General features: G+C 45.9%; 2 protein-coding genes across 4 annotated transcripts; both read right to left on the bottom strand.

The window, feature by feature from the left end:
* Positions 1-31,654: 31,654 nt before the first annotated feature.
* On the bottom strand, positions 31,655-32,005 carry LOC129553661 (transmembrane protein 203-like). Its single transcript, XM_055422430.1, has one exon. It carries the CDS (start codon positions 32,003-32,005, stop codon positions 31,655-31,657), a length of 351 nt encoding a protein of 116 aa, XP_055278405.1.
* Positions 32,006-35,147: 3,142 nt separating this feature from the next.
* Positions 35,148-53,936, bottom strand: LOC129554687 (2-acylglycerol O-acyltransferase 2-like). 3 transcript variants are annotated; one of them, XM_055423708.2, is made up of 6 exons: positions 53,734-53,936; positions 49,419-49,597; positions 44,495-44,699; positions 44,007-44,181; positions 42,751-42,950; positions 35,148-37,209 (listed from the first exon to the last, which is right to left on the bottom strand). In XM_055423708.2, exons 1-6 carry the CDS (start codon positions 53,822-53,824, stop codon positions 37,055-37,057), a joined length of 1,005 nt encoding a protein of 334 aa, XP_055279683.2. In that variant the 5' UTR covers positions 53,825-53,936; the 3' UTR covers positions 35,148-37,054. The 3 variants fall into 3 exon arrangements, with proteins under 3 accessions (XP_055279683.2, XP_055279685.2, XP_055279684.2); XM_055423710.2 differs by having other exon boundaries at positions 49,545-49,597; XM_055423709.2 differs by lacking the exons at positions 49,419-49,597; positions 53,734-53,936 and adding an exon at positions 44,786-45,534.
* Between the last annotated feature and the right edge of the window lie 13,609 nt (positions 53,937-67,545).

Raw genomic sequence — 67,545 nt, 5'->3', positions numbered from 1 at the left:
CATTTTGTCTCTTTTGAGATTGCATCTAAATCCTGCATTTCAGACTCTTCTGTTGACTATGATGGCTACTTCATTTCTTCTAAGAGATTCTTGCCCACAATAGTAGATACAATGGTCATCTGAGTTAAATTCATCCATTCCAGTCTATTTTAGTTTGTTGATTTCTAAAATGTTAATATTCACTCTTGCCATCACTGTTTGACCACTTCCATTTCATGCACATAACATTCCAAGTTCCTATGCAATATTGCTTTTACAGCATTAGACCTTACTTCCATTACCAGTCACATCCACAACTATGTGTTGTTTTTGCTTTGGCTCTGTCTCTTTATGTCAGGGTTTGGCATAAGCTCTCTTGGAGGAGGTCACCATTAACCCCACCACAGAGCCAGCAGAACTTACACAGGACTGGGAAACAGACTCTTGCAGGGCACAAACAAAACCTTGTGTGCACCAGGACCCAGGAAAAAGGAGAAATATGCAGTACAAGCTCCCATATAAATATCTCTTGGCCCCACCACCTCGTCCATCTCCTGCTCTGTTCCTTAGTTTGCCTGGACAGCACAACTCACGGAAGAGCCATCTGATTTCCATATCCGCCCCTCCCATTCTGTCCTCCCTCTTCCAGACTTCAGATGCCACTGTTCCATGGAACTGCCCTTGACAAGTTGATCAGTGACCTCCATGCTGCTGAATCCATGGTCAATTCTCAGCTCTCATCTTGACCTCTCAGCAGCCTCAAACACAATTGCCCCATCCTCATCATTGAAACCACTTCACCTGTGAACACCACTCTCTCCTGGTTTCCCTCCTGCCCTTCTGGCTGCCCCTGGGTCTCCACGGTGGCTCTTATCTTTCACCAGGCTAAGTGTTGGGGGCCTTCCTGTCTCCTCAGTCCCTGGACCCTCCCTCTTCTCACCACCCTCTCTCCAGCAGAGACCTCATCCAGGCTCATGGCCTTCGAGTCTGTCTACAGAATGAACACTTCCAAACTGCATCTCCAACCTGACCTTCCCTTGGGCTCCAGACTTGACTATGTAGGTGGGTACTTGACAACCTCCACGAATTCTTCTCAGTACCTCCATCACAGCCTAAGACTGAACTTGACTTCCCCTCACCTTCCCATGCTACAGTCTGCACATAGCCACAGAGCTTTCCAAAGTGGTCACACAGGAAATATCTGGGTCATCCAGTGCTTAGGACTCTGTCTTTCATGGCTGATCGCCTAGGTGCCTTGGAAACTTCATTGTGGTACACTGCTTTCCTAATGGAGTTTGAATATATCTGAAAATGTTTGTAAGTTATTTGAATATCATATCATCTAAGTTCATACTCTACTCTTTGTATGATTTAAATATCTCTTACATTGGAAATCTGATTTCCACCCCCACAGCCAGTCACTTTGATGGATTCTGATGACAGTATTCTCACTGGTCCCTGTCCCTGTGCCCTTATTCATCCCACAGACTCAAAAACCCAAGGGATTGTAGGTGCTTGCACAAGCTAGAGAAGAGTAGTACCAGGCTTTGTCACAAAACTATAGCACCAATTTATACTTTTCCCAGAATATTGGCAATATCCTCTCTGGCCCTTGGTATGGTCAGACATCTTATTGATAGCAAGTAAAGTGATATTAGGTTCTGGTCTTGATTTCCATTTCCTCAACATGAATGGTGAACATGGCTTCATTCATTGCATTTCCTCTCTGTGAAAAGCTTTAAGAAGAGGGAAGAGAATGGAATTGGGCAGAGGAAGAAGTTGAACCAAAATGGCCCATCAGAGTAGTCCTGAATTGGGCTAAAGTAGCTGAGGCTGACACCCAGCCTGGATCTGTCTTAGGATCAGTTGCCCCTGTGCAGGCAGCTCTGCAGCTCGGACCAACCCTCCTTCCTTGAAGGTGCATCTGGGAGTCATTTTCCAAGGTCCTCCTCAAGGTAGGTTGGAAGAACCCTGATGAGAGCTGAGGCCAGTCCTGCATTGGCCACTTTTCAGCTGTGTGACTTCAGAACTCCTTCCCTTCCCAGAGCCCCGCATCCTACCAGGTATCAGGGGCTAAGATAACAGCACCTAGTGACCCCTGTACAGCACTCAGCAGTCCACTGGGGGTTCTGTGCCCCTCACCTCACAACCCTCTTACAGGCCGACAACAAGGCAGCAGCCTACACCCTGAGGCAGTGTGGCTCCTGTGTGGTCCGAGGACCTGCCTGTGTCCACGAGCTGCCTGTTACTGGTTCCTGACAGGGAAAGTACAGAGTTGGAGAGTAAGTGCTCAGAAACCTTAGAGCAACATGGCAGAGTCTTTCTAGGTGTAATTAAACTAATAATTTAAAATTGGATTGAACTCGTTGTCTTTGTTTTCTTCATTTCTGGGTAATTTATATTGTATTTTACAAATAGGTGGGCTTCCTGATGGCTCAGTGGTAAAGATTCCACTTGCCAATGCAGAAGACATGAGATTGATCCCTTGGTCAGGAATATTCCCTGGAGAAGGAAATGGCAACCGAGTTCAGTATTTTGGCCTGGGGAATCCCATGGACAGAGGAGTCTGGTGGGCTACACTTCATGGGATTGCAAAGAGTTGGACATGACTTAGTGACTAAATAACAGCAAAGAAAAGTCCATGGTTGGTTAGAAAAAAGAAATAATACAAAAATCTGGACCTGTACCACAACATATGGAGGTGATATGCCCACTAATCTAGGGCAACTCCAACAAGATCATCAGACATTTAACACTATTTCAGGGAGGTGGCCTTTTTGATCTTTCATGACTGATATTTACTGATAAGACCAGGGTTTGATGTTTTGTTCTGTTCAGGGCCCCTTTTAAAATAACTGAGAGAAGGAATTTTCCGGCCCATCTATTTCTATTCATTCTCTCACTGGGGATATAACATGACTTTTCTGGCACGTGTTCAACTTGTTGAAGAAGGAAACTCAGGTTAGCTCTCTGGCAGAGAGTGAGGGGAAGACATCAATCTAAGAAAAGTGCAAACTAAGCTGGTGATTGACGCAAGCCTTCTCAGGTCTTTTAAATCCATTTCCAGGCATTTACAAACAGAAGGGATAAGGAAGAGCTGGCATTGGCTGTACCCTCATTTAGGGATGAAGCTGTTATAGGTGAAGATGGGAGGGAAAGAGAGTTGTGCGGGCACACAGTGCAGGTGCTGTTGGGAGTCGGTGGCTACAGCTGGTGCCATTGCTGTTTGCAATGTACAGTTCTCCCGAGTTTGAGGCCAAAGTAGGGAAGGTGAGAGCAGGACGCCTGAGCAGGCAGCTTTCACACTGGGACCAGGATTCTAGATACGAACCTCATCTGCATGAATTGGTCACTGTCAGTTACATTGAGATACTCTGTGTGTAGCATGCACCCAGAGCCCAGCATGTTCTTGGATAGTGGCTCAGGGAGCTGACTCTGCCTTGCTGTGAGGTCACTAAGATAGATGCTCAGTCCAACCTTAGGCATCCACTGCCCCTCCATCTGGTCCATGACCCGCTCCAGCTCAAGCACCTCCAATGCCTCCTCCCTACCTGGGGAATAAATTCATGACCCCTGGACTGGAGAGTAGCCCCCCAGAAAGCAGACCAGGCATCCTCAGAGACCCCGTCTGCCCTGCTCCCCCTCTATCTCAATAGAATTTTGCTGCACAAAGGCCTAAACCTCAGCCTCCTGTTCCCTAAACCTCACCTTGACCCTGACCCTCACCAGGAAGTCTCACCTACATGTGCTCTGCCCTCTCCCTCCTCTCTGCCTTTGTTCCCTCAGCAGCTCCCATGTTCCCACCTCTACCTCCTCCTGATGCCTAGCAAAGCCCAGTCCTCCTGAGATGCTGAGGCTGTGTTGGGCCACATGGCTGCTGGAGACCTGTGCTGCCTGTCTTCTGTCCTACTTGTCACCTTCCAACAATGTCACCAGGTTGGGCACCAGTGTGTCCTTTGTCCCTTGTGGGTAATGATGGCTGAGAACTTGTTTCAGGTCAAAGGGCAGCCTGATTTCAGGAGGAGACTCCAGCTCTTCCCACCCTGAGAGCCTCTGTGCCGCTCTACAACAGCTGACAACTCCAGTGTTCCTCAGGCTATCTGAGTCACCCTGTGTGTTGGTGGGAGATCTTCCAACAAGACAAGCCCCCTCAGGTAGGCAGAGGTAACTGAGAGGGTGTCAGGTAGCAGGTGCTGTGTAGTATTGGACCCTTGAAGCTTCTGCCTCTTTGTATCCTTGGGGAGGCTGACTCTTTTAACAAACTTCCAGGTATCCATGCCTAAAACAAAAGAACATTTTTGTTCACACAAAGTGCAGTGCAGATATAACTATTTGAGTACCTCTGTAGGCACAACACCCTGAGATCAGGCTCTCTGCTCCATCCTTGTATAGCTCCAAGTTTGCAGTGATATGGGAGATCTGTTTCCCTCTGGCCCGGTTAGTCTTTCTCCATCCCCATCCCCATCCAGGTGTCCTCAGTCTGATGGTCACCTTCTACTGCATCCCAGCCAGTCCTGGGCTCACAGCCATGATTTCCACCTCTAATCTGGGCTCACACCTTGTCCTACCTGGGACCCTGATGTGCGGGCATCTCAGCCTGTGTCCTCCAGGCACACTGCCTCCTGCAGCCTCCTCAGCGCTGAAGTTGCCTAGTTTAATTTCTGAGGGCTAGTGGGCTGTTGCTGTGGTAATGCCGACAAAATGTCTCCAGTGAAATCACCTCCCGGTGTCACATCCTTCTATTGAGTGTGGCTTGGACTTAGGGACTTGAATGCAAGTGAGAGAATAAGACAGAATTGATGCCAAGTGACTCAGGGTTTAGGGAGTAGAAGGTGTGTGCTGCTCTCTCATTCTCTCACCCTCTGTCTCTCCTTCGTGACTGGCTTGCTCTGGAGAAGTCTGGTCAGTGGCAACTACCAGGTAATTGACAAGCCCACTAGCAGGGCTCTGAAGCCTTCTGCCAGAAGCTTTGTGAGTGAGCTTGAGAGTGGGTCCCCCAGCCCAAATCAAGGCTGTTGTTCCCCCACACGAGAACAGGTTGGCTGCCTCATCATGAATGAACTGAGTGGGAAGCCTCAGTTGCTCTCAGCCCCCAAGGCATGTAGTTGATTACCCATCCATTAATGCTCACGGTCTTTCTATCCCAAGTTAGCCCACAACAGGAGTAACTGACTGTGATCAGGACAGTTAGTTGGAGAGCTGGGGATTGGGATCATGGGGTAGTGCGGAGCTCACTTGACAAATGAGGCGAAAATGACTTACCAAATTCCTTATCTCATGGAGATAAGGCATCCAAGGATGGAAATCTGCAAGTCCCAAGACATGGTATGTGAGAGAGCAGAAACTCATAGAAGAACCACCGAGCCACCCATAAAAGTGAGGACATGATACCTTCTTGCTCCCTTCAGACACTAAGATCTCAGTGCTTCATTACCAAACACTGGAAAATTGCAATGGGTGGGAATTAATTTCCTTGACAAATCTTGCCTTGCCTTCATGGCCCCACCCACCTCCTACCTCTTCCTTCTTCCCTAGTGGAAACCATCACTCTCCTTCTCAAGCCTCCTGCTCTTGATTTTCACCTCCCGTGGGAAAGAATAGCACCCACCTGGTCAGGTCAGAACAGACCTTCATGAGATGTTGGGCACATATATGGCCTGACTTCTAATTACACCTGCCCCCAACATTCCCTGTTGGCTCAGATGGTAAAGAATCCATCTGCAATGCAGGAGACCTCAGTTCAACCCCTGGGTTGGTAAGATCCCCTGGAGAAGGGAACAGCTTACCCACTCCAGTATTCTGGCCTGGAGAAGTCCATGGACAGAGGAGCCTGGCAGGCTTGAATCATGGGGTCCCAAAGAGTTGGACACAACTGAGTGACTTCACTTTCCCACCATTCCTCACAGGATGTTAATTATGTTAATGAGATAATGGTTAATTATCTCATTAACTCTATTCCACTCCTAAGATTCGAGGTGCACAGGTGATGCTTGTTTCTCTGATAACAAAACTGAGGTTTGGAGGGGATGTGACTTGCACATGGTCACTGACAAGGTTTAGGCCAGGCTTGGATGTGTATTTACATTCTTGAGATGGCCCTAATTCATAGTTATTGGAGTTGTTAATTTCTATTGTAAGGAAAATTATTTTCCTACACCAGGTGTTAGGGTTCAATAGTACTGGCCCTATACTCCCATCTTGTCCCCTCACTTATGTGTGTTGCTACCAGTGGCCCAGAATATCTCTCATCAGGGACATGTCCCCATCTGCCCTGCTTGCAGACACGTAGGCCCATTCACTCCTCATGCTCCATCTCTGGATGGTCTGTCCTGTGTCTCTACATAGGCTTCCCATTGTCTCCCACAGAATAGGGCAGAGGTGGTAAGTTAGAGCTGACAGGTCAGGGAGGAAGAGGTAACTTACCATTCTCTGGCCCATCTGATCCACCATCTGGGAAGGGGAAACATGTCAGCAGGGCCAGGTTGGGATTAAATGGGAGGCTTGACTAGTGCTCCTAGTGGGGGTGTAGGGTAGAAGAAGAGAAGGCTGAAACAGAATCCTTTCACTCATAAACTGACATTATGGAGCTTCCTTTTGTGTCAAGCTCAGGGCTGAAGTTACAAAGGATGAGTAAGGTCTATCTCATGGAGCTCTCCACTCATGTGACATCAGAGCTGAGGTCAGAGTTCACCTTACTCACTCAGGAAAACAGAGACTCAGAAGAAGGATGAAGAGGTCTGTGCATTGTCATTTAGCCAGTGACAGAGCTGAATTCTCCTTCCCCACCTCGTGGGCCCCTCTGGATGCCAACCTGGGGCTCAGATGATTCAGAAACTCAAAGGTGCCTGGATGAATCAGGAGGTTGTGGCCTGGCCTTCCTCTCCAGCTCTGGGAGGGAGGAGTTGGGACAGGAAGGATCCAGGATGCAGGAGCTTCTAGGAGAAGCCCTGCACTTGCTGTCTGTCTGTGCTGTCACTCAAGGCAGAGGAAGAGAAACCTGCTCACTGGAGCTGCTCTTTGTCCTGCTTATTGAGTGACAGGATCACAAAGGACAGAGACACAGACATCATTCTCTCCCAGCATCTCTCCCATTTCTCAGGTGGGCAGACAATGAAGAGGACCCATTACACAGGATTCATAGCAGGAGAGCAAATCACTGATGCCAGAGTTGGTCTCCTCTTCCAGGAGCCAGCTGTGACCCAAGGCCTGGTATGGGGTGGAGCTTCAGAGGTCAGTGAAGTTTCTGGAGATGTGTTCAACAGACACCTCCAGGAAGCCTTCTGGGATCACAGCACCTCCCTCCATCCTTCCTAATGCCAGCCCTGCCTTTTGGAGGAGCCCTACTTCTGGGGAGCGACTCAACAGATTTTCAACTGTTGGTCTCTGGGGGCACTGTGCTTGAGGTTGTGGGCTTCAAGGACATTTTCCAGCTCCTTCATGCAGCTCTGGTACAGCCTGTCCACCTCCTCCTGGGGGGGATGTGGGGTCTTCTGCACCTCGATGGGCATCCCCACTGCAAGACACAGAGGTGAGTGTTGACCCAGAGCAGGAACGACTGAAGGCGCAGGCGCTCTTGGTTTTCCTACTACAATGGTCATCTGAGCAGGTAAGCACTCTTTCTCCCTCCCTTTCAATTCTATTAGGTCAACCTCAAGATTCTGATATATCAACAATACAGCCAGCAGGGATTTGCATGCATTCAGTTTCAGTTCAGTCGCTTAGTTCTATCAGATTCTTTGCGACCCATGGACTGCAGCATGCCCTGCTTCCCTGTCCATCACCACCTCCCAGAGCCTACTCAAACTCATGTCCATTGCGGCAGTGATGCCACCCCACCATCTCATCCTTTGTCATCCCCTTCTCTTCCCACTTTCAATCTTTCCCAGCAACAAGGTCTTTTCCAATGAGTTGGTTCTTCACATCAGGTGGCCACAGTATTGGAGTTTCACCTTCAGCATCAGTCCTTCCAATGAATATTCAGGACTGATTTCCTTTAGGATGGACTGGTTGGATCTCTTTGCTGACCAAGGGGCTCTCAAGAGTCTTCTCTAACACCACAGTTCAAAAGCATAACTTCTTTGGTGCTCAGCTTCCTTTATGGTCCAATTCTCACATCCATACATGACTACTGTAAAAACCATAGCTTGACTAGATGGACCTTGGTTGGCAAAGAAGTGTCTTTGCCTTTTAATACGCAAAGGTTGGTCTAGGTTGGTCATAACTTTTCTTCCAAGGAGTAGGCGTCTTTTGATTTTGTTAGGTAGTTAGAATATGAAACAGGAGTCCAGAGTGGTGGTGGCTAAAAGATAAGGAAGCGAAAAGCCTGCGAAAATAGAATAAACAAATGTCTGAGGAGTGGAGTGAGGACCTCAGGTAGAACAAACAACACTACTGGCTAACCCATTTTACATAGGGCAGGTCCAGGGGGAGAAAAAACATATAAAAAGAGGAGCCAAAGGGTTAGGGGTCTCTCTCTCTCTCCCGCACGCTGGGGTGCTCTTCTCTTAGAGTCTTTGGGTCGACATGACCTCACTGATGCATTTTCCTGCTATTATCTAAATAAAATAGTAACACGGAGCTGTAACACTAATGTCTCTAAGAGTTATTACATGGTCTGTTTGAGAACTGAGAGCTATAACATGGTCTGTCCAAGACCTGAGAACTGTGACACGCTGAGGACTTTAATGTTCATCACTCCAAATCTTTGTTGTGGCGAGACAGAACAGGGGAAAATACACTCACCTGACAATTTCAAGGCTGCAGTCACCATATGCAGTGATTTTGGAGCCCCCCAAAATGAAGTCTGTCACTGTTTCCACTGTTTCCCCATCTATTTGCCATGAAGTGATGGGACCAGATGCCATGATCTTAGTTTTCTGAATGTTGAGTTTTCAGCCAATTTTTTCACTCTCCTCTTTCACTTTCATCAAGAGGCTTTTTAGTTTTTCTTTGCTTTCTGCCATAAGTGTGGTGTCATCTGCATATGTGAGGTTATTGATATTTCTCCAGGCAATCTTGATGCCAGCTTGTGCTTAACTCAATTCAGCATTTCTCATGATGTACTATGCATATAAGTTAAATAATATACAGCCTTGACGTAATCCTTACTCGATTTGGAAGCAGTCTGTTGTTCCACGTCCAGTTCTAATTGCTGCTTCTTGACCGGCATACAGATTTCTCAGAAGGCATGTCATGTGGTCTTGATTTCCCATCTTTTGAAGAATTTTCCACAGTTTGTTGTGATCCACACAGTCAAAGACTTTGGCATAGTCAATAAGGCAAGTAGATGTTTTTCTGGAACTCTTGCTTTTTTCAAGATCCAACAGATGTCAGCAATTTGGTCTCTGGTTCCTCTGCATTTTCTAAATCCAGCTAGAATATTTGGAAGTTCATGGTTCACATACTGTTGAAGCCTGGCTTGGAGAATTTTCAGCATTTCTTTGCTAGTGTGTGAGATGAGCATGTACATGCATTATCTCTTCTGTCATCCTAACAATCCTACTTGGAGAAAACCTACTATTATTCCTGTTTGACTGCTGAGGAAATGAGGTTTAGGAAGGCTAAGTAACTTGTTTAAGGTCACATTCAATTCAGTTCAGTCACTCAGTCGTGTCCAACTCTTTGCGACCCCATGAATCACAGCACGCCATGCCTCCCTGTCCATCACCAACTCCCACAGTTTACTCAAACTTATGTCCACTGAGTTGGTGATGCCATCCAGCCATCTCATCCTCTGTCATCCCCTTCTCCTCCTGCCCTCAATCCCTCCCAGCATCAGGGTATTTTCCATTGAGTCAACTCTTCACAAGAGGTGGCCAAATTATTGGAGTTTCAGCTTTAGCATCAGTCCTTTCAATGAACACCCAGGATTGATCTCCTTTAGAATGGACTGGTTGGATCTCCTTGCCATACAAGGGACTCTCAAGAGTCTTCTCCAGCACCACAGTTCAAAAGCATCAATTCTTCGGCGATCAGCTTTCTTCACACTCCAACACTCACATCCATACATGACCATTGGAAAAACCATAGCCTTGACTAGATGGACTTTCGTTGACAAAGTAATGTCTCTGCTTTTTAATATGCTATCTTGGTTGGTCATAACTTTCCCTCCAAGGAGTAAGTGTCTTTTACTTTCATGGCTGCAATCAGCATCCACAGTGATTTTGGAGCCCAAAAATATAAAGTCTGACACTGTTTCCACTGTTTCTCCATCTATTTGCCATGATAGGATGGGACCAGATGCCGTGATTTTAGTTTTCTGAATGTTGAGCTTCAACTTTTTCACTCTCCTCTTTCACTTTCATCAAGAGGCTTTTTAGTTCCTCTTCATTTTCTGCCATAAGAGTGGTGTCATCTGCATATCTGAGGAAATTGATATTTCTTGCAGCAATGTTGATTCCAGCTTGTGCTTCCTACAGCCCAACGTTCCTCATGATGTACTCTGTATATAAATTAAATAAGCAGGGTGACAATATACAGCCTTGACGTACTCCTTTTCCTATTTGGAACCAGTCTGTTGTTCCATGTCCAGTTCTGACTGTTGCTTCCTGACCTGCATACAGGTTTCTCAAGAGGCAGGTCAGGTGGTCTGGGATTCCCATCTCTTTCAGAATGTTCCACAGTTTATTGTGATCCACACAGTCAAAGGCTTTGGCATAGCCAATAAAGCAGAAATAGATGTTTTTCTGGAACTCTCTTGCTTTGTCTGTGATCCACCGGATGTTGGCAACTTGATCTCTGGTTCCTCTGCATTTTGTAAAACCAGCTTGAACATCTGAAAGTTCACGGTTTACGTATTGCTGAAGCCTGGCTTGGAGAATTTTGACTTGACTAGCGTGTGAGATGAGTGCAATTGTGCGGTAGTTTGAGCATTCTTTGGCATTGTCTTTCTTTGGGATTGGAATGAAAACTGACCTTTTCCAGTCCTGTGGTCACTGCTGAGTTTTCCAAATTTGCTGACATATTTAGTGCAGCACTCTCACAGCATCATCTTTCAGGATTTGAAATAGCTCAACTGGAATTCCATCACCTCCACTAGCTTTGTTAGTAGTGATGCTTTCTAAGGACCACTTGACTTTACATTCCAGGATGTCTGGCTCTAGGTCCGTGATCACACCATCATGATTATCTGGGTCGTGAAGATCTTTTTTGTACTGTTCTTCTGTGTATTCTTGCCACCTCTTCTTAATATCTTCTGCTTCTGTTAGGTCCATACCATTTCTGTCCTTTATCGAGCCCATCTTTGCATGAAATGTTCCCTTGTTATCTCTAATTTTCTTGAAGAGATCTCTAGTCTTTCCCATTCTGTTGTTTTCCTCTATTTCTTTGCATTGATTGCTGAGGAAGGCTTTCTTATCTCTCCTTGCTATTCTTTGGAACTCTGCATTCAGATGCTTATATCTTTCCTTTTCTCCTTTGCTTTTTGCTTCTCTTCTTTTCACAGCTATTTGTAAGGCCTCCTCAGACAGCCATTTTGCTTGTTTGCATTTCTTTTTCTTGGGGATGGTATTGATCCCTGTCTCCTGTACAACGTCACGAACCTCCACCCATAGTTCATCAGGCACTCTGTCTAACAGATCTAGTCCCTTAAATCTATTTCTCACTTCCACTGTATAATCAAAGGGATTTGTTTTAGGTCATACCTGAATGGTCTAGTGGTTTTCCCTACTTTCTTCAATTTAAGTCTGAATTTGGCAATAAGGAGTTCATGATCTGAGCCACAGTCAGCTCCTGGTCTTGTTTTTGCTGACTGTATAGAGTTTTTCCATCTTTGGCTGCAAAGAATATAACCAATCTGATTTTGATATTGACCATCTGGTGATGTCCACGTATAGAGTCTTTCTTGTGTTGTTGGAAGAGGGTGTTTGCTATGATCAGTGTGTTTTCTTGGTAAAACTCTACTAGCCTTTGCCCTGCTTCGTTCCCTATTCCAAGGCCAAATTTGCCTGTTACTCCAGGTGTTTCTTGACTTCCTACTTTTGCATTCCAGTCCCCTATAGTGAAAAGGACTTCTTCTTTGGGTGTTAGTTCTAAAAGGTCTTGAAGGGCTTCATAGAACCGTTCAACTTCAGGTTCTTCAGCATTACTGGTTGGGGCATAGGCTTGGATTACTGTAATACTGAATGGTTTGCCTTGGAAACGAACAGAGATCACACCATCATTTTTGAAATTGCATCCAAGTACTGCATTTCGGATTCTTTTGTTGACCATGATGGCTACTCCATTTCTCCTAAGGGATTCCTGTCCACAGTAGTAGATATAACAGTCATCTGAGTTAAATTCACCCATTCCAGTCCATTTTAGTTCGCTAATTCCTAGAATTTCTACGTTCACTCTTTCATCTCCTGTTTGACCACTTCCAATTTGCCTTGATTCATGGACCTAACATTCCAGGTTCCTGTGAAATTTTACTCTTTACAGCATCAGACCTTGCTTCTATCACCAGTCACATCCACAACTGGGTATTGCTTTTGCTTTGGCTCCATCCCTTCATTATTTTTGGAGTTATTTCTCCACTGATCTCCAGTAGCATATTGGGCACTTACTGGCCCGGGGAGTTCCTCTTTGAGTGTCCTATCATTTTGCCTTTTCATACTGTTCATGGGACGGGTCTCAAGGCAATTATACTGAAGTGGTTTGCCATTCCCTTCTCCAGTGGACCACATTCTGTCAGTGTCATGGTGTAAACCTTGGGAATGTGCTCTTAGCCTCAGGGGAAAGGTGGATCTGGGAGTCTCAGATGCCATGATTGGAAGAGACTGTGTCTGTGGGAGGAGGTGGATCAGAAAGCAGCTGCCATGTCTTCTTCTCTTGGGAATGGTCCTGAGGCAGCAGCACTATAAACATTCATGAGACTATCACTACATAATGCAAAGAAAGTTTGGTAGCTGATTTGCCTGTACTCAACTAAGAAATGACTGTGTGAGCAGGGATGAACAGCTCTATTAGTTCTGCCATTGGAACCTAGTTGGAATTCAAGAAGAAAGCGAATAGCTGAAAGATGGTGCTAAGTGTATGGATTAAAACCCATGCCCATTGTTTACAGGGAAATCTCTCTGGCTCTCCTTCAGAGCCTGCTGATTACTACTTTACACACAATTCTAGCAGACCTGGATTGGTCTTCCATTGTATCAACTTTCTTCAATTACTGTCATTAGACCCTGTGGTCAGAATTAAACCCTCCTTGTCTTGCATAATAAAAAGTCAAATACCCTTATCAAACCTCAACTTTGTTACCAAGGGCAGGGTAATCTCTTGGAAGTGATTTACTTTCTGTGGGCTTGGGTTTGCAATCAACAAAATGGGGATGAGAGTCCTACCTCATAAGTTGTTGGGAAAACTAAGCTGCCACATGTAAAGGAGTCAGTGCAGTGCCTAACACACTGGAGGGGCTCAGTAATCAGTAGTGGCTACTGGCTGTTGTGCCCTTGTTACTTTTCTCATTCTAGACTGTCTTTCAAAGCATTACTTGCTTGTGTGTCTGTTTCACACTCTAGAATGTGTGCTCCACAAATTCAAGGGTGTACTGGTCTATGTCCATATCCCCTTACAGCAAATGCCCAGGCCTCTTGCCCTGTAACCCTTCCACCTCCCTGCCTGGGTCTAGGCTCACCCACAGTGGTGATGGTTCGGTGGTTGGGCATAAGACCAAAGCTGTACTGAAAGACTACATGGCCGGGGAGCACGGGAAGATGGTGGAGGAATAGGACGGGGCGGTCACTTTCCCCCCAACAAAATCAACAAAAGAACATTTGAACGCTGAATAAATCCCACAAAAAAACTTCTGAATACCGGCAGAGGACATCAGGCACTCAGAAAAGCAGCCCATAGTCGTCGAAAGGAGGTAGGAAATAGATAAAAAGATAAAAAGAGAGACAAAAGAGGGAGGGACGGAGCTCCCTCCCGGGAAGGGAGGCTTAAAAAAAAAAGAGAGAAGTTTCCAAACACCTGGAAACACTAGCGAGGGGAACCTCAGAGGGCCGCATAACTGGGAGACAAAAGACATAAATAATTAAAACTCACAGACCAAGTGCCCAGAGGAAACTCTCAGCGGAGAAGCGGCGCAGACGCCTGCACCCCTCACTAGCAGGCGGGGGCTGGGCAGGGAGGCGCCGGCAGCAGCGCTTAGAGGGAGAACCGGCTGCGGCGCTTAGAGGGAGAGCCGGCGCCTGCGCATAGAGGGAGAACGGCTGTGCGCTTAGAGGGAGAACCGGCGCCCGCGCTTAGAGGGAGAACGGCTGTGCGCTTAGAGGGAGAGCCGGCGCCCGCGCTTAGAGGAAGAACCGGCGCCCACGCTTAGAGGGAGAACTGGCGGCTGCGCTTAGAGGGAGAACCGGTGGCTGCGCTTAGAGGGAGAACCGGGCTTGAACGCCCCAGGGCAAACTGAGGGCTCGAACTTAAGATACCAGAGCAGAGGTTGCAGCTGAATGGCAAGAGGGCTGGAAAAAGCCTGTGAAAAAGCCCCAAGCCAGCCCCGCCCACAGAACCAGGCGCAGAGCGGAGCGAGCCGGCAGCAGGTGGCCCTTCCCCCAGCCCCCACCAACGCAGGGGGGAGGGCGGCCAGCGCTGGGGTGGGGGCAGCCGCGGCCCCAGAGAGGCTTCCCGTGCCAAGCTGCAGGCAGGCTTCCTTTCTGGCCAGGACTTCTTGGGTTCAGGCCGGTTGATATCCGCCTGAGAAGCTGCGCTGGTTGTACCCCCAGAAAACCGAGCGGCAGGGACCAGGAAGGTGATAAGTCGCAGCGACCGCGCTCGCCAAACGCCTGGTCACCTGAGCTGCTAGGACCGGGGAAGGCACAAAACACAGGCCGAGCCAAGTCTACGCCTTTGTCGAGTACCCGAGGACCTGAACCTGAGCCGCGCAGACCTGAGAAGTGGATGCAACCCAGCGCCACCCACGGACAGCTTGCAGCAGAGCAAACTAAAGCCTAAGCAGCATAAACAGGGAAAGCACACACGCCTCGAGTGGGAGCATTCCCAGTGTAGCCGAGACACTGCGAGCACTCCCCACAGACGCCAGGGATAGTTGTTAGCTGTTCCTCCCTCCCTATAGCAGGACTGAATAGGAGAGCTGGGGGGGGGTGGAAAAAAAGTGTCCACCACAGCATCCTGGTATCAGGACGGGAATTAGACACTGAGGAGACCAGAAAACAGAAGAGGGAGAAGCCTTGAGCCTCCTGCAAGAATAAGACTGAAAACCAGAGGCAGAGGCTTAAGGCCAAATCCTGAGAACAACAGAGATCTCCGGTTCCAGAGAACATTAATTGATAGGTACTCATCAAAGGCCTCCATACATACACTGAAACCAGGCACCACCCAAGGGTCAATAAGTTTCAGTGAAAGACACTACGCAAGCTATCCAGCAACACAGGAGAATAGCACTGAGCTTCAATATACAGGCTGCCCAAAGCCACCCCAAACCCACTGACATCTCAAACTCATTACTGGACACTTCATTGCACTCCAGAGAGAAGAAATCCAGCTCCACCCACCAGAACATCTACTCAAGCTTCTCTAACCAGGGAACCTTGACAAGTCACCCAACCAACCCCACACACAACGAGGTAACTACATAATAAAGAGAACTCCACAGACTGTCAGAAGACGGAAAGGCCACCCCGAACACAGCAATTTAAGCAAGATGAAGAGGCAGAGAAATACCCAACAAGCAAAGGAACAGGATAAATGCCCACCAACACAAGCAAAAGAGGAAGATATAGGGAACCTACCCAATAAAGAATTTCAAATTTTAATTGTGAAAATGATTCAAAATCTGGAAAGCAAAATGGAGTTACAGATAAATAATCTGGAGAAAAGGATTGAGAAGATGGAAGAAATGTTCAATAAGGAATTAGAGGAAATAAAAAAGAGTCAATATACAATGAATAATACAATAGATGAGATCAGAAACACTCTCAAGGGCACAAACAGTAGAATAATGGAGGCAGAAGACAGGATAAGCGAGCTAGAAGATAGAATTGTAGAAATAAATGAAACAGAGTCGGAAAAAGAATTTAAAAAAATGAGGACAATATTAGAGACATATGGGACAATATTAAACGCCCCAACATTCGAATCATAGGAGTCCCAGAAGAAGAAGACAAAAAGAAAGACCATGAGAGAATACTTGAGGAGATAATAGCTGAAAACTTCCCTAAAATGGGGAAGGAAATAATCACCCAAGTCCAAGAAACACAGAGAGTCCCTAAGGATAAACCCAAGGCGAAATACTCCAAGGCACATATTAATCAAATTAACAAAGATCAAACACAAAGAACAAATATTAAAAGCAGCAAGGGAAAAACAACAAATAACACACAAGGGGATCCCCATAAGGATAACAGCTGATCTTTCAGCAGAAACTCTACAGGCCAGGAGGGAATGACAAGACATACTTAAAGTGATGAAAGAAAATAACCTACAGCCCAGATTACTGTACCCAGCAAGGATCTCATTCAAATATGAAGGAGAAATCAAAAGCTTTACAGACAAGCAAAAGCTGAGAGAATTCAGCATCACCAAACCAGCTCTCCAACAAATACTAAAGGATCTTCTCTAGACTGGAAACACAGAAAGGGTATATAAACTCGAACCCAAAACAATAAAGAAAATGGCAACGGGATCATACTTATCAATAATCACCTTAAACGTAAATGGGTTGAATGCCCCAACCAAAAGACAAAGGTTGGCTGAATGGATACAAAAACAAGACCCCCATATATGTTGTCTACAAGAGACCCACCTCAAATCGAGGGACACATACAGACTGAAAGTGAAGGGTTGGAAAAAGATATTCCACGCAAATAGAGACCAAAAGAAAGCAGGAGTAGCAATACTCATATCAGATAAAATAGATTTTAAAACAAAGGCTGTGAAAAGAGACAAAGAAGGAAACTACATAATGATCAAAGGATCACTCCAAGAAGAATATATAACAATTATAAATATTTATGCACCCAAAATAGGAGCACCGCAATATGGAAGACAATTACTAACAAGTATGAAAGGGGAAATTAACAATAACACAATAATAGTGGGAGACTTTAATACCCCACTTACATCTATGGATAGATCAACTAAACAGAAAATTAACAAGGAAACACAAACTTTAAATGATAAAAATAGACCAGTTAGACCTAATAGATATCTATAGGACATTTCACCCCAAAACAATGAATTTCACCTTTTTCTCAAGCGCACATGGAACCTTTTCCAGGATAGATCACATCCTGGGCCATAAATCTAGCCTTGGTAAATTCAAAAAAATTGAAATCATTCCAAGCACCTTTTCTGACCACAATGCAGTAAGATTAGATCTCAATTATGGGAGAAAAACTATTAAAAATGCCAACATATGGAGGCTGAACAACACACTGCTGAATAATGAACAAATCATAGAAGAAATCAAAAGAGAAATTAAAATATGCATAGAAATGAATGAAAATGAAAACACAATAACCCAAAACCTCTGGGACACTGTAAAAGCAGTGCTAAGGGGGAAGTTCATAGCAATACAGGCACACCTCAAGAAACAAGAAAAAAGTCAACTAAATAACCTAACTCTACATCTAAAGAAACTAGAAAAGGAAGAAATGGAGAACCTCAGGGTTAGCAGAAGGAAAGAAATCATAAAAATTAGGGTAGAGCTAAATGCAAAAGAAACAAAAGAGACCATAGCAAAAATCAACAAAACCAAAAGCTGGTTCTTTGAGAAGGTAAATAAAATTGACAAACCACTATCCAGACTCATCAAGAAAGAAAGGGAGAAGAACCAAATCAATAAAATTAGAAATGAAAATGGAGAAATCACAACTGACAATACAGAAATACAAAGGATTATTAGAGAATACTATCAGCAATTATATGGCAATAAAATGAATAACTTGGAAGAAATGAACAAATTCCTAGAAAAGTACACCTTACCAAAACTGAACCATGAAGAAATAGAAAATCTGAACAGACCCATCACATTCACGGAAATAGAGGAAGAAATCGGAAATCTTCCAGCAAACAAAAGCCCAGGTCCAGACGGCTTCACAGCTGAATTCTACCAAAAATTTAGTGAAGAGCTAACACCTATTCTACTCAAGCTCTTTCAGAAAATTGCTGAGGAAGGAAAACTTCCAAACTCATTCTATGAGGCCACTATCACCCTAATCCCAGAACCTGGTAAAGATCCCACAAAAAAAGAAAACTACAGTCCAATATCACTGATGAACATAGATGCAAAAATCCTTAACAAAATTCTAGCAATCAGAATCCAACAACACATTAAGAAGGTCATCCATCATGACCAAGTGGGCTTTATCCCAGGAATGCAAGGATTCTTCAATATCCGCAAATCAATCAATGTAATACACCACATTAACAAACTGAAAAATAAAAATCATATGATTATCTCAATAGATGCAGAGAAAGCCTTTGACAAAATACAACATCCATTTATGATAAAAACTCTCCAGAAAGTGGGAATAGAAGGGACATATCTCAACATAATAAAAGCTATATACGACAAACCCATAGCAAACATTATCCTTAATGGTGAAAAACTGAAAGCATTTCCCCTAAAGTCAGGAACAAGACAAGGGTGCCCACTCTCACCACTACTATTCAACATAGTTTTGGAAGTTTTGGCTACAGCAATCAGAGCAGAAAAAGACATAAAAGGAATATAAATTGGAAAAGAAGAAGTAAAACCCTCACTGTTCGCTGATGACATGATCCTCTACACAGAAAACCCTAAAGACTCTACCAGAAAACTACTAGATCTAATCAATAAATACAGTAAAGTTGCAGGATATAAAATCAACACACAGAAATCCCTTGCATTCCTATACACTAATAATGAGAAAATAGAAAGAGAAATTAAGGAAACTATTCCATTCACTGTTGCAACGAAAAGAATTAAATACTTAGGAATATATCTACCTAAGGAAACAAAAAACTTGTACATAGAAAACTATAAAACACTAGTGAAAGTAATCAAAGAGGACACTAATAGATGGAGAAATATACCGTGTTCATGGATTGGAAGAATAAATATTGTGAAAATGAGTATACTACCCAAAGTAATTTATGCATTCAATGCAATCCCTATCAAGCTACCAACGATATTTTTCACAAAACTAGAACAAATAATCTCACAATTTGTATGGAAATACAAAAAACCTCGAATAGCCAAAGCAATCTTGAAGAAGAAGAATGGAACTGGAGGAATTAACCTGCCAGACTTCAGGCTCTACTACAAAGCCACAGTCATCAAGACAGTATGGCAATGGCATAAAGACAGAAATATAGATCAATGGAACAAAATAGAAAGCCCAGAGATAAATCCACGCACCTATGGACACCTTATCTTTGACAAAGGAGGCAAGAATATAAAATGGACAAAAGACAGTCTCTTTAACAAGTGGTGCTGGGAAAACTGGTCAGCCACTTGTAAAAGAATGAAACTAGAACACTTCCTAACACCATACACCAAAATAAACTCAAAATGGATTAGAGAGCTAAATGTAAGACCAGATACTATAAAACTCCTAGAGGAGAACGTAGGCAAAACACTCTCTGACATAAATCACAGCAGGATCCTCCAAGACCCACCTCCCAGAATATTGGAAATAAAAGCAAAAATAAACAAATGGGACCTAATTAAAATCAAAAGCTTCTGCACAGCAAAAGAAACTCTAAGCAAGGTGAAAAGACAGCCTGCAGAATGGAAGAAAATAATAGCAAATGAAGCAACTGATAAAGGATTAATCTCCAAAATATACAAGCAGCTCCTGCAGCTCAATTCCAGAAAAAGAAGTGACCCAATCAAAAAATGGGCCAAAGAACTAAACAGACATTTCTCCAAAGAAGACATAAAGATGGCTAACAAACACATGAAAAAATGCTCAACATCCCTCATAATCAGAGAAATGCAAATCAAAACCACAATGAGGTACCATTTCACACCAGTCAGAATGGCTGCTATCCAAAAGTCTACAAGCAATAAATGCTGGAGAGGGTGTGGAGAAAAGGGAACCCTCTTACACTGTTGGTGGGAATGCAAACTAGTACAGCCACTATGGAGAACAGTGTGGAGATTCCTCAAAAAACTGGAAATAGAACTGCCATATGATCCAGCAATAGCACTCCTGGGCATACACACCGAGGAAACCAGAATTGAAAGAGACACATGTACTCCAGTGTTCATTGCTGCTGCTGCTGCTGCTGCTGCTGTTGCTGCTAAGTCACTTCAGTCGTGTCTGACTCTGTGTGACCCCATAGACGGAAGCCCACCAGGCTCCCCGGTCCCTGGGATTCTCCAGGCAAGAACACTGGAGTGGGTTGCCATTTCCTTCTCCAATGTGTAAAAGTGAAAAGTGAAAGCGAAGTCGCTCAGTCGTGTTCGACCCCCAGCGACCCCACGGACTGCAGCCTACCAGGCTCCTCCATCCATGGGATTTTCTAGGCAATAGTACTGGAGTGGCTTGCCATTGCCTTCTCTGTCAATACAGTATACTAACGCATATATATGGAATTTAGAAAGATGGTAACCTGAACCCTGTATACGAGACTGCAAAAGAGACATAGACATATAGAACAGTCTTTGGGACTCTGTGGGAGAGGGTGAAGGTGGGATGATTGGGGAGAACGGCATTGTAGCATGTATATTATCATAAGTGACCAGTCCAGGATCGACGCGTGATACAGGATGCTTGGGGCTGGTGCATGGGGATGACATGGAGGGAGGATATGGGGAAGAGGGAGGTGGGAGGTGGGTTCAAGAAAGAGAACACATGTATACCCGGGGCGGATTCATGTCAATGTATGGCAAAACCAACCAATATATTAATGTAAGGTAATTTGCCTCCAATAAAATAAATTAAAAAAAAAAAGACTAAATGGCCATAGAAGAGTGGAATAGAGCCTCTAGTGCTCTTGTGATACTGAAGTGGACTGCCATTCCCTTCTCCAGTGGACCACATTCTGTCAGACCGCTACACCATGACCCGTCCCTCTTGGGTGGCACCACACGGCATGGCTTAGTTTCATTGAATAAATCTTTTCAAGAAAATTAGAGATTCCAAGGGAACATTTCATGCAAAGATGGGCTCAATAAAAGACAGAAGTGGTATGGACCTACAAGAGGCAGAATATATTAAGAAGAGGTGGCAAGAATTCACAGAAGAACTGTACAAAAAAGATCTTCACAATGAAGATAATCACGATGGCATGATCACTCACCTGGAACCAGACATCTTGGAATGTGTAGTCAAGTGGGCCTTAGTTCGCATCACTACGAACAAAGCTAGTGGAGGTGATGGAATTCCAGCCGAGCTATTTCAAATCCTGAAAGATGATGCTGTGAAAGTGCTGCACTCAATATGCCAGCAAATATGGAAAACAGCAATGGCCACAGGACTGGAAAAGGTCAATCTTCATTCCAATGCCAAAGAAAGGCAATGCCAAAGAATGCTCAAACTACCACACAATTGCACTCATCTCACACTCTAGTAAAGTCATGCTCAAAATTCTCCAAGCCAGGCTTCAGCAATATGTGAACCGTGAACTTCCAAATGTTCAAGCAGGTTTTAGAAAAGGCAGAGGCACCAGAGATCAAATTGCCAACATCCGCTGGATCATGGAGAAAGCGAGAGAGTTCCAGAAAAACATCTATTTCTGCTTCATTGACTATGCCAAAGCCTTTGACTGTGTGGATCACAATAAACTGTGGAACATTCTGAAAGAGATGGGAATCCCAGACCACCTGACCTGCCTCTTGAGAAACCTGTATGCAGGTCAGGAAGCAACAGTTATAACTGGCATGGAACAACAGACTGGTTCCAAATAGGAAAAGGAGTACGTCAAGGTTGTATATTGTCACCCTGCTTATTTAACTTACATGCAGAGTACATCATCAGGAACGCTGGGCTGGAAGAAGCACAAGCTGGAATCAAGATTGCCGGGAGAAATATCAATAACCTCAGATATGCAGATGACACCACCCTTATGGCAGAAAGTGAAGGAAACTCAAAGGCCTCTTGATGAAAGTGAAAGAGGAGAGTGAAAAGGTTGGCTTGAAGCTCAATATTCAGAAAACTAAGATCATGGCATCTGGTCCCATCACTTCATGGGAAATAGATGGGGAAACAGTGGAAACAGTGTCAGACTTTATTTTTTTGGGCTCCAAAATCACTGCAGATGCTGACTGCAGCTATGAAATTAAAAGACGCTTACTCCTTGGAAGGAAAGTTATGACCAACCTAGATAGCATATTAAAAAGCAGAGACATTACTTTGCCAACAAAGGTCTGTCTAGTCAAGGCTATGGTTTTTCCAGTGGTCATGTATGGATGTGAGAGTTGGACTGTGAAGAAAGCTGATCGCCGAAGAATTGATGCTTTTGAACTTTGGTGCTGGAGAAGACTCTTAAGAGTCCCTTGGACTGCAAGGAGATCCAACCAGTCCTTTCTAAAGGAGATCAATCCTGGGTGTTCAATGGAAGGACTGATGCTAAAGCTGAAACTGCAATACTTTGGCCATCTCATGCGACGAGTTGACTCACTGGAAAAGGAGTCTGATGCTGGGAGGGATTGGGGGTGGGAGGAGATGGGGACGACAGGGAATGAGATGGCTGGATGGCATCACCGACTCCATGGACATGAGTTTGAGTGAATTCCGGGAGTAGGTGATGGACAGGGAGGCCTGGTGTGCTGTGATTCACGGGGTCGCAAAGAGTCGGACACGACTGAGCAACTGAACTGAACTGCTCTTGTGAAGTTGGGCCTGGAACCACCGCAACCAGGAACCAGGAGAGCTCTCAACCTGGTCATAGAAGAAGATCAGCACCAGAGCTGCCCTAGAGGGAGACAGGAGAGAGGGCATGTGGAGAGGCAAGAAGACACAAGCTGGTCCAATAGCCTCCTGTAGGGACCTAGTGAATAGTAACTGGAGCAGAAGACAGAGCCCTGGACCAAAAGAAGGAGGCCTTGGGTGTCTCCCAGAACTGCCATGGTGTTTTCTTATGACCTCAAGCAGGTCATGGCTCTTCTCTGGGCCAACGACAGGCACTGGGATTATTACCGACTCCAGGCTCACTCTGCTTGTCACAAGACAGGCCAGTGAATCTGAGACTAAGTGTTGCAGTGAGGAAGGGACTTTATTCTGAATGACTGACCAAGAAAATAGCAGACTCATGCCTCAAAATGACCATCTTGTCATGGCCTGGTTGCCAAGTTCTTTTATGGATCAGAGATTGGGGGATAGGTGAGGAAACAAAGTAAAAATACCCTTTGATCCTTGCAAATGTCCACTAGAATAGCGAGACTCACGCAAGGGAATGTGTTAGTTTTACTTTCTTACAGTCCTTTAATAGTAGATGGCTCTTATAAGATATAGTTTCGGCTGAGGCAGAAAAGGAGAGACAACTTCAATGGAAGTAGGTTACCTTTTTTCAGGCAAGGAGGGGCGACAGTCTGCCTAACGACCAGGCTGAGCACAAGAGGGATCAGGGAGGCTTCATATTTAAAGGGAGATTTGTGGAAGCCATAAGGGAAACATTAGTCAAGGGGGATGTTTTGGGTATTCTTTAGTTGAGATGGCATTTGTAGTTGGGCAGAGGGTGATAAGTCTTCTGGGCAGGGGATGATAAGTCTCTGATGTACGGGGTGTAAGGTTTCTGGACATGGGGTGGTAAGTCCCAGATAGATACAACCAGCCTTGAGCATCAGGGTGGGACCTAAAGTTCGGTTTTGTTTTCTCTGAAGTTAGATGATTCAGCAAGGGCTTTTGAGACTGTTGTTTTCTTTTCTAGGCCCAAAGACTCCTTCAACTCTGGTTATCTCGCTTTGGCAGATCATTATGTATATTACTACAGTAACAAGAAGCAGCAAGTTAAAGAAGTAGATTCAGCATAAATTCAAAATTAACACTTTCAGTTTACAGGATCATGAGAGGGAGACCGCAATACTGCTGGAAGTCTTCCCAGGTATGAAACATCTGTAGAGTTTCTAGGAAAATCTCTTCTGCCCTGGCTTGCTTGTATTTTTCACAGATATTTAAAGATAGGAGAATAGCTCTTTACTATGACCCAAACTCCATTCACCCAGATTCTCTGGGTCTCAGATGTAATGCAAGCTTTCAGCAATGACCTTTGAGACTTAATCCCTTTTGTCACAAAATCTTCCTTGTAGAATTTTCTCTGGGTATTTGGGCCTGAGACAGTAAATCTATCACCAGCATACAATCTTCACTGTCAATGGATTGAGATTCTCCCTGAAAAAATAGGATCTGCATTAGTCTCTGCAGTCTTCCCTCCAAACTACAATCCTTGCCTATCTCCAGTTGAACCCAGAATCCTCTCCCCAATACCCGAGCATCAGGGCAAGCCTGATGAAGCCCTTGCAGTTCTACAGCATCAGCTTGTAGGCTCCAGGCCTGGCATTCAGTGACTCCTGGGCGCCCCCAACATCAATGGACAGCAGGTTGCTTCCTCCTTTCCTGCTCAGGATGTGAGCAGCACTCTCCTTGTCTGATGAGATCAGCCCCGGGGAGAGAGGAAGGTGGTCATGTGCAGTGTGAAGTGGGCAAGCATGGTTCAGGAATATGTTGCCTGGGCTCCACCCCACTCTCCAGCTGGGAGTTCCCTGCCAACAGGGAATTTTCCCGATTCTCCCACCAAGCTCATCACTGAGCACAGGGCTATGGGAAATGCTTCTTTGGATCTCATCTCCTTGTCTACTACACATTCACTTGGAAGAAGTACAGAACAATTGGCCGCCTTCCTTAAAACCCTTTCTCATGCTTTCAGGCCTCATCATCCTGGGATAGAAAGAGTGGCAGGACTCACCCCCTGATATGATGCAATCCTTGTAGACAGGGGCCCAGAAACACCAGTGAAGCATCATCAGATGCGAGCGGATGCCTGGGAAAGCTGAGGAGAAGCCCGTGCCCTCCGGGCACATGTTGTAAAAGTTCCAGTGGCGAGGACCCCATGAGGGTGGAAGCCAATGAGGATGCTCCACGAGGGGTCCCAGTCGGCCATCTAGACCAGCAGAAGGAACAGCAACCTGGTGAATCAGGGTTGCACCTTGTTTCCCTGCTGGTCTACCTGCTGATTTTCTGTGTGGACCTCTTCTGTGTCTCCTCAGCCCAAGTGCTATAAACCCCCATGTGAGTGTCCTGAGATTAGATACAGCCTATCTGAGGATCTTATTTTTTTTGGGGGGGTGTTAGTCTAAAAGGTCTTGTAGGTCTTCACAGAAACGTTCAACTTCAGCTTCTTCAGCATTACTGGTTGGGGCATAGGCCTGGATTACTGTAATATTGAATGGTTTTCCTTGGAAACGAACAGAAATCATTCTGTCGTTTTTAAGATTGCATCCAAGTACTGCATTTTGGACTCTCTTGTTGACCATGATGGCTACTCCATTTCTTCTAAGGGATTCCTGCCCACAGTAGTAGATCTAATGGTCATCCGAGTTAAATTCACCCATTCCAGTCCATTTTAATTCACTGATTCCTAGAATGTCGACGTTCACTCTTGCCATCTCCTGTTTGACCACTTCCAATTTGCCTTGATTCATGGACCTAACATTCCAGGTTCCTATGCAATATTGCTCTTTACAGCACCAGACCTTGCTTCTGTCATCGGTCACATCCACAACTGGGTATTGGTTTTGCTTTTGCTCCATCCCTTTATTCCTTCTAGAGTTACTTCTCCACTGATCTCCAGTAGCATACTGGGCACCTACCGACCTGGGGAATTCCTCATTCAGTATCCTATCATTTTGCCCTTTGATATTGTTCATGGGGTTCTCAAGGCAAGTATACTGAAGTGGTTTGCCATTCCCTTCTCCAGTGGACCACATTCGGCTGTGGTCCATGTGATCAGATCAACTAGTTTCCTGTGATTATGATTTCAGTGTGTCTGCCCTCTGATGCCCCCTCGCAATACCTACCGTCTTATTTGGATTTCTCTTACCTTGGTGGTGGAAAATCTCTTCACAGCCGCTCCAGCAAAGTGCAGCCGCTGTACCTTACCTTGGATGAGGGGTATCTCCTCAAGGCCGCCCCTCCTGACCTTGAGGTGGAGTAGATCCTCTCAGCCCTCCTGCGCCCACGCAGCCACCCCCTGTTGGACGTGGGGAAGCTCCTCTCGGCTGCTGGGCCTGGCCTCAGGCGTGGGGTAGCTCCTCTCGGCTGCGCCTCTTTGCCTGGTCGATTGCGCCGGGGCTGGCATCTCTCGCGTCTGCGCCGCCGGGGCCGGCGTCTCTTGCGTCTGCAAAAGTAGGAAGTCAAGAAACACCTGGAGTAACAGGCAAATTTGGCCTTGGAATAGGGAACGAAGCAGGGCAAAGGCTAATAGAGTTTTGTCAAGAGAACGCACTGGTTGGAGCAAACACCCTCTTCCAACAACACAAGAGAAGACTCTACATGTGGACATCACCAGATGGTCAACACCGAAATCAGATTGATTATATTCTTTGCACCCAAAGATGGAGAAGCTGTATACAGTTAGAAAAAACAAGACCAGGAGCTGACTGTGGCTCAGATCATGAACTCCTTATTGCCAAATTCAGACTTAAATTGAAGAAAGTAGGGAAAACCACTAGACCATTCAGGTATGACCTCAATCAAATCCCTTATGATTGTACAGTGGAAGTGAGGAATAGATTTAAGGGACTAGATCTGATAGATAGAGTGCCTGATGAACTCTGGACGGAGGTTCGTGACATTGTACAGGAGACAGGGACCAAGATCATCCCCATGGAAAAGAAATGCAAAAAAGCAAAATGGCTGTCTGAGGAGGCCTTACAAATAGCTGTGAAAAGAAGAGAAGCAAAAAGCAAAGGAGAAAAGGAAAGATACAAGCATCTGAATGCAGAGTTCCAAAGAATAGCAAGGAGAGATAAGAAAGCCTTCCTCAGTGATCAGTGCAAAGAAATAGAGGAAAACAACAGAATAGGAAAAACAAGAGAGCTCTTCAAGAAAATTAGAGATTCCAAGGGAACATTTCATGCAAAGATGGGCTCGATAAAGGACAGATGTGGTAGGGACCTAACAGAAGCAGAAGATATTAAGAAGAGGTGGCAAGAATACACAGAAGAACTGTACAAAAAAGATCTTCACAAGCAAGATAGTCACAATTACGTGATCACTGACCTACAGCCAGACATCTTGGAATGTGAAGTCAAGTGGTCCTTAGAAAGCATCACTACGAACAAAGCTAGTGGAGGTGATGGAATTCCAGCCGAGCTATTTCAAATCTTGAAAGATGATGCTTTGAAAGTGTTGCACTCAATATGTCAGCAAATTTGGAAAACTCAGCAGTGACCACAGGACTGGAAAAGGTCAGTCTTCATTCCAATCCCAAAGAAAGGCAATGCCAAAGAATGCTCAAACTACCGCACAGTTGCACTCATCTCTCACGCTAGTAAAGTCATGCTCAAAATTCTCTAAGCCAGGCTTCAGCAATATGTGAACCGTGAACTCCCAGATGTTTAAGCTGGTTTTAGAAAAGGCAGAGGCACCAGAGATGAAATTGCCAACATCCGCTGGATCATGGAGAAAGCGAGAGAGTTCCAGAAAAACATCTATTTCTGCTTCATTGACTATGCCAAAGCCTTTGACTGTGTGGATCACAATAAACTGTGGAACATTCTGAAAGTGATGGGAATCCCAGACCACCTGACCTGCCTCTTGAGAAACCTGTATGCAGGTCAGGAAGCAACAGTCAGAACTGTACATGGGACAACCGACTGGTTCCAAATAGGAAAAGGAGTACGTCAAGGCTGTATATTGTCACCTAGCTTATTTAACTTATATGCAGAGTACATCATGAGGAACGCTGGGCTGGAAGAAGCACAAGCCGGAATCAAGATTGCTGGGAGAAATATCAATAATCTCAGATATGCAGATGACACTACCCTTATGGCAGAAAGTGAAGAGGAACTCAAAGGCCTCTTGATGAAAGTGAAAGAGGAGAGTGAAAAGGTTGGCCTGAAGCTCGACATTCAGAAAACAAACATCATGGCATCTGGTCCCATAACTTCATGGCAAATAGATGGAAAAACAGTGGAAACAGTGTCAGACTTTTATTTTGGGGGGCTTCAAAATCACTGCAGATGCTGATTGCAGCCATGAAATTAAAAGACGCTTGCTCCTTGGAAGGAAAGTTATGACCAACCTTGATAGTATATGAAAAAGCAGAGACATTACTTTGCCAACCAAGGTCCGTCTAGTCAAGGCTATGGTTTTTCCCGTGGTCATGTATGGATGTGAGAGTTGGACTGTGAAGAAAGCTGATCGCCGAAGAATTGATGCTTTTGAACTGTGGTGTTGGAGAAGACTCTTGAGAGTCCCTTATACCGCAAGGAGATCCAAACAGTCCATTCTAAGGGAGATCGATCCTGGGTGTTCACTGGAAGGACTGATGCTAAAGCTGAAACTGCAATACTTTGGCCACCTCATGCGACGAGTTGACTCACTGGAAAAGACCCTGATGCTGGGAAAGGTTGGGGGCTGGAGGAGAAGGGGACGACCGAGAATGAGATGGCTGGATGGCATCACCGACTTTGTGGACATGAGTTTGGGTGAACTCCGGGAGTTGGTGATGGACAGGGAGGCCTGGCGTGCTGTGATTCATGGGGTTGCGGAGAGTCGGACACGACTGAGCGGCTGAACTGAACTGAACTGAACTGATCTGAGGATCCTTGTCCCTGGGGCAGGCCTGGGGCAGGCCTGTAGCAGAGGAGATGCACTGGGAGACCGTGGGATGAAGAGGGAGAGAACAGACATGCTAATGGTTGAAGCTGATACAGCCCACAGGGGAGGAAGGCCCCTGCCCAAGGCAGAGTTGGGACTCCTGGGAAGGTGACAGGGACCCAAGCCCCTGTCCTACATGAAGGGAGACCCTGTCCCAGGCAGAGCCCATCCAGAATGAAGGAGCCATTGCAGGAGGGAGTGAGCATCTCTCCAAGGACTGTGGCAGCTGGAGCTCTGTCCCGGGTGGAGGGCTGGACCCCTGCGTCGCTGTGATTCAGTGTAAGAGACCCCAGGGTGCTGAAGGTAGGGGCTGGGAGGAGGGGCATGAAGTCTCTAGTGATGCCCGCAGGTGTGGGTGGAGAGGGGCCAGGGAGCTGTCCTGCCAAGTCTGTAGGACTTCCTGATACGAGGTCACAACCTGCCCATAGCACTTCATCCCTGCTGTATTGGTCTGTGTAGACACTGCTGTTCCTGGATAATGATATCTTACACAGAAACCCAGCTCCTGGACTGATCTTCAGCATGAGGGGGAAGCAGTTGTTCTTGGGATATCCTGATTTTCTACCATTAGCTCGTAGGAAGCCCATACGGTGCATTTAGAAAACTCCAGTGCTCAGAAGTAGTCTCCTATTTTGCTAGAAACTCTACCACTAGGTAGTAGCTCATAGACTCACAGCGCAAATGCTTGTGATGTGGAATAGGCCCAGCAGAGTTGTTAGGACAAGGAATGTTGCTTGCCTGCCTTCAAGCCAGCAGTCACTGTAGCTGCTGCTGACAATGGGCCTTGAAAGGAACTCAAGATGGAGGAAAATAGGTTACCGGACACAGAGAATGAGGATGCACATCAAAGGAATAATTGCTATGAGCCCAGCTTTTTATCTCCCCATATGTAGAAAAACATGAAAATCATTAATTGGAGACATCTGCTTATTCACTGGCAATAATCTTTTGATGTTTAACTACATGTTTTTGTTTTTTTCCCCTCAAAAACCCGTAAGTCCTGACTCCTCCCTTTTTACCTTCTAGAACACCTCCTCAGAGATTCCTGAGAGGCTATCTCCCGCCTACAGTACTCAGCAATGTATCAGAACAAAACCACTGACAGCTTTTAGGTTGTGCACTTGTTTTCAGTAGACAGTAGAGACTTCCTGGCCCCCTATCCACAGCCATCCTAAGCTCCCTGCAGGGCCTTCTCTGGAAAGGTTTGTGGATGTCTTGGAAGTTCTCCTGGGAGGTGACAACAGTTCAGAATCTGCGTGCCACAGTGCCCCTTGCAGGCCTCAATCTGGGACAGGGGAGTCAAAGTGCATATCGTCATTCCCTCTGCTGGCTACACAGGGGTACTGCCCACCCTCTGCAGGTATTGATGTCACAAGACTGCAGTGAAAGTGAAAAGGAAAGTCGCTCAGTCGTGTTGACACTTTGCAACCCCATGGACCATACAGAGCATGGAATCGTTCAGGCCAAAACACCGTAGCAGGTAGCGGTTCCCTTCTCCAGGGGATATTCCCAACCCGTCATCAAACCCAGGTCTACTGTATCACAGACAGATTCTTTACCAGTAGAGCTCCCAAGAAAGCCCACAATTCTGAACTCTGTGCAGGTGAAATTTCTGCAAATCAGATTCAGGTCCGTTCAGTCAGTTCAGTCGCACAGTCGTGTCCGACTCTCCGCAACCCCATGAATCACAGCACGCCAGGCCTCCCTGTCCATCACCAACTCCCGGAGTACACTCAAACTCATGTCCACAGAGTCGGTGATGCCATCCAGCCATCTCATTCTCTGTCGTCCCCGTCTCCTCCCACCCCCAATCCCTCCCAGCATCAGACTCTTTTCCAGTGAGTCAACTTGTCACATGAGGTGGCCAAAGTATTGGAGTTTCAGCTTTAGCATCAGTCCTTTCAATGAACACCCAGGATTGATCTCCTTTAGAATGGACTGGTTGGATCTCCTTGCCGTACAAGGGACTCTCAAGAGTCTTCTCCAGCACCACAGTTCAAAAGCATCAATTGTTTGGCCATCAGCTTTCTTCACAGTCCAACTCTCACATCCATACATGACCACTGGAAAAACCATAGCCTGGATTAGACGGACCTTTGTTGGCAAAATAATGTCTCTGCTTTTAAATATGCTATCTAGGTTGGTCATAACTTTCCTTCCAAGGAGTAAGCGTCTTTTAATTTCATGGCTGCAATCAGCATCTGCAGTGATTTTGGAGCCCAAAAAAATAAAGTCTGACAGAGTGGCCTAAATGTCTCAGGTGCGCTAACACTGCCGGCCACAAGGTAGTGGAAAAGCTGGGATAGGAAGCCACGCAGTGCCTTGAAAGCAAGTTCTTTTCTCAAGTGACAGATCTCCGGATAGGGTCCGGGTCACGCTTATTCAACATCCTCCTGTCTGCCTGGGCTGGAATGAAGAAAAAGCCATCCTCCGCAGTGCCACTGGGGAGAAGACACAAGCTGGTTTACACTTTTTAGAACTCAAGCATCTAAGAAAGTCTTGTCTAGGGAGATGGGGACAGCAAGCGCTCAGGTCAGCACTGCTGGCCAGGGCAAATCCCGAGTCCAGCTTTGCAGCCTTAGAACACGGCATACTTTGCCAGGATCCATGAAAATACTTAAGAGCCCATGAGGACATTTTACTTATATGCAGTTTCTGTCAGGAGTTCAGGATTGTCTGGCCTTCTCAGGATCCTTCTTGGGATCTCAGTTCAAGATTAGCTATTCAAAGCATTAAACAAGAGAGACTACACTTTAAGAATCAAGGCTGCTCTTTTTAGCCCAGCTGAGGGAACAATTTCAGACATGACTGATCGAAAACCAGGCACGCAGCAGGGCACAAGCTGGCTTTCAGACTCAGATTTCTCCTCTGATGCGGTAGACATGGGGACTCGGCGTGGGTTCCAGGATTCCAGCCTATCTTCTGCGAGGCTAGTTGATCCGGCAGGCACGGATCATGAGCAGCTGCAGGAGAATGAAGACCGGAGACGAGATCAGGCCGAACCAGAGCTCTCGCGTTTGCTCCACCAGCTTCTGGCACAACAACATCTCCAAGACGAACTTGAGGCTGAGAACTGTGAGGACCCAGAAAAGGCGGAGCACGGCCAGCCGCTTCTCTCCATCCTGGAAAAGTCGTACGGAGACGATGGTGGTGAAGTAGGTGCTGAGCCCGTCAGCAGCGAAGAAGGGCACGAAGACGGTCCACCAGGAGAGCCCAGAAGCCAGGCCGTCCACACGCAGGGCCAGCAGCATGGAGAACACCAACAGGGCCAGCATGAGCATCGCGCCGCTTGGGCGCTGGCCGGAGCCCGGCCAAGCGTCCCAGCTGCCCAGCTATGTGGCCGCGCCCTCCTAGCCTCGCTGGCGCCTGCCGCCGCCGCGGCCAGCGAGAGGCAGCAAGCGGCCCAGCCCGCCCCGGCCCTCGACCCCGTCGCGCGGCCGACCCCCGGGCCCGACTCGGGACCCCTCACAGGCCACCCGCCGACGCCCGCCACGCTCGGACGCCATGCCCCGCCGGGCGCCGACTCATTTTAAAAGACCCTGATGCTGGGAAAGATTGAAAGCCGAAGAAGGGGACGACAGAGGATGAGATGGCTGGATGGCATCACCGACTCTGTGGACATGAGTTTGGGTGAACTCTGGGAGTTGGTAATGGACAGGGAGGCCTGGCGTGCTGTGATTCATGGGGTCGTGGAGAGTCGGACACGACTGAGCGACTGAAGTGAACTGAATTGAACATTGATATTTAGTGATAAGACCAGGGTTTGATGCTGTTCTTGTTCGATTCAGGGCCCCTCATAAAATAGCTGAGAGACGGAAACTTCTTGCCCGTCTGTTTCTATTCATTCTCTCACTAGGGATGTAACTTGACAGATGTGGCACCTGTTCAACCTGTTTAAGAAGGAAACAATCAGCTTAGCTCTCTGGTAGGGAGTGAGAGAAAGATACGGAATCTAAGAAAACTCCATACGTAGTTGGTGCTTGACACAAATCGGCTCAGGTCTTTTAAAACCCTTTCCAAGCATTTATTAAACAGAAAGGATGAGGAAGAGCTGGCATTGATTGGACCTTCAGTTATGGATGAACCATTTATAGGTGAAGATGGGAGGGAATAAGTATAATGAGGGGACACGCAGCCAGCAGATAGTGCCATGTAGGTGGGAGCGTGTACCCAGCAGATCCCACTGGTGTTTTCAATGTACAGTTTTGCCAAGATTGAAAACACAGTAGGCAAGGTGAGAGCAGGACACCTGGGCACACAGGTTTCATAATGGGACCAGGATTCTAGAAAGGTCTTTAACCCTTGTTGAGAGCCTCATGTCTATGAGGAGGTCAGTTAGTTACACTGAGATCCTGCATGTGTAGCGTCCACCCAGAGCCAGCATGGAGTAGGGGCTCACTAGCAAGTTGCTCAGGCAGCTGACTCTGCCCTGATCTGGGGTCACTAAGACAGATGTTCAGTCCTTCCGGAGGTATCCACTGTCCTTCTATCTGGTCCATGACTCACTTCAGGTGAAGCACCTCTGAGGCCTCCTCCCTACTGGTGATGAATTCCTAACCCTTGAACTGGACAGTAGTCCCCCAGACAGCAGGCAGTAATTCACAGGGACCCTGCCTGACAGCCCACTTCATCTCCATAGATGTTTGCTTCACAAAGGCCCAAACCTTAGCCTCCTGTTTCCTAAACCTCACTTTGATGCTGACTGTTACCACGTAATCTCAGCCACCTAGGTCTGATTGCTCCTTTCTCTCTGCCTTTGCTCTCTCACAGCTCTCCCACTCCCACCTCTCCCATCTCCTGACCCTAGCACAGTCCATTCTACATGCGAGGGTGAGGCTTGGCCAGCCCACGTGGTTGCCTGCAGATCTGTGTTGACTGACCCCGTGTCAACTGTCACTTCATTACCATCCAGGAGAGTCATCAGGTTAGACCCCAGCAGGTCCTTTGTCCCCTGTGAGTCATGAGGTCTGAGAACTTGTTCCAGGTCAACAGCAGCCTGATTTCAGGAGGAGGCTCCAGCTCTGCTCAACCCTGAGGGCCTCTGAGCCTCTCTGCCATACTCGACAGCTCCTGTGCTCCTTGGACTGTCTGAGTCAGCCTGTGTGTTTGGGGGAGATCTTCCTATGAGGGCAAGTCCATTTGGGCAGACTGAGAGCACTGCGGGCTGTCAGGGAGCAGGGTCTGTGTAGTGTTGGACCCTAGCTGTGCAGCCCTGACTCTCTGTATCCATGGCGATGCCGACTGCAGAACAAACACCCCAGTGTCACTGCTTAACACATGAAGCACATCTTTGTTCACATAAACTTCAGTGCGGATGTAACTATTTGGGTTCCTCACTAGGCGGCACTCCTCCAAGTTTACGGTCTTTGCTTCTTTCTTGTGTGGCTCAAGGTTGTGGTGAATGAGGGGATCTCCTTCCCTCTGGCCCAGCCAGTCTCTCCCCACCTCCCAACCCCCATCCAGGTGCCCTAAGTCTGAAGGTCACCTTGTACTGTGTCCCAGCCAGGCCTGAGATCACAATTCCCAGGTTCTTACAATTACCATGATTCCTACCTCTGACCTGTGCTCACAACTTTGCCTCACATGGGGCTCTGTGGTGTGGACATCTCAGCCTTTGTCCTGCAGGCAGACTGCCTCCAGCAGCACCCACAGCACTGGAGTTGCCTAGTCTAGTCTCTGAGGGCTCATGGGTTATCACTGTGGTAATGCCGGCGAGATGCCTCCAGTGACATCACCTCCAAGTGTCTCCTCCTCCTCCTGAGTGTGAAATGGACTTAGGGACTCGAATCCAACTGAGAGAATAAGGCAGAATTGATGCCAAGTGACTCAGGGTTTAGGGAGTAGAAGGTGTGTGCTGCTCTCTCATTCTCTCACCCTCTGTCTCTCCTTCTTGACTGGCTTGCTCTGGAGAAGCCTGGTCACTGGCAACTACCAAGTAATTGACAAGCCCACTAGCAGGGCTCTGAAGCCTTCTGCCAGAAGCTTTGTGAGTGAGCTTGAGAGTGGGTCCCCCAGGCCAAGTCAAGGCTCTTGCCCCCCCACACTAGGACAGGTTGGCTGCCCCGTCATGACTGAATTGAGGGGAAGCCTCAGTTGCTCCCAGTGCCCAGGGTACATAATTGACCACTCATCCATTAATGCTCATGACCTTTCACCCCAAGCGAGCCCACAACACGAGTCACTGACTGTGATCAGGAGAGTGAGCTGGGATGAAAAGGGATTGGGATCGTGGGTTGCGTGGAGCTGATGTGACAAAGGAGGGGACAGTCACTGACTAATCTGAGGAGACAAGATGTCCAAGGAAAGAGGTCAGCAGATCCCAGAACACATTAGGTGAGAGAGCACGAACTCATGGAACCTCCCAGCCACCCACAACAGTGACAATATAATAACTCCTTGCTACATTCAGACACAAAAGTCTGCAGTGGTTTATTACCCAAGAATGGAAAATTGCAGTGGGCGGGAATTTATCTCTTTGGTAAATCTTGCCTTGCCTTCAAGGTCGTGCCCACCTGCAACTCTTCAGTCTTCCCTGTTGGAAACCATCACTCCTCCTCTCAAACCTATTGCTCTTGATTCCCACCTTTCTTGGGAACGTATATCATCCACCTGATCAGGCCATGATGAGATGTTGGGTACATGTCTGACCTGACTTCTAATTACACCTGCTCCCCAACATTCCCTTGTGGCTCAGATGGGAAAGAATCCACCTGCAATGAGGAGACCTGATTTCAGTCACTAGGTTGGTCAGACCCCTTAGGGAAGGAACAGCTAGCTACCCACTCCAGTATTCTGGCCTGGAGAAGTCCATGGAGAGAGGAATCTGACAGGCTATAGTCCATGGGGTCTTAAGGAGTTGGACAAGACTTAGCGACTTTCACTTTCCCACCATTCCACACAGGATGTAGAATGGTTAATTATTTTATTAAATCTCCTAAGATTCAAGGTGCACATTGTGATGCTTGTTTCTCTGACAACAAAAGTGAGGTTTGGAAGGGATGTGCCTTGCACATGGTCACTGATAAGGGTTACGTCAGGCTTGGATGCATATTTACATTCTTGAGATGGCCCACATACATAGTTATGGGTGTTGTTAGCTTCTGTTGGAAGAAAGAAGTTGCCCACATAGGTGTTAGGGCTCACAGTTCTGGCCCTATGCTTCCATTCTGTCCCCTCCCTTATGATCTGTGTCATTGTCCAGTGGCCCAGAGTATCTTTCATCAGAGGCATGTCTTCATCACCCCTGCTTGCAGACACATGGAACCATTCCCTCCTCATGTTCCTTCTCTCCCTGGTCTACCCTGTATCTGCACATAGCCTCTTCTTGTCTCCCACAGAATAGGGCAGAGGTGGTAAGTTGGAGCTGACTGGTCAGGGAGGATTCTGCTATTCTGTGGATCATCGGATCCACCATGTGGGAAGGAGAAACATGGCAGCAGGGCTGAGGGCCAGGCTGGCATTAAATGGGAGGCTTTGATCAGTGTTCCCAGTTGGGGAGTAGGGAGGAAGAAAAGAAGAAGGATGAAACAGAATCCTTTCACTGATAAACTGACATTTATGGAGCTCCCTTTTGTGTCAAGCTCAGGGCTGAAGTTATAAAGGATGAGTAGGGGCTATCTCATGGACCTCTCAACTCTTGTGACATAGAGTGAGGTGAGAGCTCACTTTAGTCAAGCAGGAAAACAGAGGCTCAGAAGAAGGGTGAAGAAGTCTGTGCATGGTCATTTAGCCAGAGACAGAGCTGAAGTCTCCTTCCCCACCTCGTGGGCCGCTCTGGCTGCCCAGGGCTCATACGATCAGAAACTCAAAGGTGCCTGGATGAATCAGGAGGTTGTGGCCTGGCCTTCCTCTTCAGCTCTGGGAGGGAGGAGCTGGGACAGGAAGGATACAGGATGCAAGAGTTTGTAAGAGAATGCCCTGCACTTGCTGGTGGCTTCTGTCCTGTCAATCAAGGCAGAGGAAGAAAAAGCTGCTCACTGGAGCTGCTCTTTGTCCTGCTCATTGAGTGACAGGATCACAAAGGAAAGACAAACAGACATCATTCTCTCCTAGCATCTCTCCCATTTCTCAGGTGGGCAGATACGAAGAGGACCCATTACAGAGAAGTCACAGCAGGAGAGTAAATCACTGATGCCAGAGTCTGCTCTCCTCTCCCAGAAGCCAGCTGTGACCCAAGGCCTGGTGTGGGGAGGAGCTTCAGAGGTCAGTGAAAGCTCTGGAGATGTGTTCAACAGATACCTCCAGGAAGCCTTCTGGGATCACAGCACCTCCGACCATCCTCCCTAATGCCAGCCCTGCTTTTTGGAGGAGCCCCTACTCTGGGGAGGTGCTCAGCAGATCTCCAAGTGTTGGTCTCTGGGAACGTTGTACTTGAGCTTGTGGGCTTCGAAGAGATTTTCCAGCTCCTTCACGTAGCGCTGGTGAAGCCTGTCCACCTCTTCCTGGGAGGGATGTGGTGTCTTCTGCACCTCGATGGGCTTCCCCACTGCAAGACACAGAGGTGAGTGGTGGTCCAGATGAGGAACCACTGAAGGCGCAGGGACCTTGGTGTTCCCACTAGACTGGTCATCTGAGCAGGTAAGCAGTCTAATTCCCTCCCTTTCAATTCTATTTTGAGTTATAGATTCTAAGATGTTAGGTCAATTTCAAGATTCTGAAATATCAACAATACAGTCAGCAAGCATTTGCATGCATTATCTCTTCTGTAATGCTAACAATCTTATGGGGAAATCACCTGATATTATTCCTGTTTGACTCCTGAGGAAATGAGGCCCAGGGAGGTTAAATACCTTGTTCAATGTCACATAGCCAGGAAAAATCAGTACCAGGGTGTAAGGGCTGGGGATGTGCACTTAGCCTCTGGGAAAGGTGACTCTGGGATTCTCAGATGCCATGATTGGAAGAGCTTGTGTCTATAGGAAGAGGTGAATCAGAAAGCAGCTGCTATGTCTTCTCTTGGGAATGGTCTGGAGGTTGCAGCTCTATAAACATTCATGTAGGCAGTCAAGAAACAACTGGAGTAACAGGGAAATTTGGCCTTGGAGTATGGAATGAAGCAGGGCAAAGGCTAATAGAGTTTTGCCAAGAGAATTCACTGGTCATAGCAAAGACCCTCTTCCAACAACATAAGAGAAGATTCTGCACATGGACATCACCAGATGGTCAACACCGAAATCAAGTTGATTATATTCTTTGCATCCAAAGATGGAGAAGCTCTATACAGTTAGCAAAAGCAAGACCAGGAGCTGACTGTGGCTCAGATCATGAATTTCTTATTGCCAAATTCACACTTAAATTGAAGAGAGTAGGGAAAACCACTGGACTGTTCAAATATGACCTAACAAATCTCTTGAGATTATACATGGAAATGAGAAATAGATTTAAGGGACTAGGTCTGATCAATAGAGAGCCTAATGAACTATGGACGGATGTTCGTGACATTGTAGAGGAAACAGGAATCAAGATCATGCCATGGAAAAGAAACGCAAAAAAGCAAAATGGCTGTCTGGGGAGGCCTTACAAATAGCTGTGAAAAGAAGAGAAGCGAAAAGCAAAGGAGAAAAGGAAAGATATAAGCATCTGAATGCAGAGTTCCAAAGAATAGCAAGGAGAGATAAGAAAGCCTTACTCAGCGATCAATGCAAAGAAATAGAGGAAAACAACAGAATAGGAAAGACTAAAGATCTCTTCAAGAAAATTAGAGATACCAAGGGAATATTTCATGCAAAGATGGGCTCAATAAAGGACAGAAATGGTATGGACCTAACAGAAGCAGAAGATATTAAGAAGAGGTGGCAAGAATACACAGAAGAAGTGTACAAAAAGATTTTCATGACCCAGATAATCATGATAGTGTGATCACTCACCTAGAGCCAGACATCCTGGAATGTGAAGTCAAGTGGGCCTTAGAAAGCATCACTACGAACAAAGCTAGTGGAGGAGATGGAATTCCAGTTGAGCTATATCAAATCCTGAAAGATGATGCTGTGAAAGTGTTGCACTCCATATGCCTGCAAATTTAAAAAACTCAGCAGTGGCCACAGGACTGGAAAAGGTCAGTCTTCATTCCAATCCCAAAGAAAGGCAATGCCAAAGAATGCTCAAACTACCGCACAATTTCACTCATCTCACACGCTAGTAAAGTCATGCTCAAAATTCTCCAAGCCAGGCTTCAGCAATACATGAACCGTTAACTTCCAGATGTTCAAGTTGGTTTTAGAAAAGACAGAGGAACCGAGATCAAATGGCCGACATGCACTGGATCATGGAAAAAGCAAGGGAGTTCCAGAAAAACATCTATTTCTGCTTTATTGTCTATGCCAAAGCCTTTGACTGTATGGATCACATAAAACTGTGGAAAATTCTGAAAGAGATGGGAATACCAGACAACCAGACATGCTTCTTGAGAAACCTGTATGCAGGTCAGGAAGGAACAGTTAGAACTGGACATGGAGTAACAGACTGGTTCCAAATAGGAAAAGGAGTACGTTAAGGCTGTATATTGTCACCCTGCTTATTTAACTTCTATGCAGAGTACATTGTGGGGAATGCTGGACTGGAAAAAGCTCAAGCTGGAATCAAGATTGCTGGGAGAAATATCGATAACCTCAGTTATGCAGATAACATCACCCTTATGGTAGAAAGTGAAGACGAAATAAAGAGGCTCTTGATGAAAGTGAAAGAGGAGATTGAACAAGTTGGCTTAAAGCTCAACATTGAGAAAACTAAGATCATGGCATCTGGTCCCATCACTTCATGGGAAATAGATGGGGAAATAGTGTCAGACTTTTTTGGGTTCCAAAATCACTGCAGATGCTGATTGCAGCCATGAAATTAAAAGACGCTTACTCCTTGGAAGGAAAGTTATGACCAACCTAGATAGCATATTAAAAGCAGCGACATTACTTTGCCAACCAAGTTCCATCTAGTCAAGGCTATGGCTTTTCCAGTGGTCATCTATGGATGTGAGAGTTGGACTGTGAAGAAAACTGATCGCCAAAGTATTGATGCTTTTGAACTGTGGTGTTCGAGAAGACTCTTGAAAGTCCCGTGGCCCGCAAGGAGATACAACGGAGATCAGTCCTGTGTGTTCATTGGAAGGACTGAACTAAAACTGAAACTCCAATACTTTGGCCACCTCATGCGAAAAGTTGACTCACTGGAAAAGACTCTGATGCTGGGAGGGATTGCGGGCAGGAGGAGAACGGGACGACAGAGAGTGAGATGGCTGGATGGCCTCACCGACTCGATGGACGTGAGTTTGAGTGAATTCCGGGAGTTGGTGATGGACAGGGAGGCCTGGTGTGCTGTTATTCATGGGGTCGCAAATAGCTGGACATGGCTAGTGACTGAACTGAACTGAAACATTCATGAGACCACCACCACACAATGCAAAGAAATTTTCATAGAGGGGGTTGTCTGAACTCAACTAAGAAATGACTGGGTGAGTAGAGATGAACAGCTCTATTGGATCCTAGTTGGAATTCAATAAGAAAGCAAATAGCTGAAGGACGGTGCTAAGTCTATGGACTAAAACCCATGCCCATTATTTACAAGGAAATCCCTCTGGCTTTCCTTCAAAGCCTGATGACTGCTACTTTACACACAGTTCTAATAGACCTACAATGGTCTTGTATCCACCTTCTCCAATTACTGTCATTAGACGCTGTGGTCAGAATTAAACCCTCTTTGTCTTGCATAATAATAAATCAAATACCCTTATCAAACCTCAACTTTGTTACCAAGGGCAGGGTGATCTCTTGGAAGTGATTTACTTTCTGTGCATCTATGTTTGCAATCAATAAAATGGGAATGAGAGGCCCTGGAGTTGAGCTATTTCAAATCCTGAAAGGTGATGCTGTGAAATTGTCGCCCTCAACACGCCAGCAAATTTGGAAACTCAGCAGTGGCCACAGGACTGGAAAAGGTCAGTTTTCATTCCAATCCCAAAGAAAGGCAATGCCAAAAAAATGCTCAAAGTACCACACAATTGCACTCATCTCACATGCTAGTAAAGTGGTGTTTAAAATTCTCCAAGCCTGGCTTCAGCAATATGTGAACTTCCAGATGTTCAAGCTGGTTTTAGAAATGGCAGAGGAACCAGAGATCAAATTATCAACATACGCTGCATCATCGTAAAAGCAAAAGAGTTCCAGAAAAACATCAATCTGATTCATTGACTATGCCAAAGCCTTTGACTATGTGGATCACAATAAACTGCGGAAAATTCTGAAAGAGGTAGGGATACCAGACCATCTGACCTGCCTCTTGAGAAATCTGTATGCAGATCAGGAAGCAACAGTTAGAACTGGACATGGAATCACAGACTGGTTGCAAATAAGAAAAGGAGGACGTCAAGGCTGTATATTGTCACCTTGCTTATTTAACTTATATGCAGAGTACATCATCAGGAACGCTGGGCTGGAAGAAGCACAAGCTGCAATCAAGATTGCCAGGAGAAATATCAATAATCTCAGATATGCAGGTGATACCACCCTTATGGCAGAAAGTGAAGAAGAACTAAAGGGCCTCTTGATGAAAGTGAAAGAGGAGAGTGGAAAAGTTGGCTTAAAGCTCAACATTGAGAAAACGAAGATCATGGCATCTGGTCCCATCGCTTCATGGCAAATAGATGGGGAAATAGCGGAAATGTTAGGGGAAGCACACTGATTGAAATCGCCCACCCTGGCCATGCACCATAGTAACCATTTGCATGAGTTGTTTTGCAACAGGAGGTCCTGGTAAGGAACAGGGAACTAATAAGCCTCCACCAACAGAAGAGTTCAGGAAAGGTCAAAAGAAGACACCACTTCCCAGAATCCTTCTCTCTGGCTTCCATATTGGATGAACAAGGCATGCACCACCAGGAAGGACTCTGAGTCAGAATGATTGGCTAAAGACAACCCGGAAACTAATCCCATCACTATAAAACCTGAGACTGCAAGCCCTGTGACAGGGCTGTTCTCCTGGGTTCCCTTACCCTACAGCTCTCCACCCGGGTGCCCTTTCCCGATAAAATCTCTTGTGTTGTCAGCACATGTGTCTCCTCAGAAAATTCTTTTCTGAGTGTTAGACAAGAGCCCAGTTTCAGGGCCTGGAAGGCGTCCCCCTTCCTGCAACAAAAACAGTGGCTGACTTTATTTTTTGGGGGGCCCCAAAATCACTGCAGATGGTGATTGCAGCCATGAAATTAAAAGATGCTTACTCCTTGGAAGGAAAGTTATGACCAATGCAGACAGCATATCGAAAAGCAGAGACATTACTTTGTCAACAAAGGCCCGTCTAGTCGAGGCTATGGTTTTCTCAGTAGTCATGTATGGATGTGAGTGTTGGACTATAAAGAAAGCTAAGTGCCAAAGAATTGATGGTTTTGAACTGTGGTGTTGGAGAAGACTCTTGAGAGTCCCTTGGACTGCAAGGAGATCCAACCAGTCCATCCTAAAGGAGGTCAGTCCTGGATGTTCATTGGTGGGACTAATGTTGAAGCTGAAACTCCAATATTTTGGCCACCTGACGTGAAGACCTGACTCATGTGAGAAGACCCTGATGCTTGGAAAGATAGAGGGCAGGAGGACAAGGGGACGACAGAGGATGAGATGGTTGGATGGCATCAGCACTCAATGGACATAGATTTGGGTGAACTCCAGGAGTTGGTGATGGACAGGGAGACCTGGCGTGCTGCGGTTCATGGGGTCGCAAAATGTCAGACATGGCTGAGTGACTGAACTGAACTGAATCTCACAAGTTGTTGGGAAATCTAAACCACTGCACGTAAGCAGACAGTGCAGTGCCTGACACAAGCAGGGGCACAGTGATCAGTAGAGGCTACTGGCCCTTGTGCCCCTGTTACTCTTCTCATTCTAGACTGCCTTTCATAGGGTTACTTGCCTCTGTGTCTGTCTCACACTCTAGAACTTGTGCTCCACAAAGTGAAGGGTGCGCTGCTCTGTGTCCAGGTCTCCTTGCAGCACAAGCCCAGGCCTCTTTCTCTATAGCCCTTCCCCTCCCAACCCGGGTCTAGGCTCACCCACAGTGGTGATGGGTCGGCGGTAGGGCATAAGACCAAAGCTGTACTGGAAGACTCCACGGCCATAGAAGAGAGGGATGGAGCCTCTAATGCTCTTGTGAAGTCGGTCCTGAAACCACCGCAACCAGGAACCAGGAGAGTTCTCAACCTGGTCATATATGTCATTCTCCCCAAAGGAGAAGATCGGCACCAGAGCTGCCCTAGAGGGAGACAGGAGAGAGGGTGTGTGGAGGGGCAAGAAGGCATAAGGTGGTCACCTAGCCCCCTGAAGGGACCTTGTGAGCAGGAACTGGAACAGAGCACAGAGCCCTGGGAGAAAATTAGAATTCCGGTGTCTCCCAGATCTGCCTTGGTCTTGTTTTAGAATTTCAGGCATGTCATGGCTCTTAGGGCCAACGACCAGCACTCGGATTGATACTGAGTCCATGCTTGCTCTGCTTGTCACAAGATAGACTAGTGAATCTGAGACAAAGTGTTGGAACGAGAAAGGGACTTTATTCAGAGTGGCTGACCAAGAAGATGTCAGGCTACTGCCTCCAAATAACATCCTGAAGGGCTGATTGCAAAGTCCTTTATGGATCATAGATTGGGATATAGGTGAGGAAACTAACTAAACAGACTGTTTGATCCTTGCAAATGTCCCCTAGAATGGGTAGCCTCAGGGAGGAAAATCTGTTAGTTTCACTTCCTTACATCCTTTACAGGCCAGCATCTCAGGTTACCTTCCTTAGGCAGTCCATTAGGCCTTCCTACAGTAACAAAAGCTGCAAGATGAGGGCTAAAGTCACAAAAGCAGGTCCAGCACAAATTCAAGATTAACCCTTTATGGTTACACGATCATAAAACAAACCAAATACTGCTGAGAGTCCTCCCAGATATAAAACATCTGCAGACAGTCTGGGAAAATCTCTTCCAGCTAGCTTTGTATTCTTCACAGAAGTTTAAAGATAGGAGAATAGCTTTAAGTTATGTCCCAAGCTCCATTCTCCCAGAGTTCCTAGATCTCTGATGTAATGCAAGCTTTCAGCAATATGACCTTTGAGACGTAATCCCTTTCGTTACAAAATCTTCCTTATAGTATCTTCTCTGGGTATGTGGGTCTGAGACAGTGTATCTATCACCAACATACAATCTTCATTGTTAATGAAAGGAGAATCTGCCTGCCAAAATAGGATCTGCGTTTGCCTCTGCAGTCTTCCCTCTAAACTTCAATCCTTGCCAATCTCCAGTTGAACCCAGAGCCCTCTCCCCAATACCCGTGCATCAGGGCGAGCCTGATGAAGCCCTTGCGGTTCCGCAGCACCAGCTTGTAGGCTCCAGGCCTGGCATTCAGTGATTCCTTGACGCCCCCAACAACAATGGACAGCAGGTTGCCGCCTCCTTTCCTGCTCAGAATGTGAGTAACACTCTCCTTTTCTGATGAGACCAGCCCTGGGGAGAGAGGAAGGTGGTCACATACAGTGTGAAGGCGGCAAGCACGGTTCAGGAATATGTCACTTGGGCTCTCCCCCACCTCCCAGTTGGGAGTCCCTTGATGACAGGCACTGAGCACTACCCCTATTCCCAATACTCCCACCAAGTTCATCACTGAGCACAGAGCTATGGGAAATGCTTCTTTGGGTCTCCTCTCCTGTCTACTACACATTCACTTGGAAGAAGTAAAGAACAACTGGCCATCAACTTAAAAATCCCTCCGCATGTTGAGCCCCCATCGTCCTGGGATAGAAAGAAAGGAAAATTTCACCTAAGGACATGATGTAATCCCTGTAGAACGGGGCCCAGAAACAAAAGTACATCATCATCAGATGTGAGCGGATGCCTGGGAAAACTGAGGAGATGCCCGTGCTCTCTGTGCACAGGTTGATAAATGCTCCAGTGGCGAGGACCCCATGAGGGTGGAAGCCAGCGAGGTAGTTCCGGGAGGGGTCCAGCTCAGCAGTCTTGACCAACTGTAGGGACAGCAATCAGGTGAATCGGGGCTGCACCCCCCCCCCCAAACCCCACTCCTCTCTCCCTGCTAAATTTCTGGGCTGACCTCTTCTATGTGTCCCCTGTGCCCAAGTGCTGTCACACTCCATGTGAGTGTCCTGTGATGAGAGATGTCTTGTCTGAGGATCCTTGTCCCTGGTGAAAGCATGAAACAGAGGAGATACTCAGGGAGACTATGGAAAGAAGACAGAGAACACAGTACCACGAATGGATGAGGCCAATGCTGCCTGTTTGGGAAAGAAGAAATGGGCCCAAGGCTAAGGTAGGACTCCTGGGAAGAAGACTGGAGACAAGCCAATGTCCTATTTGAAGGCAGACCATGCCCTAGGCAGAGCCTCACCAGAATGAAGGAGTCATCATGGGAGGGAGTGAGCCTTTCACCAAGTTTTGTGGCATCTGGAGTTCTGTCCCGGGTCAAGAACTGGACCGCTGAGTCCCTGTGACTCAGTGTAAGAGACCCCAGGGTGCTGAAGGTACAGATTGGGAGGAGGGCCATGAAGTCTCTAGTGATGCCCGCAGGTGTGGGTGGAGAGAGGTCAGGGAGGTATCCTGTCAAATCTGCAGCACTTCCTGACACCAGGGCACAGCCTGGCAACAGCGCTGCACCCCTTCTCAGGCATTGGCCTGTGCAGACACTGCTGTTCCTGGATAATGATATCTTACACAGAAACTCAGCTCCTGAACTTTTCACAGAATGAGGGGAAATCAATTGTCCTCCGGGAACACTGCCTGATTCTCCTCCAATACCTCTTTTGGAAGCCCATAGGCTGCATTTAGAAAGCTCCAGTGCTCAGAAGTAGTCTCCTAAATTCTCTAGAAACTCTACCATTCAGCTCTAGCTCATAGAATCACAGCACAAAGGACTGTGAGTGTAGTACGCCAGCAGAATTGTTAACACAAGGAATGTTGCTTGCCGGCCTTCAAGTCGGCAACCACTGTTTCTGCAACTGACAATGGGCTTTGAAAGGAATTCAGGATGGAAGAAAATAGGATAATGTTCACAAAAAGTGAGGATGCACATCACAGGAAATACTTCAGTGAGCCCAGATTTTCTATCTCTCCGTATGTAGAAAAACATGAAAATCATTAACTGGAGATGTCTGCTTTTGACGGGCAGCAATCTTTTGATGTTTAGCTACATGGCTTGTTTTGTTTTGTCCTTTCCAACAAAGCCCTGTAAGTACTGACTTCTCCCTTCCCTTTTAGAACAGCTCCTCAGAGATATTGAGAGACTATCTCTGAATACAGTCCTCAGTAAGGCCTCAGAACAACACACCTGACAACCCTAAGGTTGGACACTTGTTTCCAGTAGATAGCAGAGACTCTCTGAACCCTCTGAAGATCCCTGAAGGGCCTGCTCTGTTAAGGTGTGTGGACGATTCGGACGTTCTCCTGGGAGGTGACAAGAGTTCAGAATCTGTGAGCTGTAGCGTCTCCTGCAGGCCCCAGTCCAGGACAGGGAGGTGAGAGTGCATGTCATCTCTCCCTCGGCTGGCCGCTCATTTGTACTGCCCGTCATCTGCAGCTGTTCTTGCCACAGGACTGCAGGGGTCTACAATCCTGAACCCTGTGCTCATGAAATTTCTACAAATGTGTTTCCCACAATGTCAGTAGTGTCCTATGTGAGAAATCCTCTGGGGGAGATACCTGGTTACAGGAGGGACAGAGAAGACACAGATAAGACCGGCACAGAGACGTTCAGTGGAGTTTTTCGGCCAGATATGCAAATGACAGCATTCCAGGGGTGAATGGAGAGCCAGATGCTGTCCTCAGAAGTCCCAGGATCACCTGATGTCTCATGGAATCCACACAACCCAGTGATGTCTGTGGCAGCATTTACACTTTACACATGAAGAAACTGACTCAGAGAGCCTGTGTTATCACCTAAGGTCACACCACTGGCATGTCACAGACCTGCACTAGAACCTATGATGTCCACTTTCAGAGGTGGCACCGTATACATTCTTCTCTCCTGTGTCCAGAAAGGGCCGCCTGTCCTTGCTTGGCTCCTCTCTGTGTCTTCTCTGCCTTACTCTTCTTATCCCCAGTAGATAATCAACCATCACAGCTGCTGACATCCAAGGGTTTAGTCTGTTTGGGATTCAGAATCGAGCAAAAGTCAGTTCACTCAGATTCAGGGGCCTTCATTCCTAAGGACTGATCCTTGTGTCCAGGTTCCAGTGTACAAAATGGACATGAGGTACTATGAGCCAGAGATCAGAGATTAAGAGAAAGGCAGAATAGGAGGAACTGGAGTCTTTAGTGGATCCCTGAGGAAAAGAAGAGTAGTGAAAAGCAAAGGAGAAAAAGAAAGATATAAGCATCTGAATGCAGAGTTCCAAAGAATAGCAAGGAGAGATAAGAAAGCCTTCCTCAGCGATCAATGCAAAGAAGTAGAGGAAACAACCGAATAAGAAAGACTAGAGATCTCTTCAAGAAAATTAGAGATACACAGGGACCATTTCATGTGAAGATGGGCTCGATAAAGGACAGAAATTGTATGAACCTAACAGAAGCAGAAGATATTAAGAAGAAGTGGCAAGAATACACAGAACTGTACAAAAAAGATCTTCTCGACACAGATAATCATGATGGTGTGATCACTCACCTAGAGCCAGACATCTTGGAATGTGAAGTCAAGTGGGCTTTAGAAAGCATCACGATGAACAAAGCTAGTGGAGGTAATGGAATTCCAGTTGAGCTATTTCAAATCCTGAAAGATGATGCTGTGAAAGTGTTGCACTCAATATGTCATCAAATTTGGAAAACTCAGCAGTGGCCACAGGACTGGAAAAGGTCTATCTTCATTCCAATCTCAAAGAAAGGCAATGCCAAAGAATGCTCAAACTACTGCACAATTGCACTCATCTCACATGTTAGTAAAGTCATGCTCAAAATTTTCCAAGCCAGGCTTCAGCAATATGTGAACCGTGAACTTCCAGATGTTCAAGCTGCTTTTAGGAAAGGCAGAGGAGCCAGAGATCAAATGGCCAACATCTGCTGGATCATGGAGAAAGCAAGAGAGTTCCATAAAAACATCTATTTCTACCTCATTGACTATGCCAAAGCCTTTGACTGTGTGGATCACAATAAACTGTGGAAAATTCTGAAAGAGATGGGAATACCACACCACCTGACCTGCCTGTTGAGAAATCTATATGCAGGTCAGGAAGCAACAGTAGAACTGGACATGGAACAACAGACTGGTTCCAAATAGGAAAAGGAGTACGTCAAGGCTGTATATTGTCACCCTGCTTATTTAATTTATATGCAGAGTACATCATGAGGAACGCTGGGCTGGAAGAAGCACAAACTGCAATCAAGATTGCCGGGAGAAAGATCAATAACCTCAGATATGCAGAGGACACCACCCTGATGGCAGAAAGTGAAGAGGAACTTAAAAGCCTCTTGATGAAAGTGAAAGAGGAGAGTGAACAAGTTGGCTTAAAGCTCAACATTCAGAAAACAAAGATCATGGCATCTGGTCCCATCACTTCATGGGAAATAGATGGGAACAGTGGAAATAGTGTCAGACTTTATTTTGGGGAGCTCCAAAATCACTGCCAATGAATGTGCAGCGATGAAATTAAAAGACGCTTGCTCCTTGGAAGGAAAGTTTTGACCAACGTAGATAGCATATAAAAAGCAGAGACATTACTTTGCTAACAAAGGTCCGTCTAGTCAAGGCTATGGTTTTTCCAGCGGTCATGTATGGATGTGAGTGTTGGACTGTGAAGAAAGCTGATCGTCGAAGAATTGATACTTTTTAACTGTGGTGTTGGAGAAGACTCTTGAGAGTCCCTTGGACTGCAAGGAGATCCAACCAGTCCATTCTAAAGAGCTCAGTCTTGGATGTTCACTGGAAGGACTAATGCTAAAGCTGAAACTCCAATACTTTGGCCACCTCATGCGAAGAGTTGACTCACTGGAAAAGACTCTGATGCTGGGAGGGACTGGGGGCAGGAGGAGAAGGGGACGACAGAGAATGAGATGGCTGGATGGCATCACTGACTGGATGGACATGAGTTTGAGTTAACTCAGGGAGTTGGTGATAGACAGGGAGGTCTGGCGTGCTGTGATTCGTGGGGTTGCAAAGAGTCAGACATGACTGAGAGACTGAATTGAACTGAACTGAGGAAACTGAGATTCAGAATGAGCTAAGCTCTGTCCAAGGCACAAAACGAATCAAACACTCAGGGGCAGAATACTCCCTGAGGGCTCTCAGCTCTGTTTCTATTCTCAGAGCCAATGCACACACTTTAAAAGCAGTAAAAGAACCTGCTCTATATCCTTGCTCACACCTTCTTCCCTCTCAGGGTATCAGTATCCTCATCTTATACAGTGTCAACCAAAGATCTGAAAAGCTTGTTTTCATACAGATTGCTTCACGCCAAACTTAGACTGTAGAGGGATTACACCTGTAAGATACATAAGTGAGCTGCACTACATGGCCTTCTGCGTTCCTCAAATCCTGCTCATTCATCAGTTGTCATAGTGGCCTCACCTCACTGAAGTCGCACAACCATAGTCAGACAGAAGCTGATTCTTCCCCTAGTAGTGGTAGAAGCCTTTCTTCTGCTCCCAGGCCAGTATTCTGCTCACTGCACACAGGGTCAAACATCATCATGGACACGTGGGAACTATGGTCCTGACCATTCCCTAGTCTGCTCCATACTCACTGTGATGGGGAAATAGTCCTTTGAGTACTTCCATATGGTCCAGTGCCTTATGAAAGCACTCTGCCTGCCCCCCTGTCGTGGCCTGTGTCGATCCAGGTACCACCAGATTGCATACAGGATACTGACCATCCAGAATCTTGTGAACAGGAACGCGATAAAGACTACGTAGCAGACCAAGTCTGGGAAGGAAAGCAGACCCATTAGTGGTCAGAGATATGAAGGAACGAGCTCTGCCCATATACCCAGTTCTAACAACACTGTCCATTCCTGCCCTCCTCCTAGGAGGAATTGATCAGATCCCCAAGGTTTCGAGTAGGAGAAAATGTTGTCAACACTACCAGTGTCACATTGAGAGCCTGGCTTTGAAACCAGCTGGTCCAATTTCAAACTCGCATTGTCTCACTGCACCAGATTGCTTACTCATTTGAGTCTTCCCCCTCCTTTTCTCTCTGTATTCACCAGATGCTCACCAAAGGCCTGATGGAGATGTGACAGCTTGAACTTTTTCAGTACCCAATCTTTAGAACCCCAGAGTAAAGGTTTTCTCTCTACCCAGCCCACTTCCTGTCTACCCCCAGCTCATCTTTCCGTAGATACATCCCATCACACTCCCCTTTTAGTTAAAACCCCCCATGACTTCTTATAACTTTGAGGCTCAGCTCAAGCAGCTCAGCCTAGCTCAAGCTCCCCACTGGTGGCCCAAACCCTCTCTTGTTCCAGTCTCACACACCACATGCACCTCAAGTTCCAACTACACTAAGCTGCTCAGCTGATACAACTCCCAGGTTCTTTAGTTTTGCTGAGCTCTTTCTTTTGCTACCAGGTTTGTCCTGCTGAAGGAAGGAGGGAGGAAGAGGACAACTCATGCCTGGCCTGTTCATCAGGACTGCAGCAGGGCTAGAAACAGCCCCAGTGAGCAATTCCTCCCAGACTTAAAATTCTGAGTCCCTTCACAGGTTAATCCTGGTTTTGACTCAGGGTCAGGTGGTCTTTGAGACTGTCTCTAATCTGATGCTAATTGAGTCTCACCGTTAGAGAATATTGTGTCCTTTCCATTCCACTCCCTCTACTGAACACCCTTTGCTCATACTCATAAAGAAGTTCATCCACACCTGTCATTTATTTGAAAGTAAGGTAAACCGGGACTGTCATTCATGCCCGACATCCTGGAGGAGGGGACTTTTGACCCAGTCTGAATAGTGCATGTGTGGGTGCTAAGTTGCTTCAGTGCTGTCGGACTCTTTGCAACCCTCTGTACTGTAGCCCTCCAGCCTCCACTGTTCATATTCTCCAGGCAAGAGTACTGGAGTGAGTTTCCATGCTCTCCTCTAGAGGATCTTCCAGACCTAGGGATCAAACCCGCATCTTCTGTGGCTTGTGCATTGCAGGCAGTTTATTTACTGCTGAGGCACTGGGGAAGCCCAGTCTGAAGAGTAGCAAAATGCATAAATCAAAGTAGTGTGGGGCTCACAGAGGCTCTCTTTCTACAGAGCACCTCCAACCTGTCTGGTGCCGGTGGTTAAGCCGTGAACAACGGACAGGAATTCCTGCCCACCTGGTGCTGGCTTCAGGGTTGTGTTTGGAGCACTTTGTTTTGTGCTTTCAATTATAATGATGGCAAAATATGTTTACCATATACCAGTTATCGAAATGTGCTAGCTATTGTTAATGTGCTGTTATGGACATTGGGGAGATTGTATCGTTTCAAATTATGATCTCATGACAGAGGGCTTATAGAGAACAGCGTAGAGATTTCTTATAAAACTATTAGAATAAAATAGGACCCAGCAGTTCCCCTCCTGGACATAGACTTGAAAAGATTTTTGAGAGTCAATTTGGTGTAATTCAATTAATTCACGTTGTTGTGTAACTATATTAACCTTCATCTCAGAACTCTTTTCATCTTCCTAAAGTGATCCTCTGTACCCACGAAATTAGAACTTCCATCCAGGTCGAGAGAATATAACCAAGTTGTTGATGGAGGTTCATTGTCGGGTAGTATTTGGGGGAAAACTTTTACTTTTAGAATGCACATTTTGTTTTGATGTGTTAAAATGGCATGTATTTGTTTTTCAGACAGAAAAAAGAATTTTAAAATGTGCGCATTTCCACTTGATCAGAAAGAACTCCCCATCTAAACATCTCCCTCACTCTGGCCTCTCCTTTAAGTACTGTCAGCAGGCAAAATCCTAACTTGGGTGCATTTTCCACCCTTAAAGAAGTGAAGTGAAGTGAAGTAGCCCAGTCGTGTCCGACTCTTTGCGACCCCATGGACTGTAGCCCACCAGGCTCCTCCAATCATGGGATTCTCCAGGCAAGAATACTGGAGTGGGTTGCCATTTCCTTCTCCAGGGGATCTTCCCGAGCCAGGGATCGAACCTGGGTCTCCCGCATTGTAGGCAGACACTTTACCTTCTGAGCCACCAGGGAAGTCCCTCCCCTAAAGAAAGAAAACACCTTTTTTCCCCTCATAATGACAAGAAGGAAAGATGTAAAATCCACTTTACCGAGACCCAGAGAAGGTATTCAGGTTAGCTAACCTCATACAGAAAGCCAGCAGGATGAGTGCTGGTTTCAATTCTACAGTTATGTCCATATCATGCCCCCAACATTCAATCATTCAACAAGCATTTATGAACATTAATTCTTCTAGGAGATGGAGATGCAGATGAGAACAAGACAAGCTATCTGAAAGGAGCTTATGTTCCTGCGTGAGTGTGTGAATTCTAGAGAAGAGGAAAGAAACAGATTATACCAGTAACCCACTGAAAAGTATTAGTTGCTGGGGCCTGAGTCCTCAGTAACAGGTCCCGGTTGACCTTTCAGGACACATCGTCGCCCTCCCCAAACTGCACTAGGCCAGCGTGAACCATCTCTTCACTATATGTGCAGCGTTTACTTCCCTCCTGGGAAAACTGCCTTTCCTGAAGGCCTGTACATTCCGCCTTGTAGATTCATCTCCTAATATCTTTAGAAAAGAGCCCCTTCTCTCCACCCACTGCCAGCCTCCCTAGACCAGGGTAAGTAATCTTTTAAAGAGCAAAACTGGAAGCATTTCAGACACTAGGGCTCAAGAGGCAACGTGGAGGATATTGCATAGGCACAAAATTATTTAAAATGCAAAAGCCATACTTCGCTCATTGGCTGTACAAACACAAAGACAATCAGGGGGCTAGTTTTCAATCATGGGTCTATGAGGTGACATCTGATGTAGATTGTGACCTTATGATTGAGCAGAACCTATGCAACCTTCCTGGGAAAGATCCCTCATGGCCTCTGCCTGCCTCTTATTTGTCGAAAATCTTCAGCTTCCTAAGCCTCCACCAAATTTCAAAAATAAAATTATTAAGATAAATCATAAACACAGAAAGAAAACAGTCCCAATCAAGAAAATAAATAACAGTTTAACCATTCCACAAATTCAAAGAATTTTAGTTTGTTCCCAAGCGCCGTAGATAATATTGAGACTCATCATTGAGTGGTTTTGCAGATATTGAACTCCAGCAGATGGAAGAAGTTGCCCACCAGCCCATAGACCTCAGAACAGGGGAAACCACAAGGCTGATGTTGGTGACTCCAAGTTACCTCACCACCAAGCAATCAGACGATTTTCTAGGGGTTGATCATGCACCCAGCATCTCTACCTCACCCAGTCTCTAGACACCATTCCCTGGTAATCAAAGAGGTTTCAGGCATTTTGAGCTTTAACTCTCTGGACTCCTTGCTTGGCCCCTGTAATAAAGCCTACACTTTTTTCATCACAACCCAGTTTCAGTATAGGAGCTTTACTGTGTTCCCACAAGTCGACCCAAATCTGATTTGCTAACAACTGCTCCCTGTCATCTCCCCACTGCTCCGTCTCCCCCAACACCCAACACAGAAGATCCCTAAATTATAGCTTGTCTCCCACAGATTAGACCTTGTCACTCCTGTACCTAAAGCCCTGTTGGGGATCCCCTTTGTCCTTGAGAAGAGGACCAAGGTACAAACTACTGTCCCTGGCATCAGAGGCTCCGGATGCCTTTTCTCAGCTGCTTCCCTTCTATTTCCAGGCCCAAAGTTACTTGATATTCTGCCCTCCACTGGACACTCCCAGGTCCCAGGCTGGGCTGAGGTGGGCACAGACAGTCAGACACACTCCCATTGGCAAAGCTCCCCCACGGCCGTGTGAACAAGATATCCCTCAGCCCAGGTGATCCCCAGGCACTAGGCTCAGCATCCACCTTAGGACCTGTATCTTTCCGCATCAATGCACCATGTACACCTGAAGTGGCAAGTGCCCATGGCCTCCCAAACCCATCTCAGTTTTCCTTACGCAGGGCCAAGTAAGAGAAGGTCAACTGCAGGACCGCGAAGGTCTGCAGCCTGCGTTCCAGTGGCACAAACAAAGGTGCAAACTCCACCATGCTGATTCCTCTGCTTCCTCTGGAGGCTTCTCTGAGCTCTGCTGTGGTCTGAGACACCGGCTGGTTTTTGTTGCTGCCAGAGCATGTTAAGTATTTGTGGGAGTAGGGGAAGTTGTCTAGCCAGCCTTAGAGTCTCATTGCACCTACCGTGGCAGGGTGCAGTATCCTAGGTGAAATATTTAAAATCACCTGGCCTGGACTAAACTTACTACAGAGGAAGAGAAGTGCACTAGACTCTTCAGGCAATACATTATCTGCCAGATCACCTTTGCTCAAACCTGCCCATTACTTGGCAAATAAAGCAGCAAGTACAGGGCAAACCTGCCCTCTTTACACTTACACAACTATTTGACTGCAGTAATTGTGTCCTTTCACCTGCCAGGTCCATGGTTTCCCTTTATAAATAAGAAGTATGAGCCCCCACATAAATATCTCTAGACCCACTATCTCCTCATCTGGCTACTTTTTCCTCAGTTTGCCTGGACAGCAAAACTCACGGAAGAGCCGTCTGATTTCCATGCCCTCTCCTCCAATCTGTCCTCCTGCTTCCAGACTTCAGATGTCGCTGTTTCATGAAACTGCCCTTGACAAGTTCACCACTGGCCTGCAGGATGCTGAAAACAGTGATCAATTCTCAGCTCTCATTTTGACCTCTCAGCAGCCTCAGACACAACTGTTTCTTCCCTTCTCCTTGAAACCACTTGATCTGTGGACACCACACTCTCCTGGTTCCCCTCCTGCCCCTCCGTCTACCTCTGGGTCTCCATGGTGGCTCTTATCTTTCCTTCACCAGGCTAAATGTTTCAGGGCCCTTCTGTCCTCTCAGTCTTTGGACCTTCTCTTTTCTCTCCATCCACCCCTGCCACCCTCCCCGAGACCTCCAGGCTCATGGCCTTGGAGTCTGTTTACAGGACAAAGACTTCCAAACTGTATCTCTAGCTCTAACTTCCCCACAAGCTCCAGATTTGACTAAGTAGGTGGGAACTTGACATCCACCCTGATAGTTGGCTTGGCATCTCCATCACAGCCCATCTATAATTGAACCTGCCCATGCTACAGTCTGCACATAGTCACAGAGCTTTGCAAAGTGGTCACACAGGGAATATACTGGTCATCCAGTGTTTAAGATTCTGCGTTTCATGGCTGATGGCCCTGGTGCCTTGGAAATTTCATTGTGAATACAGTGCTTTCCTAATCGTAATGCATATACTTGAAATGTTTACAAGTCACTAAATATCATTTCATCAAGTTCATGTTCTATTCTTTTGTTGATTTAAATATATCTTGCAATGGAAAGCTGCTTTCCACCACCACAGCAAGCCACTGCGACGGACTGCGATGACAACATTCTCACTGGTCCCTGTCCCTGTGCCCTTATTCCTCCCACAGACTCACAAGCCAGATGGACTGCTGGGTATGTGACTGCAGAAGCTAGCTAAGGAGCAGTAGTGCCAAGCCTTTGCACAAAACTGTAGCCCCAATGTAGACTTTGACCAGAATATATGCAGTGTCCAGATACATGTCTTCTCTGGTCCTCTGTGTAGTCAGACATCTTATTCACTGGAGTTTAGAGTGATACCATTACATCAAATTTGGGCACTATAAAGGACAGAAATGGTATGGACCTAACAGAAGCAGAAGATATTAAGAAGAATTGGCAAGAAAACACAGATGAACTGTACAAGAAAATATCTTCATGTCACAGATTACCATGATGGTGTGATCACTCAGCTAGAGCCAAACATCCTGGGCCTTAGGACGCATCACTACAAACAAAGTTAGTGGAGGTGATGGAATTCCAGTTGAACTATTTCAAGTCTTAAAAGACGATGCTGTGAAAGTGCTACACTCAATACACCAGCTATTTGGAAAACTCAGCAGTGGCCACAGGACTGGGAAAGTCAGTTTTCTTTCCATCCCAAAGAAAGGCAATGCCAAAGAATGTTCAAACAACCACACAATTGCACTCATCTCACACGCTTTCAAAGTAACACTCACAATTCTTCAAGCCAGGCTTCAACAGTACATGACCTGTGAACTTCCAGATGTTCAAGCTAGATTTAGAAAAAACAGAGGAACCAGAGATCAAATTGCCAATGTCCATTAGATCATCGAAAAAGAAAGCCAGTTCCAGAAAAATATCTACTTATGCTTTACTGACTATGCCAAAACCTTTGACCCTATGGATCACATCAAACTGGAAATTTCTTCAAGAGATGGGATTATCAGACCACCTGACCTGCCTTCTGAGAAATCTGTATGCAGGTCAAGAAGCAACAGTTACAACTGGATATGGGACAACAGACTGCTTCCAAATCAGGAAAGGAGTACAGCAAGGCTGCATATTGTCACCCTGCTCATTTAACTTATATGCAGGGTACATCATGAGAATTCCTGGGCTAGATGAAACACAAGCTGGAATCAAGTTTGCCGGTGGAAATATTAATAACCTCAGATATGCAGATGATACCACCCTTATGGCAGAAAGTGAAGAAGAACCAAAGAGCCTCTTGATGAAAATGAAAGAGAGTGAAAAAGTTGGCTTAAAACTCAACATTCGGAAAACTGAGATCATAGCCTCCGGTCCGATCACTTTTTGGCAAACAGATGGGGAAAAAATGGAAATAGTGACACTTTATTTTGGCGGGCTCCAAAATCACTGCAGAATGAGACTATAGCCATGAAATTAAAAGACACTTGCTCCATGGAAGAAAAGCTATGACCGACCTAGACAGCATATTATAAAGAAGAGACATTACTTTGCCAACATGAGTCCGTCTAGTCAAAGCTATTGTTTTTCCAGTAGTCATGCATGAATGTGAGAGTGACTGTAAAGAGAGCTGAGTGCCAAAGAATTGATGCTTTTGAACTGTGATGTTGGAGAACACTCCTGAAAGTCCCTTGACTGCAAGGAGATACAACCAGTCCATCCTAAAGGAAATCACCCCTAAATATTCATTGGAAGGATTGATGCTGAAGCTGAAACTCCAATACTTTGGCCACCTAATGTGAAGAACTGACTCTTGGAACAGAATCTGATGCTGGGAAAGATTGAAGGCAGGAGGAGAAGGGGACAACAGAGAATGAGATACTGGATGGATGGCATCACTGACTCTATGCACATGAGTTTGAGTAAACTCCAGGAGTTGGTGATGAACAGGGAAGCCTGGTGTACTGCAGTCCATGGGGTTGGAAAGAGTTGAACACTACTGAGCAATTGAACTGAACTGAACTGACAGTGATATCAGGGCATGCTATTGATTTCCATTTCCTCATCATGAAGTGTGAACATGACCTGATTCATTGCATTCCTCCTGCTGGAAAATTTTGAGCAAAGAAGACAGTGAAGTTAGGCAGAGGGAGAAGTTGAACCAAAACAGGTTCTCACAGAAATCCTGAATTGGACTACAGTGGCCAAAGCTGACATTCCACCTGGATCTGTCTTAGGATCAGGTGCCCCTGTGCAAGCAACTCTGCAGCTGGGACCACCCCTCCTTCTTGAAGGTGAATCTAGCAGTCATTTCCAGCGTCCTCCTTCACGATAGGTTGGAAGAGCCCTGGATGAGAGCTGAGACCAGTCCTGTATTGGCCACCTCCTAGCTGTGTGACTTTAGCCAAGTCCTTCCCTTCTCAGAGCTCCTCATCCTACTGGGTATCAGGGCTAAGACAGGGGCCCATACTGACCCATGTACAGTGCTGAGCAGTCCACCAGGGATTCTGTGCCCTTCACCTCACAACCTTCTTAAAGTAAACAACAAGGGAGCACCCTAGGTCCTGGGGTAGTGTGGCTCCTGTGTGGTCTGAGGACCTGCCCTGTCCATGACCTGCCTGTTACTGGTTCCTGACAAGATAAGTACAGGGTTGGAGAGTAGTTGCTCAGAAACCTTAGAGCAATGGGAAAAAGCAGTTCTATGTGTATGAAACTGATAATTAAAAATTGGATTTGACCTGTTTGTTTTCTTCATTTCTTTGGTAATTTGTATTGTATTTTATAAATGGATGGACCTCTTTGGTATCTCAGTGGTAAGGAATCCGCCTGCCAATGCCGGGATCGTAGGATCGACACTGGGTCTGGAAGATCCCCTGAAGAAGGAAATGGCAACTGAGTTCAGTTATTTTTGCCTGTGAAATCTCATAGACAGAGGAGCCTGCTGGGATACACTTCATGGGATCTCAAAGAGTTGGACACGAATTACTACCAAATCAAAACCAATAAAAATAGGTAAGTTCATGGTAGGTTAGAAAAAAGGAATAATACAAAATCTCAACGTTTAACATAACATGTTGAGGTAATATTGCCGACTAATCAAGTGAAGTGAAAATAGCTCAGTAATGTAGACTCTTTGTGACCCCATGGACTATATAGTCAATGGACTTCTCCAGGCAGGAATATGACAGTGGGTAACCTTTCCCTCGGAGAAGGCAATGGCACCACACTACAGTACTCTTGCCTGGAAAATCTCATGGAAGGAGGAGCCTGGTGGGCTGCAGTCCATGGGGTTGCTAAGAGTCGGACACAACTGAAGTGACTCAGCAGCAGCAGCAGCCTTTCCCTTCTCCAGGGGATCTTCCCAACCCAGGGATTGAACCCAGGTCTCCCACATTCCAGGTGGATTCTTTACCAGCTGAGCCATAAGGGAGGCCCACTAACCTAGGGTAACAAAAATGAGAACATCTGACATTTTTAACACCTTGTGAGGGAGGTGGCCCTTTTAATCCTGCAGTACTGATATTTACTGATAAGACCAGTGTTTGACGCTGTTCTTCTTAGATTCAGGGCCCCTCATAAAATAGCTGCGAGAAGGAATCTTCCTGCCCATCTCTTTCTAAGTTCTCACTAGGTATGTGACTTGACAGACGTGGCACAAGTTCAACTTGTAGAAGAAGGAAACACTCAGGTCAGCAATCTGGTAGGGAGTGAGAAGAAGATATGGAATCTAAAAAAAGTCCATACCTAGTTGGTGAGTGATACAAACCCTCTTAGGTTTTTAAAATCAACTGGAAGCATTTTTGAAAAGAACAGATGTGGAAGAGCTGGCATTAGTTGGACCCTTAGTTGTGGATGAACCATTTATAGATGAAGATGGGAGGGAATGAGTGTGTGAGGGGACATGCAGCCAGAAGGTGGGTCTGGTGGGTGGGGCGTGAACCCAGCTGATTCCAGTGCTGTTTTCAGTGTACAATTCTGCCATGATTGAGGACACAGAAGGCAAGGTGATAGCAGGACACCTGGGCACGCAGGTTTCATAATGGGACCAGGATTCTAGAAAGGTCTTTAGCTTCTGTTGTGAGCCTCATCTCTATGAGGAGGTCACTTAGTTACACTGAGATCCTGCATGTGTAGTGTCCACCTAGAGCCAGCACAGAGTAGGCGCTCACTAGCAAGTTGCTCAGGCAGCTGACTCTGCCCTGCTGTGAGGTCACTAAGACAGAGGCTCAGTCCAGCCTGAAGCTTCCACTGCCCTTCTATCTGGTCCATGACTCGCTTCAGCTCAAGTACCTCTGAGGCCTCCTGGGGGTGAATTCCTAACCCTTGGACAGGACAGTAGTCCTCCAGACAGCAGGCTGTAATTCTCAGGGACCTTGTCTGCACTGCCCACTCCCGTCTCCAAAGATGTTTGCTGTACAAAGGCCCAAACCTTAGCCTCCTGTTTCCTAAACCTCACTTGGACCCTGCCTCTTACCACAAAATCTCACCCACCTAGGCTCTGACCACTACTTCTTCTCTGCCTTTGCTCTCTCACAGCTCTCCCACTCCCACCTCTCTCATCTCCTGACCCTAGCAAAGTCCATTCTACATGCGAGGGTGAGGCTTGGCCAGCCCACGTGGTTGCAGACAGATCTGTGCTGACTGACCCCATGTCAACTGTCACTTCATTACCATCCAGGAGTGTCACCAGGTTAGACCCCAGAAGGTCCTTTATCCCCCCTGGTTCATGATGTTTGAGAACTTGTTCTAGGTCAACAGCAGCCTGATTTCAGGAGGAGGCTCCAGCTCTGCTCAACCCTGAGGGCCTCTGAGCCTCTCTGCCATATCCGACAGCTCCTGTGCTCCTTGGACTGTCTGAGTCAGCCTGTGTGTTTGGGGGAGATCTTCCTATGAGGGCAAGTCCATTTGGGCAGACTGAGAGCACTGTGGGCTGTCAGGGAGCAGGGTCTGTGTAGTGTTGGACCCTAGCTGTGCAGCCCTGACTCTCTGTATCCATGGTGATGCCGACTGCAGAACAAACACCCCAGTGTCAGTGCTTAACACACGAAGCACATCTTTGTTCACATAAACTCCAGTGCGGATGTAACTATTTGGGTTCCTCACTAGGCAGCACTCCTCCAAGTTTACGGTCTCTGCTTCTTTCTTGTGTGGCTCAAGGTTGTGGTGAATGAGGGATCTCCTTCCCTCTGGCCCAGCCAGTCTCTCCCCACCCCCCAACCCCCATCCAGGTACTCTAAGTCTGAAGGTCATCTTGTACTGTGTCCCAGCCAGGCCTGAGATCACAATTCCCAGGTTCTTACAATTACCATGATTCCTACCTCTGACCTGTGCTCACAACTTTGCCCCACATGGGGCTCTGCGGTGTGGACATCTCAGCCTTTGTCCTGCAGGCAGACTGCCTCCAGCAGCACCCACAGCACTGGAGTTGCCTAGTCTAGTCTCTGAGGGCTCATGGGCTATCACTGTGGTAATGCCGGCGAGATGCCTCCAGTGACATCACCTCCAAGTGTCTCCTCCTCCTCCTGAGTGTGAAATGGACTTAGGGACTCGAATACAACTGAGAGAATAAGGCAGAAATGATGCCAAGTGACTGAGAGTTTAGGTATTAGAAGGTGTGTGCTGCTCTCTCATTCTCTCACCCTCTGTCTCTCCTTCGTGACTGGCTTGCTCTGGAGAAGTCTGGTCAGTGGCAACTACCAGGTAATTGACAAGCCCACTAGCAGGGCTCTGAAGCCTTCTGCCAGAAGCTTTGTGAGTGAGCTTGAGAGTGGGTCCTCCACCCCAACTCAAGGCTCTTGTTCCCCCACACTAGGACAGGTTGGCTGCCTCCTCATGAATGAAGTTAGTGGGAAGCCTCAGTTGCTCCTAGTGTCCAGGGTACATAATTGTCCATTCATCTATTAATGTTCAAGGCCTTTCACCCCAAGCGAGCCCACAACTGGTGTAACTGATTGTGATCAGGAGAGTTAGTTGGGATGGAAAGGGATTGGGATTGTGGGTTGCGTGGAGCTGATGTGAAAAAGGAGGTGACATTCACTGACCAATCTGAGGAGATAGGGTATCCAAGAAAAGAGGTCAGCAGGTCCCAGAACACAGTAGGTGAGAGAGCACGAACTCATAGAACCACCCAGCCACCCATAACAGTGGAGGGAAAATAACTCCTTGCTACATTCAGACACTAAGGTCTGCAGTGGTTTATTACCCAAGAATGAAAAATTGCAGTGGGTGGGAATTCATCTCCTTGGCAAATCTTGCCTTTCCTTCATGGTCGTGCCCACCTGCCACCTCCTCTGTCTTCCCTGGTGGAAACCATCATTTTCCTCCCCAATCTATTGCTCTTGATTCCAGCTTCTCTTGGGAACCTATCTCACCCACCTGATCAGGTCTGAACAGGCCATCATGAGATTCTGTGCACATATAAACCTGATTCTAATTACACCTGCCCCCCAACATTCCCTAGTGGCTCAGATGGTAAAGAATTTACCTGCAATGGAGGAGTCCTGAGCTCATTCCCTGGTTGGTACAATCCCCTGGAGAAAAAACAGGTACCCACTCCAGTATTCTGGCTTGGAGAAGTCCATGGTTAGAGGAGCCTGGCAGGCTACAGTCTACGGGGTCCGAAAGAGTTGCACAGGACTTAGCAACTTTCACTTTCCCATCCTTCCTCACAAGATGTAGAATGGTTAATTATTTCATTAACTCTATTCCACTCCTAAAATTCGAGGTGCACATTGTGATGCTTGTTTCTCTGATAACAAAACTGAGGTTTGGAAGGGATGTGACTTGTGCATCGTCACTGATAAGGGTTAGGTCAGGTTTGGACATATTTGCATTCTTGAGATGGCCCCATTCATAGTTATTGGTGTTGTTAGCTTCTGTTGGAAGAAAAGCTTAGGTGTTAAGGCTCACAGCACTGGGCCTATGCTCCCATCCTGTCCTCTCCTTTATGATGTGTGTCTCTGATCAGTGGCCCAAAATAATTCTCATTAGAGGCATGTCCTCATCTTACCTGATTACATATTCATAGGACCATTCATTCTTCATGTTCCTTCTCTCCCTTGTATGCCCTGTGTCTATAAATAACCTCTCCCTTGTCTCCCACAGAACAGGGCAGAGGTGGTAATTTGGAGCTGACTGGTCAGGGAGGAAGATGCAACATGCTATTCTGTGGCCCACAGGATTCACCATGTGGAAAGGGGAAACATGGCAGCAGGGCTGCAGGGCCAGGCTGGGATTAAATGAGAGGCTTTGATCAGTGTTCCCAGTTGGGGAGTAGGGTGGAAGAAGATAAGAATGCTGAAACAGAATCCTTTCATTGATAAACTGACAGTTATGGAGCTCCCTTTTGTGTCAAGCTCTGGGCTGAAGTTACAAAGGATGAGTAGGGGCTATCTCATGGAGCTCTCCACTCATGTGACATCAGAGCTGAGGTGAGAGATCAACTTAGTCACTCAGGGAAACAGAGACTCAGAATAAGGGTGAATAGGTATGCTCCTGTTCTTTAGCCAGTGACAGAGCTGACATCTCCTTCCCCACCTCGTGGGCCTCACTGGCTGCCAGCCCAGGGCTCAGATGACTCAGAAACTCAAAGGTACCTGGTTGAATCAGGAGGTTGTGGCCTGGCTTTCCTCTCCAGCTCTGGGAGGGAGGAGGGGGGACAGGAAGGATGCAAGAGCTTCTAGGAGAAGCCCTGCACTTGCTGTCTGTCTGTGCTGTCACTCAAGGCAGAGGAAAAGAAACTTGCTCACTGGAGCTGCTCTTTGTCCCACTCATTGAGTGACAGGATCACAAAGGACAGAGACACAGACATCATTCTCTCCCAGCATCTCTCCCATTGTCGACACCAGCAAACAAAAGAAGCTAAAACAGAAGGAACTGCCTTGGAAGTGACAAATGGAGAGGTCTTGAGGCTACTGCAAGAATAAGACTGAAAACCAGAGGCAGAGGTTTAAGTCCAAATCCTGAGAACACCAGAGAACTCCAGACTCCAGGGAACATTAATCGATAGGAGCTCATCAAACGCCTCCATACCTATGCTGAAACCAAGCACCACCCAAGGGTCAACAAGTTCCAGAGCAAGACATACCACGCAAATTCTCCAGCAACACAGGAACATAGCCCTGAGCTTCAATATACAGGCTGCCCAAAGTCACTCCAAACCCACTGACATCTCATAACTCATTACTGGACACTTCATTGCACTCCAGAGAGAAGAAATCCAGCTCCACCCAACAGAACACCGACACAAGCTTCCCTAACCAGGAAACCTTGACAAGCCACCCGTCCAACTCCACCCACAGCGAGGAAACTCCACAATAAAAAGAACTCCACAAACTGCCAGAAGACGGAAAGACCACCCCAAACACAGCAATATAAGTGAGATGAAGAGGCAGAGAAATACCCGGCAAGTAAAGGAAAAGGATAAATGCCCACCAACACAAACAAAATAGGAAGAGATAGGGAATCTACCTGATAAAGAATTCTGAATAATGATAGTGAAAATGATCCAAAAGCTTGAAAACAAATTGGAGTTACAGATAAATAACCTGGAGACAAAGATCGAGAAGATGCAAGAAAGGTTTAACAAGAATCTAGAAGAAATAAAAAGGAGTTAATATACAATGAATAATGCAATAGATGAGATCAAAAACACTCTGGAGGGAACCAACACTAGAATAACGGAGGCAGAAGATAGGATAAGTGAGCTAGAAGATAGAATTATAGAAATAAATGAAAAAGAGAGGAAAAAAGAAAAATGAATTAAAAGAAATGAGGACAATCTCAGAGACCTCTGGGACAATTTTAAACGCCCCAACATTCGAATCATAGGAATCCCAGAGAAGAAGACAAAAAGAAAGACCATGAGAAAATACTTGAGGAGATAATAGTTGAAAACTTCCTTAAAATGGGGAAGGAAATAATCACCCAAGTCCAAGAAACCCAGACAGTCCCAAATAGGATAAACCTAAGGCAAAATACCCCCAAGACACATATTAATCAAATTAACAAAGATCAAACACAAAGGAAAAATATTAAAAGCAGCAAGGGAAAAACAACAAATAACACACAAGGGGATTCCTATAAGGGTAACAGCCGATCTTTCAATAGAAACTCTTCAGGCCAGGAGGGAATGACAGGACATACTTAAAGTGATGAAAGAAAATAACCTACAGCCCAGATTACTGTACCCAGCAAGGATCTCATTCAAATATGAAGGAGAAATCAAAAGCTTTACAGACAAGCAAAAGTTGAGAGAATTCAGCATCACCAAACCAGCTCTCCAACAAATGCTAAAGGACCTTCTTTAGACAGGAAACACAGAAAGGGTATATAAATTTGAACCCAAAACAATAAAGAAAATGGCAACGGGATCATACTTATCAATAATTACCTTAAATGTAAATGGGTTGAATGCCCCAACCAAAAGACAAAAGCTGGCTGAATGGATACAAAAACAAGACCCCCATATATGTTATCTACAAGGGACCCACCTCAAAACGAGGGACACATACAGACTGAAAGTGAAGGGCTGGAAAAAGATATTCCATGCAAATAGAGACCAAGAGAAAGCAGAAGTAGCAATACTCATATCAGATAAAATAGACTTTAAAACAAAGGCTGTGAAAAGAGACAAAGGACACTAAATAATGATCAAAGGATCAATCCAACAAGAAGATATAACAACTATAAATATATATGCACCCAACAGAGGAGTACCACAATATGTAAGACAAATGTTAACAAGTATGAAGGGGGAAATTAACAATAACACAATAATACTGGGAGACTTTAATACCCCACTCACACCTATGGATAGATCAACTGAACAGAAAATTAACAAGGAAACACAAATGTTAAATGATACAATAGACCAGTTAGACCTAATAGATATCTGTAGGACATTTCACCCCAAAACAATGAATTTCCCCTTTTTCTCAAGGGCATACAGAACGTTATCTGGGATAGGTCACATCCTGGGTCATAAATCTAGCCTTGGTAAATTCAAAAAAATTGAATTCATTCCAAGCATCTTTTCTGACCACAATGCAGTAAATTAGATCTCAATTACAGGAGAAAAACTATTCAAAATTCCAACATATGGAGGCTGAACAACACGTTGCTGAATAACCAACAAATCATAGAAGAAATCAAAATATGCATAGGAACGAATGAAAATGAAAACACAACAACCCCAAACCTGTGAGACACTGTAAAAGCAGTGCTAAGGGGAAGGTTCATAGCAAGATAGGCATACCTCAAGAAACAAGAAAAAAGTCAACTAAATAACTAAACACTACACCTAAATCAACTAGAAAAGGAAGAAATGGAGAACCCCACGGTTAGCGCAGTTCAGTTCAGTTCAGTCACTCAATCCTGTCCGACTCTTTGCGACCCCATGAATCACAGCATGCCAGGCCTCCCTGTCCATCACCAACTCCGGAAGTTCACTCAAACTCAGGTCCATTGAGTCAGTGATGCCATCCAGCCATCTCATTCTCTGTCGTCCACTTTTCTTCCTGCCCTCAATCCCTCCCAGCACCAGAGTCTTTTCCAGTGAGTCAATTCTTCGCATGAGGTGGTCAAAGTATTGGAGTTTCAGCTTTAGCATTAGTCCTTCCAGTGAACACCCAGGACTGATCTCCTTTAGAATGGACTGGTTGGATCTCCTTGCAGTCCAAGGGACTCTCAAGAGTCTTCTCCAATACCACAGTTCAAAAGCATCAATTCTTCAGCGATCAGCTTTCTTCACAGTCCAAATCTCACATCCATACATGACCACGGGAAAAACCATAGCACTGACTAGAAGGACCTTTGTTGGCAAAGTAATCTCTCTGCTTTTTAATATGTTATCTAAGTTGGTCATAACCTTCCTTCCAAGTTAGTAGAAGGAAAGAAATCTTAAAAATTTGGACAGAAATAAATGCAAAAGAAAGAAAAGAGTCCATAGCAAAAATCAACAAAGCCAAAAGCTGGTTCTTTGAAAAGATAAATAAAATTTACAAACCACTAGCCAGACTCATCAAGAAACAAAGGGAGAAAAATCAAATCATAAAAATTAGAAATGAAAATGGAGATCACAACAGACAGCACAGAAATACAAAGCATCATAAGAGACTCCTATTAGCAATTACATGCCAATAAAATGGACAACTTGGAAGAAATGAACAAATTCTTAGAAAAGTACAACTTTCCAAAACCAAACCAGGAAGAAATAGAAAATCTTAACAGACACATCACAAGCACGGAAATTGAAACTGTAATCAGAAATCCTCCAGCAAACAAAAGCCCAGGTCCAGACGGCTTCACAGCTGAATTCTACCAAAAATTTAGAAAGGAGCTAACACCTATCCTACTCAAGCTCTTCCAGAAAATTGCAGAGGAAGGTAAACTTCCAAACTCATTCTATGAGGCGACCATCACCCTAACACCAAAACCTGACAAAGATGCCACAAAAAAAGAAAACTACAGGCCAATATCACTGATGAACATAGATGCAAAAATCCTTAACAAAATTCTAGCAATCAGAATCCAACAACACATTAAAAAGATCATATATCATGACCAAGTGGGCTTTGTGACAGTAATGCAGGGATTCTTCAATATCCACAAATCAATGTAATACACACATTAACAAACTGAAAAATAAAAAACATGATTATCTCAATAGATGCAGAAAAAGCCTTTGACAAAATTCAACATCTATTTATGATAAAAACCTCCAGAAGGCGGGAATACAAGGAACATATCTCAACATAATAAAAGCTATATATGACAAACCCACAGCAAACATTATCCTCAATGGTGAAAAATTGAAAGCATTTCCCCTAAAGTCAGGAAGAAGACAAGGCTGCCCACTCTCACCACTACTATTCAACATAGTTTTGGAAGTTTTGGCCACAGCAATCAGAACGGAAAAAGACATAAAAGAAATCCAAATTGGAAAAGAAGAAGTAAAACTCTCACTGTTTGCAGATGAAGTGATCCTCTACACAGAAAACCCCAAAGTCTCTACCAGAAAATTACTAAAGCTAATCAATGAATATAGTAAAGTTGCAGGATATAAAATCATCCCTTGCATTCCTATACACTAATAATGAGAAAACAGAAAGAGAAATTAAGTAAACAATCCCGTTCACCATTGCAATGACAAGAAGAAAATACTTAGGAATATATCTACCTAAAGAAACAAAAGACCTATATATAGAAAACTATAAAACACTGGTGAAAGAAATCAAAGAGGACACTAATAGATGGAGAAATATACTGTGTTAGTGGATTGGAAGAACCAATGTTGTAAAAATGAATATACTACCCTAAGTAATCTATAGATTCAGTGCAATCCCTATCAAGCTACCAATGATATTTTTCACAGAGCTAGAACAAATAATTTCACAATTTGTATGGAAATACAAAAAACCTCGAATAGCCAAAGAAATCTTGAGAAAGAAGAATGGAACTGGAGGAATCAGCCTGCCAGACTTCAGGCTCTACTACAAAGCCACAGTCATCA

This window comes from Moschus berezovskii, chromosome 14, assembly GCF_049115385.1.
Source record: "Moschus berezovskii isolate FMDL1 chromosome 14, NW_MosBer_1.0, whole genome shotgun sequence".
NCBI classification, from domain to species: Eukaryota; Metazoa; Chordata; class Mammalia; order Artiodactyla; family Moschidae; genus Moschus; species Moschus berezovskii.
The sequence above is the reverse complement of the archived record's forward strand: the minus strand, read 5'-3'. Positions and strand labels throughout refer to the sequence as shown.

Bases quoted from the DNA above. Each gene is read 5' to 3' on its own strand.
- LOC129553661 (XM_055422430.1), bottom strand. From the start codon at position 32,005: ATGCTCATGCTGGCCCTGTTGGTGTTCTCCATGCTGCTGGCCCTGCGT.
- LOC129554687 (XM_055423709.2), bottom strand. From the start codon at position 45,235: ATGGCCCTCCTCCCAATCTGTACCTTCAGCACCCTGGGGTCTCTTACA. The intron at 42,951-44,006 runs GTATTGGGGAGA...GTCTCCCTCTAG, and splicing joins AGGCTCGCCCTGATGCACGG to GGCAGCTCTGGTGCCGATCT. The intron at 37,210-42,750 runs GTGAGCCTAGAC...TGTGTCTTGCAG, and splicing joins CCGACCCATCACCACTGTGG to TGGGGAAGCCCATCGAGGTG.